The following is a 72,089-nucleotide window of genomic DNA, read 5'->3' on the forward strand; positions in this document are numbered from 1 at the left end:
TGTGCCACAAACTCCTCTTCTCCCCAATCCTATTCAGTACCTCCTCATTAGTTATGTGATCTACCCATCTAATCTTCAGCATTCTTCTGTAGCACCACATTTCGAAAGCTTCTATTCTCTTCTTGTCCAAACTATTTACCGTCCATGTTTCACTTCCATACATGGCTACACTCCATACAAATACTTTCAGAAATGACTTCCTGATACTTAAATCTATACTCGATGTTAACAAATTTCTCTTCTTCAGAAACGCTTTCCTTGCCATTGCCAGTCTACATTTTATATCCTCTCTACTTCGACCATCATCAGTTATTTTGCTCCCCAAATAGCAAAACTCCTTTACTACTTTAAGTGTCTCATTTCCTAATCTAATACCCTCAACATCACCCGACTTAATTCGACTACATTCCATTATCCTCGTTTTGCTTTTGTTGATGTTCATCTTATATCCTCCCTTCAAGACACCATCCATTCCATTCAACTGCTCTTCCAAGTCCTTTGCTGTCTCTGACAGAATTACAATGTCATCGGCGAACCTCAAAGTTATTATTTCTTCTCCATGGATTTTAATACCTACTCCGAATTTTTCTTTTGTTTCCTTTACTGCTTGCTCAATATACAGATTGAATAACATTGGGGAGAGACTACAACCCTGTCTCACTCCCTTCCCAACCACTGCTCCCCTTTCATGTCCCTCGACTCTTATAACTGCCATCTGGTTTCTGTACAAATTGTAAATAGCCTTTCGCTCCCTGTATTTTACCCCTGCCACCTTTAGAATTTGAAAGAGAGTATTCCAGTCAACATTGTCAAAAGCTTTCTCTAAGTCTGCAAATGCTAGAAACGTAGGTTTGCCTTTCCTTAATCTTTCTTCTAAGATAAGTCGTAAGGTCAGTATTGCCTCACGTGTTCCAGTATTTCTACGGAATCCAAACTGATCTTCCCCGAGGTTGGCTTCTACTAGTTTTTCCATTCGTCTGTAAAGAATTCGTGTTAGTATTTTGCAGCTGTGGTTTATTAAACTGATTGTTTGGTAATTCTCACATCTGTCAACACCGGCTTTCTTTGGAATTGGAATGATTATATTCTTCTTGAAGTCTGAGGGTATTTCGCCTGTCTCATACATCTTGCTCACCAGATGGTAGAGTTTTGTCAGGACTGGCTCTCCCAAGGCCGTCAGTAGTTCCAATGGAATGTTGTCTACTCCCGGGGCCTTGTTTCGACTCAGGTCTTTCAGTGCTCTGTCAAACTCTTCACGCAGTATCGTATCTCCCATTTCATCTTGATCTACATCCTCTTCCATTTCAATAATATTGTCCTCAAGTACATCGCCCTTGTACAGACCCTCTATATACTCCTTCCACCTTTCCGCTTTCCCTTCTTTGCTTAGAACTGGGTTTCCATCTGAGCTCTTGATGTTCATACAAGTGGTTCTCTTATCTCCAAAGGTCTCTTTAATTTTCCTGTAGGCAGTATCTATCTTACCCCTAGTGAGATAAGCCTCTACATCCTTACATTTGTCCTCTAGCCATCCCTGCTTAGCCATTTTGCACTTCCTGTCGATCTCATTTTTGAGACGTTTGTATTCCTTTTTGCTTGCTTCATTTACTGCATTTTTATATTTTCTCCTTTCATCAATTAAATTCAATATTTCTTCTCTTACCCAAGGATTTCTATTAGCCCTCGTCTTTTTACCTACTTGATCCTCTGCTGCCTTCACTACTTCATCCCTCAAAGCTACCCATTCTTCTTCTACTGTATTTCTTTCTCCCATTCCTGTCAATTGTTCCCTTATGCTCTCCCTGAAACTCTGTACAATCTCTGGTTCTTTCACTTTATCCAGGTCCCATCTCCTTAAATTCCCACCTTTTTGCAGTTTCTTCAGTTTTAATCTACAGGTCATAACCAATAGATTGTGGTCAGAGTCCACATCTGCCCCTGGAAATGTCTTACAATTTAAAACCTGGTTCCTAAATCTCTGTCTTACCATTATATAATCTATCTGATACCTTTTAGTATCTCCAGGGTTCTTCCATGTATACAACTTTCTATCATGATTCTTAAACCAAGTGTTAGCTGTGATTAAGTTGTGCTCTGTGCAAAATTCTACCAGGCGGCTTCCTCTTTCATTTCTTGCTCCCAATCCATATTCACCTACTATGTTTCCTTCTCTCCCTTTTCCTACTATCGAATTCCAGTCACCCATGACTATTAAATTTTCGTCTCCCTTCAATATCTGAATAATTTCTTTTATTTCATCATACATTTCTTCAATTTCTTCGTCATCTGCAGAGCTAGTTGGCATATAAACTTGTACTACTGTAGTAGGTGTGGGCTTCGTATCTATCTTGGCCACAATAATGCATTCACTAAGCTGTTTGTAGTAGCTTACCCGCGTTCCTATTTTCCTATTCATTATTAAACCTACGCCTGCATTACCCCTATTTGACTTTGTGTTTATAACCCTGTAGTCACCTGACCAAAAGTCTTGTTCCTCCCGCTGCTGAACTTCACTAATTCCCACTATATCTAACTTTAACCTATCCATTTCCCTTTTTAAATTTTCTAACCTACCTGCCCGATTAAGGGATCTGACATTCCACGCTCCGATCTGTAGAATGCCAGTTTTCTTTCTCCTCATAACGACATCCTCTTGAGTAGTCCCCGCCCGGAGATCCGAATGGGGGACTATTTTACCTCCGGAATATTTTACCCAAGAGGACGCCATCATCATTTAATCATACAGTAAAGCTGCATGCCCTCGGGAAAAATTACGGCCGTAGTTTCCCCTTGCTTTCAGCCATTCGCAGTACCAGCACAGCAAGGCCGTTTTGGTTAATGTTACAAGGCCAGATCAGTCAACCATCCAGACTGTTGCCCTTGCAACTACTGAAAAGGCTGCTGCCCCTCTTCAGGAACCACACGTTTGTGTGGCCTCTCAACAGATACCCCTCCGTTGTGGTTGTACCTACGGTACGGCTATCTGTATCGCTGAGGCACGCAAGCCTCCCCACCAACGGCAAGGTCCATGGTTCATGGGGGGGGACTATTCAGGATATGAAAATGTGAAATATGGAGTCCCTCAAGGATCAGTATTAGGACCCATTCTGTCTCTCCTCTATGTCAATGATCTTATGTACAACAAGTATTGCCAAACAACCGTCCAATTTGCAGACGATACAAGCTTCCTTATTAGTGGTAAAACAGAAGAAAAACTAAAAGACTCCGCTATCCAAACAATGAACAGTGTAGAACAGTGGTTCAGCTACAACAAGTTAATTATAAACAAAGAAAAGACAGTAGCACTGAACTTCTATAATGTAAAAGGAAGACACCACCCAAACATAGAAATAGAACTTAGGGACAGAGTTCTTGAAAGTGTTGACAGCACTAAATTTCTGGGACTCTGGCTCCAGAACAACACAAAATGGGAGGTACACATTGAATATTTGCAAAGAAAACTAAGCAAAACCTGTTACATGATACGGATCTGAAAAACTTGTAGCAGCAAAGCCAGCCTGTTAAATGTATACTACTCCTATGTGCATTCTGTAATTAAATGTGGCATAATCTTCTGGGGCAATACAACAACAAATATTAAACTTTTCAGGATGCAAAAGAGAATACTAAGAATTATTGAAGGGGTAAACAACACGAAATCATGCAGATCCATATTCAAAAAACTGTCAGTTCTTCCTCTTCCTTGCATTTTTATCTACGAAACATCGGTTTTCCTCAAACAATATATCGATACACACCCAGATATCTTATTAAAAAATGAAGATATACATGCACACAATACAAGGCAAAAATCTGACCTTCATATGAAACAGGTGAGAACATCATTGTGCCAAAAAGGCACACTACATACTGGGATAAAAATTTTCAATAATCTACCTAAACATATTAAATCAATAGGTAAACTCTGTAGTTTTAAGGCTGAAGTAAAGGCATATTTAATTGATCATTGCTTTTACAGTCTGACAGAATATATAAAAGCCAAACAACAAAAATAAAGATGCATTATTAATATTCTACTTTGTATGTTGCCTGTAATGTTTGTTGTATTTATGAATCTGTGCTAAATTACTTCAATATCTAGTCCTTAGGATTGGAATACAAACTGTATTTTATCTTGTAATTACCCAACCTTGTCCAATATCCTTGTCTATATTCTATACATATAGGATTTGAAGGACTAAATATAACATCCTTAAATATAACATCCTTAAACATGGGCTTCACCTTAACAGAAATGGGAAGGCCAGGTTACAAAACTTAATAAGGGAAGCAATTAAATGCAATTCCAAAGTGACAGCCACTGAACTGGGATGGTATAAATCTCCAGTTGCAGAAACACCAGCACAAACAGCAGCAGCATGCAAGCGGACCATCCAAAAAACTGTAGTAACAGAGGAACTTACTACTGAACCAACATTAGCAGCAGCAGCGGCAGAACTAACATCAGAAGCAATAGTTACAGCATCAAAAACCAACCAACCAGAATCATTAGCAGTCACAGCAACATCAGAAGCAATAGTTCCAACATCAATAACCAAGCATTCACTGCAACAGCACACAGCAGCAGCAGTGGTAATAGGAGCAGTCATCACACCAGAAGAAGGCAGCCACCCCTGAGAAGCCAGGATTTTTGCTGGGGCAAAACAGTGAACAACAGCACATAACAGGGAAACAGGTAAATGTTTGCAAGCGGAGGAATCTACAACAAGGTATGAAATCTTGTAACGATGTAAGAGAAAATGCATCAACAGAGTGTAAAGTCACAGGTCAGTCGCATTGTTCAAATCAGCTAAGAATTATGAGTCTGAACATTCAGTGTCTTAAAAACAAGTACCTTGAACTTGAGGTAGCAGGAAATAGTGACCATATTGATCATTTATGTGTTATGGAACATTGGTGCAGGGACAGTGAACTAAATAGCATAAACTTAAGCCAATATAAACTTACCAGTCAGTACCGTAGGCAAAATGCCAAAGGTGGTAGTGTATGCATTTATCTAAATCCCAAGCTTAAATTTAAGTTAAGATATGAGGCTAAACCATTAATCATAGAAAAGGATTTTGAAGCAGTAGCCATTCAGTTATATAGTTTAAAGAAGAAAATAATTGTTGCAGCGATTTACAGATCACCATCTGGAGATACTGAAGTCTTTCTTAAGAATTTGGAAGAAATGCTCAACATTTTCTCAAATGAGAACTCTACCATAATTCTTTGTGGTGACTTTAATATTAATGTATTGGTCCAGAGTTCAGTAAAAAACAAGTTTTTAGACATACTAAAAAGCTTCAACATGTTCCCCCACACATGCGCTCCCACTAGAACAACAGATTCCAGTGAAAGCCTAATAGATAACATCTTCTAAAATGTGGTCACACATGAAGTTGCAGTTACAAATGTGAATATCGGATTATCAGATCATAATGCACTAACCTTTAATCTCACTGCAACGCCCAAGGAGGAGGAAAATAAAAAGGAGTACAAACGATTTTTCTCTACTGAAAATTGTAATCAGTTCAAAAATAATTTTAAAAAACCAGTTTGGTCAGAGGTCTTGGCACAAACAAACAAACAAATAAAAAAAGTGTGCACCACAAACCTTCTGGGAATGCGAATTGACCAAGGTTTAAACTGGAATGAACACAGTGTATATCTTACTCAGAAACTTAGCTCCGCATGTTTTGCCTTAAGAATAATATCCAAGGTATGTAGCAAGGAATGTATTAAGGTGGTGTACTTTAGTGATTTCCAGTCAGTTGCAAGCTGTGGCATAAGTTTTTGGGGAAAAACCAGGTCAAGACTAAATGACATTTTTATTTTGCAAAAAAGAGCTATTCGTATCATGACACACAGCCCACCACAAACTCACTGTAGACCCTTATTCAGACAACTAAAGATACTGACAATACCATCGATATATATTTTTAAATGCCTGGAAATGATAAGTAAAAATAACTGCGATCTCCAAACCAACTCAAGCTACCATGATCACAATACAAGGCATTGTAAAGACTTCCACATTCCCTATGTAGCAAAAACTAGAAGTGAGAAACATGTTAGACACTTAGGAATAAAGCTTTTAAATGCACTTCCATCTCAAATTAAAGAATTGAAAGGCAAAAATAATTTCAAGTGTGAAGTAAAAAAATATTTGATGGAAATATGCTACTACAGTGTAAATGAATACCTGTCTCAGACTGTGGATTGAAACCTGTACTTATTTTTAAAAAAATTTAAACTAATTTAATTATGTTTTCAACTTTGTAATTATAGTACTTATGAAAAATCTGTTAAATATCCATAATATGTTTTGTGTATAAGGTGTAGTTCATGATCTGTAATTGTTTATCATGAGCACGTACTTTTGTTTTTGTGTAATAAGTTCTTGTACACTACTTATGTACTATGTGTATGTAATTTGTTTTGCTGTTTGCATATGTTTGTCCATTTATTATGTGTATGTGTTTTTATGTGTTATGTGTAATCAAATGACAAATCCTATATCACATCTGTGATCTATTGGATATATATATATATAAAGCCATTCACACAACATATTCATTTTCGTCTTTCATTTTTTCCCTGCAAGTTGACATTTGCAACATTTTTTATACTTATAGTTGATTTTACTGTTCCAGTCACTTGGAACTCTTTGTTATTTTCTTGGTAAGGTTTTCGCCAACTTCTGCCATGGATGACTGTTAAGAGAAGAACACTGTACCTTTTACCCAACAGATTGTTGGTTCTGTTGCCAGTACTTCTCACAGTTGTTTCATTTGTTCCTCTGCTGTGTTATTTAGGAAGTTTGTTGCCATCAAAGTTCACACTTTTTTGTTTATAACTATCATTTTTTTCAGTAGCGATTTTGATTCACTTATTTGGGAAAGTTTGACTATCCTTGATTTATTCTACTAGTATGCTACAGTTAAACTCATGTTTCGCTGCCCCATGTTATCCTAATTCTAGATAGCACTCATTTCCTTTCTTTCATTTGTGTCTGACTTCCCCTTGATCTGTCTCAGGTTGAAGAGGCTTTCAAACTCCTGGAGAAGATAGATTAAGAATTATTTACAATTATCACCTTCTGTTCTTGAATTATAAATCTGTTCCATCTAAACTGTATTGTCTTTAAAACTTTTGAAGGATAGACTATGTCATTTGCATTTATTACATGGTTAATTTATCTTTGATCAATTACAAATAACATGTAATTGAGTGCCAATACTGTCATTTTATTTGTGTTTGAAAAGGGATTTAACATTTTCTCTCATATTTCACATTCTTCAGGATAATTTTTTAGGATATGTGGAATGAACATGAAGACTAATCATAACAATACTTGTGCGAAATAACGTATTTTATATTTCATTTCCGTGATGCATTCCATTATCATAAATATTAGTTTGTTGGCCTATACAGCAATCTTTAGGGCATCACAATTATGCAAGCTATTTGTCCAGCTTCAAATAAATGAGTAAAGTATCATTTATTTTTCACTTTTACTTTAATTTAGTATATCTGAAAGTAATTGTTGTAAATGACTGAAATCGGTAATAATGAATAGCCATTAGGTGATTTTTGCCTGAGGAATATAGTTTTATAAAACTGAGATACTATCATAAGTAATTCTCTGAAATGCTTAGAAACAAACATGATTCAGTTGTATCATTTGTCTTCCCCACTTTTGTTGACTTATCATTACAGCATAATTCAGCCTGTGTTTCATTTATTCCAGTTTATAATCACAAATTTTCTTGTTCTAAGACTGTTGATTGTGGTGACCATAGTCACATCTGTTTTTCATCCAGGCATCATTGAACATAATTAAAAATATGGTGCAAACTAGGTCACAAAGCTGTTGGAGCCATCATGTGAATGGTGCTACTGTTCATAACTGTTGTTATGAACAATAACGTCATTGAAATAAACAGTCTTCCAACACTGTGACATAGTTAACACCATATATTTGACTGTGTTCGACACTGCCTGGGTGATTTTGTTTGTATTTTTTGATGATGCCACACTGGCTTTACTATATTAGGATATGAAATGCAGAAATGGAATATTACCTATACTGCATGGTGACTCTGCTCTTAGCTTACTTTTCTTGATATACCGGACACTAGAGGATCATGTCTCCTTGTACTTAAAGCTAGCCAAAGTAGTTGGTACACTGTGGGAAGAAATGCTGTAGCAGATAGTATTCAATGCAGAAACTAATTTATTTGACACAGCTAAACAGATGTTTCTTAATCTACAATTGTTACAGTCTTCTTATTAGCCTTTTAAGCATGGTACCCGATTGGAGACCATCCCATTGGGCTGGGAGTTACCAATTATCAATAAAGAGATTACTGAAAAGAAAGCACATGTCACCATGCTTCTAAAAGAGAGAGCTATTTTATCTTTGAGTGTGTCTCTCTTCACTGAGTTGCTGCCACAAGGATTTAGATTAAAGTTCCATTAACGAAAACGTGTAAAAAATTTTAGAATTGGTCAGAGAGCATCCACTTATGTAAAATATTTATGGTATTTTATCCTGTCTACTTAGCTATCAAGCAATCATGAAGTGGAAAGCAGCTTGTCAGCAGTTAGCAACGGAGCTCTTTAGCTCTTACTTCATCTGAAGGCAAGGACCTGGGGCAGAGATGGTGGAGCAGGACATTGTGGTACCAGTGAAATCCTTTTTTGACTGTCAGTTTCATTCTTCTTCTCTTGGATTGTGTGTCTCACACAGCCTCCTTGGGTCTTTTGTGAGTTGACATTCTCTTGTATAGTGTATTTTCCTAAATTCAGTAATGTGCCATATGGCTGGCAGAGATGATCTTTTCAAGTCCAAGCAATACTTCACTTTCCAAGACCATCATGTGACAATAATCAGAAACAGGTTTCATTATAGCTTGAATTCCTTCTTCATTGGCGCCATGGCAGAGAATCCATGAAGTATCTTTCTCTTCAGCTTGTATACCGCCATCTGGAAGTTCCAGAAAAGGCTCCAATACACCAAACTCATCTTCAAACCACCATATTGCTTCTATGATTACACAGTCTGCCCAACCATTTTGAACAATGAAAGCAGGTCAATTAATACACATACAAATAGCCTCCACTTTAAGATGAGTGTTGTTTCAAATTGTATCGAGCCGATGTATGTGTATGGGTATGGAGACAACCTCATGAATTCATGGACCCTGCATGTCAGCAAGGGACCGTGTATTGGTGTGGAGCATGTGCACTTGGAGTGAGACCCCTGATATGTCTAGATATGACTCTGACAGGTGAAACGTACGAAAGCACCCTGTCTGATCATCTCCATCCATTCATGGCCAATGTGCATTCTGATGGACTTGAGCAATTCCAGCAGTGCAATACGACATGCCACATGTCCAGAATTGCAACAGAGTGGCTCCAGGAACATTCTTCCAAGTTAAACACTTCTGCTAGCCACCAAACTCCCCAGACATGAACATTATTGAGCATACCTGGGATGAAACTTCCTGGCAGATTAAAACTGTGTGCCGGACCGAGACTCGAACTCGGGACCTTTGCCTTTCGTGGGCAAGTGCTCTACCAACTGAGCTATCTGAGCATGACTCATGCCCCGTCCTCACAGCTTTACTTCTGCCAGTACCTTGTCTCCTACCTTCCAAACTTTGCAGAAGCTCTCCTGCGAACCTTGCAGAACTAGCACTCCTGAAAGAAAGGATATTGCGGAGACATGGCTTAGCCACAGCCTGGGGATGTTTCCAGAATGAGAATTTCACTCTGCAGTAGAATGTGCGCTGATATGAAACTTCCTGGCAGATTAAAACTGTGTGCCGGACCAAGACTCGAACTCGGGCCCTTTGCCTTTCACGGGCAAGTGCTCTACCAACTGAGCTATCCGAGCACGACTCACGCCCCGTCCTCACAGCTTTACTTCTGCCAGCACCTCGTCTCCTACCTTCCAAACTTTGCAGAAGCTCTCCTGCGAACCTTGCTGAACTAGCACTCCTGAAAGAAAGGATATTGTGGAGACATGGCTTAGCCACAGCCTGGGGGATGTTTCCAGAATGAGAATTTCACTCTGCAGCGGAGTGTGCGCTGATATGAAACTTCCTGGCAGATTAAAACTGTGTGCCGGACCAAGACTTGATCTCGGGACCTTTGCCTTTCGCGGGCAAGTGCTCTACCAACTGATCTATCTGAGCACGACTCACGCCCCGTCCTCACAGCTTTACTTCTGCCAGTACCTCGTCTCCTACCTTCCAAACTTTGCAGAAGCTCTCCTGCAAACCTTGCAGAACTAGCACTCCTGAAAGAAAGGATATTGCGGAGACATGGCTTAGCCACAGCCTGGGGGATGTTTCCAGAATGAGAATTTCACTCTGCAGCGGAGTGTGCGCTTATATGAAACTTCCTGGCAGATTAAAACTGTGTGCCGGACCGAGACTCGAACTTGGGACCTTTGCCTTTCGCGGGCAAGTGCTCTACCAACTGAGCTATCCGAGCACGACTCACGCACAGCTTTACTTCTGCTAGTACCTCGTCTCCTACCATCCAAACTTTGCAGAAGCTCTCCTGCGAGTCTCGGTCCGGCACACAGTTTTAATCTGCCAGGAAGTTTCATATCAGCACACACTCCGCTGCAGAGTGAAATTCTCATTCTGGAAACATCCCCCAGGCTGTGGCTAAGCCATGTCTTCGCGATATCCTTTCTTTCAGGAGTGCTAGTTCTGCAAGGTTCGCAGGAGAGCTTCTGCAAAGTTTGGAAGGTAGGAGACGAGGTACTGGCAGAAGTAAAGCTGTGAGGACGGGGCGTGAGTTGTGCTCAGATAGCTCTGTTGGTTCAAATGGTTCAAATGGCTCTGAGCACTATGGGACACAACTGCTGAGGTCATTAGTCCCCTAGAACTTAGAACTAGTTAAACCTAACTAACCTAAGGACATCACAAACATCCATGCCCGAGGCAGGATTCGAACCTGCGACCGTAGCGGTCTTGCGGTTCCAGACTGCAGCGCCTTTAACCGCACGGCCACTTCGGCCGGCAGCTCTGTTGGTAGAGCACTTGCCCGCAAAAGGCAAAGGTCCCGAGTTCGAGTCTCGTTCCGGCACACGGTTTTAATCTGCCAGGAAGTTTCATATCAGTGCACACTCTGCTGCAGAGTGAAATTCTCTTTCTTGATACCTGGGATGCCTTGCAACGTGCTGTTCAGAAGGGATCTCCACCCTTCGTACTCTTATGGATTTATGGACAGCCCTGCAAGTTTCATGGTGTCAGTTCCCTCCAGCACTACTTCAGACATTAGTTGAGCCCATGCTACAGCACTTCTGCATGCTCGTGGGGGCCCTACACAATATTAGGCAGTTGTACCAGTTTCTTTGGCTCATCAATGTATATTGTCATCCCCATATACTGTGGAGTCCATGCATATAATTTCAGATGGTGTGTGGGTAATATAAAATTGTTTTTTATTTCTGATTTTATATGTGTGGTTAAAATGACTCTCTTCAAATAATTCTTGTCTGCTGTGGTGGATGATTGTAATTTCATAAATGTATGTGAAGGGAACAGTTAGGATTTGCAGTTTCTGAAATAATGGGCTACAAGATTCTGTTTGCCATGCATTACACATATATCTGATAAATTTATTCTGCAGTTTCAGTATTTGAGATACACTATTTGAACTTCTCCAGAAAATTATACTATATCTAATGATGGATTCGAGATACTTATGGTATGTCGTTTCTCTTGTACTCACGTCAGTAGAATTTGCTAGTATTTGCATCGTGAATGCAAAACTGCTTAGGTTATTTGGCAGATAGTCAATATGTGTATTCCAGACTAAGTTCTTGTCTACATTTAGTCCTGAAAATTTGATTATGTCAACTTCTTCCATAAGTTGATTGCTTTTTGTATTTTAAGTTCCACACAATTCGAATGTTGGTTTTGAAATGTACCATATGGGTTTTTGCAATGCTCAGTTTCAACCCATTTAACTGGAACCAGTTTCCTACAGTATACAGTGGGCTTACAACAGAGCTCAGAATTTTTTCTGCATTATCATCTTCAATTAAAACAGAAGTATTGTCTGCAAACAACTCTGATGGGGTATGTGTATTTATGGGCAAGTCCTTTATGTAGAAATAGAACACGATTGGCCCCAAAATGGAGCTTTGAGGCATACCTCATGATACTGTACTCCATTTAGAATAATAATTCATTACATTTGAAGAGTTACCCATTGTTTTCAGTTGCACAAGTACAATGTGAGCCATTTCAAAGCATTGCCCTTAATCCCATATTTGTCTAATTTATAAGTTAGCAAAGCATGGTTCACCGAGTCAGATGCTTTTTGTAAGATGACAGAAGATACCATCAATTTTACTCCTCTGATCCAGTGATTTGCATATCTTTTTAATAAAGTAATTCACTGCATCCAAAGCATTTTTTTACCTGGTTGAAATAAAAATAGTAACTTATAATAATATCACTTTTTGAATTAAACACTTTTGACAGGACTGAAACAATAGAAATAGGGCAATAATTTCCCACTTCTTCCCTCCACTCTTTCTTGAACAGAGGTCTGACTTCAGCATATTCTAAAATATCAATGTATCTTAAGCTATTTGCATTACCTATCACATATCATGGGAACATTTTCCAATTTCCTGAAATACACTAAAATTAAGTTAAGCCACTGGGCAAGAAAGGAGTTGGAGAAATACATCAAATTTTCAGCTAATCTCACTTTTGTCAACATTATCCAAAGTTTTAGAAAAGTTGTTATATGGACAGATTAAACACACACACACACACACACACACACACACACACACACACACACACAAACACACCTGTACGACTACACTGTCTCAGGTGACCTCACTGTACCAACACCGCAGCTTGACTGAGTTGAGGACCTATGTCAAGTGGAATCAGCTGCAAAGGAGTATCCCCTCATTTCATATCATCCCAGACTGGACCATATCCTTTTCCAGGTCTTCAGCAATTTATCTGTCCACCTCCTTAGCTGAGTAGTAACGTGCTTACCTCCCATGCAGCGGACCAGGGTTCCATTCCCGGCTGAGTTGGAGATTTTCTCCGCTCATGGACTGGGTGTTGTGTTGTCCTCGTTGTCGTTTCATCCTCATCACCAGCACCCTAGTCACCCAATGTGGTGTCGACTGAAATAAGACTTGCACTTGGCAGCCGAACTTCCCAAATGGGGCCTCCTGGCCAGCGATGCCATATGCTAATTTCATTTCACTTCAACAATTTATCTTTGTGCCTGTCCAAAGCGGTATTCCACTGCTTACACAGCCTTTGCTGTATCTTAATACCAATGCCTTCCCACATGGGTCATTCCTCTGTGGAAGACCCAGGTGCAAGGCCTCTCAGACAACCCACCCAGCACATCTACTCCAGTTCTTCCACAGGCTTACCATATTTTACCAGGGGCACCACTATCTGTGGAAGAAATCATGTCATATACTGGGCCTGTTGTAATTTCTGCATAGTATTTTATGCAGGCATGACCACCAACTGGCTGCCCATCCAACTGACTTGACACTGCTAAACTGGAGCCAAGAACAGAGTTGACCATTCAGTGGCAGAACAGTTTGCTGACAGCAACATGTTTGATTTCAATGGCTGCTTCACAAACTGTGCCATCAGGATCCTTCTTTCCAACAATAGTTTGTCTGTATTACACAAATGGGACTTGTTCTTGCAGCACATCCTTTGATCTCATGATTCTCCTGGCCTTAATCTCCACTAACCCATATCTCACAGCCATCTCCAGCACTGTTCCACAACACTAACTTTACTCATCTTGTACCCACACCCTTTCCCACCAGTCTCTCACAGCATGACATACATCATCTCTGTTGTGATTATACCTCCCCCTCCCAACACACTCCCTTCCATCATTGAGTGCTATGCACAACTTCACCTTAAATTATTCACATTCCACCAGATTTTACATCATCATATTTAAGACTACAAATAACATAGCTTTGAATTCACAGTTTGGACTTTTAAAATATCCTGATACTGGGAATTCTGTTTACACACACACACACACACACACACTAGACAATAAATTACAGGTTACTTGTATATATATATTCTGTGATTAGTGAAAAATATTTTACTGTGTAAATCATATCTTACTTTAAAGTAGAATATTATGTTGTCACAGGGAATTCTGTCAAATGGTTCAAATCAACCTACCTAACAGGAAATAAAGGAGCCATCAGAAATGGGTCCAGAGTTATGCTATCAGTCTTCATCTGAATTGGTATAACTAGACGTGGTGTTTCACAAGGTCCCATATTATAGTCCTTTCATTTTCTTGCATATAGCATATATTATTGACCTTTCAACAGTAACATTATCAAATATAAGGAATTTTTCTTGTTTATGATGATATGGACATTCTACTATGTGATAAATGGGAATGAACAGCTGTTAATGAAATTTTGATGGACATTAGCAAATGCCTACACAGATGACTATGTATGGGCAGATACTTATAAAAAAAAAAGCTTACGCAAGTGTAAGTGATTTTGTAAAAGTGCCTATAGGAAACTGAAATGTTAATATAAAAACCAGTAATTAAATAAATTGTAGCAAGAAAAGTCTTCCTGTAAACCACCAAAATATTCAGGAAGTTTGAAGCAAAGTTTAAGATATTGAGACTTTGTTAAATGCTGAACTACATCTTATTCATATTCTGTGCATCATAGAACATTAGCTAAAGACAGACTGGAGTGTCTAATTTTCTGAACTAGGCTAAGTAACAGCCAGTTAGCTTCTGTCTGAAGACTGGTTTGATGCAGTTATCCATGCTAGTCTATCCCTTACAAGTCTCTTCATTTCTGTGTAGCTCCTGCAAGCTACATCCAAATCATGCCTTGGTCTCTCTTCACAAGTTTTACCCACTACACGTCCATTAGCAAAATATCAATTCCTTGATGTCTCAGGCTGTGTCCTATCAACTAATCCCTTCTGGTGAAGCTGAGCCATCATTTTCTTTTCTCCCCATTTCATTTCAGTACTATCTCAGAAGTTGTTCAACCTACCACATACTCTTCAGCATTCTCCTGTAGCAGCACATTTCAAAAGCTTCTGTTCTCTTCTTGTGTGATTTGTTTATTGTCTATGTTTCACTTCTTTATGGGGCTACACTTCACACAAATACCAACAAAGAATACTTCCTATCACTGCTATGTTTAGTGTCTCACTTCCTTGTTAATTACATCAACATTATTTGCTTTATTTTTTACCGCATTCTTTTATCCTTGTTTTATTTTGTTGAAGTTCATCTCATAATTTATTTTGAATACATTGTCCATATTATTTATCTCATAAGACCGTGTCCTTTGTCTTCTCTAACAGAATTACAATGTCCTTGGAAAATCTCAAAGTTTTTGTTTCCCCTGGAAATTTAATTCCCTTTTCATATTTCTCTTTGGTGTTTATTACTGCTTGTGCAATGTACAGCTTTAAAAATATTGAGTTACAAACCTGTCTCACTCCCATCTTAGCTACTTCTTCCCCATCATGTTGTTTGTGTCTCATAACTGTAGTCTGGTTTCTGTATAAGTTGTAGATAATCTTTTCCTCCCTGTATTTTATCTCTGCTATCTTCAGAAATTTAAAGATTTTGTTTCAGTCAACATCATCAAAATCTTTCTCTAAATTTACAAATGCTAAAAATATAGGTTTTCTCTTCTTCAGTCTGCCACTACTCTTCCATTAGCAAAGTGATGATGCCTTGGAATGTGTTCTATCAATCAATCCAGTTTTCTAGTCACGCTTTGTATATCTTATTTAACAGCTTCTTCCCTTTTGATTCCTTTCTCCCAGTCCATTTTCTCTTGCCAATTTTCTTTCTCTTCCTTCTGCTCTTCCACATTTCAGTCTTTCCTTATTTTGGTAGTTCTGGCTGCCATCTCAGCTCTCAACGTCCATTGAGTAGCTTCTCTTTACTCCAAAGTTGTCTTAATTTTTCCTGTAGGTGAAATATCTTTTCCATATTCAAGCATGGTTCTACAGTCTTTCATTTCTCCTCTAGTCATTCTTGCTTTTTTCATTTACCACATTCTGTCAGTCTCATTTTTAGACATATCTATTCCCCTTTGTATGTCTCATTTTCTGCACTTTTATATTTTTTCCTTTCATTCATTAAAGTTAATATCTTCATGTAATCCTAGGATTTATATTGGGACCTGCCTTTTTTCCTATTTGATCCTCTACTGCCTTCAGTATTTAATCTCTAAAGGCTACCCATTCATTTTCTATTGTAATCCTTTCACCTGTTAACAGTCAAGCATTGCCAGATGCTCCCTTTGAAACTCTCAACAACATCTGGGTTTTTCAATTTATCCAGTATCCATTGCCTTGATTTCCTACCTTTCTGCAACATCTTCAGTTTTAATATGCACTTCATAACCAATTCGTTATGGTCATGGTACACATCTGCCCCCTGGAATTATTTTAAAGTTTAAAATCTAGTTTCATATCTCTGTCTAATCATTGTGTATTCTACATTAAAGCTTCCAGTGTCAAACATCCTTTCATGATTTGTTAATCAAGTGTTGGCTATGATTAAATGTCTGCCTGCTTAGCTGGGTGGTAACGTGCTCGCCTCCCAAGCAAGCATGCCTGGGTTCGATTTCCTGTCCTTGGTTGGAGATTTTCTCGACTCGGGGATTGGGTGTTGTGTTGTCCTCATCATCGTTTCATCCTCATCACCGGTGCACAGGTCACCCATTGTGGCGTCAATTGAAATAAGACTTGCACTTAGTGGCTGAACTTCCCTGCTAGGGGCCTTCCGGCCAACGATGCCATATACTCATTTCATTTTTTTATGATTAAATTATTTTTGGTGCAAAATTTTATCTGACTTCATTCCTTCTCCGCTCCCCCTAGCTCTAGTCCATGTTCTCATAGTATTTTTTCCCTCTTCCTTTAACTACTATTGTATTTCAGTCCCCCAAAACAATGAAATTTTCATCTCCCATAAGTATCTGAGTAACTTATTTTATTTAATCATAAATTTTTATTTAATGTCTTCATCATCTGTGGAGATGGTCAGCATATAAACTTGTGCTGCTGCTGTGGTGGCCATTAACTTACACACACACACACACACACACACACACACACACACAGTTTCTTACTGCAGTGTTACTGAATCTTCTAGAGAAAGTACCACTTGAAACATAGGGATGTTGTTGTGAGAAATGTGGTCAGCTTATCACCAACATAAGATTTGAGTTTGTCATTACTAGAGTCATACAGTTATACAACATGATAAGGTGGCACATACGACAGGTGGTGTTGTGTGAAGGTAGTGTGGAAGGCTGAGGTGTCACCATCGCAATGTCCTACAGGAACTAGGCAATATGACACTTCAAAGTATACACAATTCTGATAAAGTCTAAGTATGAATTTAAAAAAAGTAGGAGTAATAGTTATTCCTATTGAGAGGTACTCAGTGGCAATGAAGGGAATCCCAGGATGATTACTAGTGAGAAGCATTGGAACTGATTATTTCTGAGTTAACAAATACATCGAATGTGATTAACTAGGGTTTTATTTGATACACACCTACACACACAAAACATTCAGAATGGAGAGATATGTCAACGAAAAGAAACAAAGATATTAGAGTGCAAACCAGATGCACACAGCAGAGATTCATGAGAACCAAAGAAGATAAATTACTAAGTTTCTAATGTATAGAACAAATAAATTTGTCCTTGTACACATTTTCTAACAAACTCACTTAAGGAGGACTCAAATTTATTATTAAGTGTTTAACACTCTGTCAAGAATGTTCTGAAAGCTTCAGATGATCAGCATCTTCATCTGCATGTAAAATGTCACCTTTGGCAATGGTTTGGTTAGTAAATAATCTTCCTGGTCTGTGGATGGAACATGTTCCAGTACAAATTTAGTCTCCTTGTACTTATCGCATGCAGAATGATAACATACATCAATATGCCTACTTCTCTGATGAAACTATGGCTTTTAGATAAGTTTCAATGCACTTAAATTGTCTATGTTCAATGTTGTTGAAAAAGCTAAGTCTTTGAGCAAACTTTTCACGAAGACAGTTTCTCTTGCCGTCTGATGGGCTGCAATGTATTCAGCCTCAGTTTTAGAAAGCACTACTGCATTCTGCTTGGTTAAACCACATGTAATAATGGATTAGCCAAGCTTTAACAACATACCAGTTGTGGATTTTCTAGTTTCCACATCACCAGCATTGTCTGTATCACTGTAGGCATGAAGGTGATTTTCCTGTTTTGAAGGAAAATGAATTCCATAGTTCATAATACCGGCAACATATTTCAAGATCCTTTTCACAGAATTCCAATGAATTTTCATTGGTTTCTCAAGATGCTGACTGGTGCTGCTGACTTTGAAAGTTACCGGTATGTCCTGCCATGTTCCCATCAACAAATACATCAGACTATCCACAGCTTGCCTATAAAGAACATCGGACATGTCCATCTGTCCATTTTTATGCATGTCACCACACATCTGATGATGATGATCTCATGGTACTGCTACAGAGGTCATATTTGAATTACTATTTCACATCCAATACTTACTTTTCACAAAATATTATTTGTCTTGTATTCCTGGGCCCATAACCTGTTGGAACTGATTATTTATGAGTTAACAAATAATACATTGAATGTGATGAACTTGGATTTTAGTTGATGCACAGCTACACACATGACACTCAGAATGATTGGATATGTACCAAAAAAATCAAAGATATTGGGCTGCATAACAAATGCACACTCAAAGATTCGTGAGAGACTAAGAAGATAAATCAATGAGTTTCTAACATATGCAACAAACAAATTTGTCTTTCTTTTACATATTTTCTAACAAGAAGCACTAGAGAGTTGCTCCAGCCAGTCTACCCAATAGGGAATGAATGCTTGGATAGCTACTGAGAAGCACTAAAGAGTCACTTCAGCCAGTCTACTCACTAGTGGGAGGAGGGGAAGTGATCCGAGACAGTGATCAGACCAGAATGACCATTGGCAGTGAAGTGGCCCTTTTAATAGGTGAGAGCCACATATTTCAGTAAATCAGAAATAAGTACACTTTTCACTGTGTATGCAGGTCAATTCCTGTATGCATAGATGCGAGTGAGTCAGTAGTCGCCCTCTATCATACTGGTGGAATTCAGCAGCATCCTATGATCAGAAGAAAACTATCTTCTTCCACTGCTTTCCAGCAGCACTATTATACTGGTGTTATTATATTTCAGTGCAGGTGTGTAGTGTATCATACTTGAGGTCATATGTGGGCTACAGCACATCCAGTGGATTTTCTCCCATTGGTCTGCAAGACTTTCCCTGTTAATGGTACAAGCGCTACCTAGTCACTCCCATGTCAGCAGGTGGCAGCTGCCAGTGGTTGTGAGGCCACTATCCACTGAGTCCTGCCCATGCGGCTGCTGCTGGGGTGATTTTGCTGGCAGCCTGTGCAACATGCCTGTCACTGCCCTGTGCTGGCTGACCATGATGCTGAGCAGAACTCAGTGACTTACACAGGCAGCATATAATTAATATTTATCTGAATATTGTAAGAGGAGGAGGAGGAGGAGGATGAGGAGGAGGATGTGAATTAAAAAAAAAAAAAAAAAAAAAAAAAAACAATTAAAAAAAGTCAATATGATTCACTGATAATCCAACTTGAAAGTATTTGTACATTATCTGCAGCACAAATATAATCAGCTATATGCCCACTACCATATTATTTCCTGAGTCTCCGAATAGATGGGCAATTATAATCTTTAAGTTTCCTTATTGATGCACTTTTGAAAATGTCATGAGGCCACAAAGCTTTTCATGGCCTTTGACATAAACAATGTTGTTATGAACATATATTTGGAGATATGTCACCATTTCTTTCTACTGCAGCCCATCATCATCCCACAGCTTTTTGTGCTAACTGTGGGCTAACTAGAATGAAGTCTGTCAATTCTTGGCACTCTGTACTGTTCTAAATGTTTTGAGCCAAGTGACAGTTGTTGAGAATGTTGTCAATACCTGTCCACTATTGTTAAATGCAAGGACTGCAACTCTTCAAACACAAATTATTTACACTCACCATCAGAGCCTTGCACAACAGCAACTATATTCACACTTTGAGTTTCCATCAAGGAAAGTGCAGTTACTGTTGGAGATGAGTAATTAATAGCACAGTCATGCAACAATAATGTATATGATGATTCAAAATTGTCTGATAATTCAAGCTGAATACGGTTGTCTATGAGGCCTGACTTGATGCTTTTGTTTTCCCTTAAGCAGTCAATCATGACAACTGATGCTAATTATTTAAACTTCTGTGGGCTGAGCATACAGTCAGATTCATTTCCCTTGGGGGAGAAGTTCAGGTTGGTTACACCAAACAACACCCATTTAGCAGTAGTTCATTTATTCACCTAAACACATGCAAGGCTCACAAAGAACTGAACTTGTCGGAACACTCCAAAGACAATGCTCGAGTCCAAAGACGATGCTCAGAGTCCAAAGATGAATGCATATCGATGCTGGTGTCGACCTCATCGGCGCCACATAGCTCCCTCCTCCCCCTCCTCCCTCCTCCCCCTCCTCCCCCCTCCCCCTACAGTACGGAGTACTCTTGAGTGGCCGAGGGGAGGGGGGGGGACTAAGGCGTCGGGAGGGGTGGTCCACGGGACCCAAACCACAGTCAGCTCCACAGCATCGTCAGGGAGCTGTGTGGGTAGATGTCGTGAAGGAAGGTTTGGCCACAGAACCTGGAAGTCGTTGAAGCGAGCTGGTCGTTGTACTGGGCGCGCTGGTCGTGTGGCGACAGGTAGGCCGCGGTTTGTGTGTGGAACGGAGCGACGACGATGACGTCTCTGGTGGGCATGGCAAACACATGAAGCATGTCCAGGTCTACGTCGGGCGGAAGGGGAACACATTTCACCAGGTGGCAGGGAATGGCAGAGGTTGTGTCATGAGCACTGGATGAAGAGAAACACACGACGGACAGTGTATAATCGTGCAGTATTATTGAGATGTCATGGATTATGTCTAGGGGGACAGACACAAACACCTCGAGCAAGGGCACGTTCAAGATTGGTGGGGGCGTGAGAAATCTCGACAGGGCAAGGCAGGCGACGGTGGAGAGGTCGAAGGGACCGGCGAAGAGCCCGGTGGCAAGGGCGTGATCGTAGGTAAGTTCGATGTGGGGAGCATGTGGTCACTTGACAGAGTGCGTGAGACCAGAGTAGAGGGCGAGATTGGAGGAGAGCATGACGATTGGAGCTGGAAGTCACTTGATTGAGTGTGTAAGTCCGACGTGGAGGGAGTGGTTGGAGCGTCGGGAGCCATGACAGTGAGTGGCGTGGTCGTGGCCTGAAGGGGGGTAGAAGAAGGCTCGACATGAGCAGAGGCAGCAAAGTGTCCCAGGAGTCAATGCAAGAAGATGGCCGCCGAACCGAAGCAGTGGCACCATGGTTGGGTGAGCTCAGTAGAGCTCGTGAGCTGTTAGTGAGTCCATTGTCCGAGGGCGCGGCCTGTGGCAGCACGGTCGCGGGCGAAACGCTTGGCGCAAGTGCATTGTTTGTGCTGTCAGTGGTGGTCGCACGGCGGCGCACAGGAGCCGAAGTTGCATAGTTTGAGGTTCTGTCTGCGATTGCTGGGATTGCAAGCAGATTCGGCGCACTTACTGACCTTGCTTTGTCCTTGCTGTAGTGTCTGTAATTCCTTTGCTGCATCGGAGAGCTGGAGCTGTGTTTCGTGGAGCCGGAGGGAGAGGTCGAAGTTTTCCTTGTGTAGGCAAGCGACGTGTTCAAGCTCGTTTCTTGTAACATCGTCGACAGAGACGAGCATGTACAGATGAGATGACACTGGACTGATGTGTCATTCGCACCCTAAAAAAGTCCACTCGAATTTGCAGTTTGCAGAGAGTGGGACGACATGGGAAGTTGAACCCAAGTATTGTAGTTTAGTTGAATTCACGGCTTGCAGTGAAGTATGATGAGGGAAGATGTTCGATGACGCTAAGGACGTAGGCAGCAGTGAACATCAGCGCCTGTGTCCACAAGGAAAAGGTATCCCAACGAAATGTCTTTAATGTAAAGTCGTCCGCAATTATTCGGTCGTTCCTGGACAGAATGGAGCACTGGGGGGTGCCTGTCATGTTGTGCGCAGGAGGCGGCACCCGGACCTACCTGCGATTGGCGTTTGGGAAGTAGCAGGGTGGTCTGCAGTTCTGTGCCGCCTCACCAAACTGTGTGTGGAAGTAACAGTACGGTTTAGTGCGGTTGCATTTCCTGCGGAAAGTTCATTGCCAGTGGTGGTGGCCGAGGTTTGGTGGCCACAGCAAGTTCTGTTGCAAGAGGGGGCGTGGCCGTAGACGGAGCCGGTGGCATCCCAGTTGCTTGTTTACTGCTTCCCGGAGCGAGCAGAACGGTCGGCACAGTATGGCCCCGGCCGCGTCTGGCTGCAGGGTGATGAGCCTGAACCTGAGACTCATCGGGTAGGCAGTGGCTGGCGAAATAGTGCAGTTAGCTTGTCAGCAACCGTCATTCTTTGCTCGACAGGTTCAGGAGACCTTTGAACCAGAGCAAAGCAGATGTGAGGAGATAGTTTATCTGACCAGATGGCGAGGAGAGCTGTGACCAGAGCATGTAGCCATATCCAGAGCTGGGAAGGTTTGTCATTGCCTAGTTGCTCGACGTGGAGCACTTGCCGTATTGCTGCCTCAGTTGAGCGTCAGTAAGCGTTGAAAAATGTTCGGAAGAACAGGTTGAGTTGAGTTCGTCGGGACACTGCCTGAATCAAGCTGTTGATGCTGTAGTATTCCAGAAGAGTGTGCCTCCAGGGGATGTGGCAAGGGTGGCTGTTTGGGTGACAGCGTGAAGGTGACACGTTGTGGTTGAGCGCAATCTGTCACGACGCGGAAGGCCGATGCAGGTGAGACACCGTAATGTGTTGATTGCAGTTGCGGAAGCTCAACACGTTGCGGGTGTGTTCAGATTGATGTGTCACGGAAGACCGACGCGGATGGGGCACCGGGATGTGCCGAGAATGGTAGTGGAAGCTCGACTGGAGCCGGCACGGGGGCAACAGGTGAGAAAAAGTTCAAAGTTTGAGAACACATGTTAGTCCACGGAAAGCTCGATGTATGATCAGAGCCAGGGTCACCTGTGTTGCAGGGAGGCTGCGGAGGTGCGGGCTGTCCAGAAGCACAGAGTGGGAAATGATGTCGAACGTGGGATGGAATGCATGAATGTTCACTGTTCATAGTCACTCCACTCAAAACGGTGTGCGGATAAGGTGAATGTCATGGCACAAAACACTGAGGCGTAGCAGTGGGACGGAGGTGGAGGTCAGGCACAGATAACAAGTTATTGTTCCTGTTGCAGGCCGAGGTATTGAAGTAGGAAGGCATGTGCTGATGCTGAACCGAGGCAGACACAGGCATGGTTGGATGCTGAGGAGGTAGACCTGTGAACGAAGCAGTTCCGGCAATGTGGCAGGTATCCGCGTGGTACTGCACGGATTGCGGCGTGGTAAAACATTGTCCTGGCGGTAGTAGAATGTCTGATGAAGCATTTGCAGAAATCTGCATTGGTCCTGCACTGTACGGAGATCCATAAGAGGTAACTGCACAGTTGATGAGGGAGGGCACATGTGGCGGGAACAAAGGCATTTGATAGCCGGAGTCATGCACACTCCTAACCTCACTTATTGTTGCAGGCCCGAAAACGTCTGGCGAAATCGGCGTAATCGCCGAGTGAGAGGCATCGTGTTGCAGTCCTAGTGGGTGTACCTTGCCCGCAACATGATGCATGTCGATCACAAAATCCGGCGTTAGGTGCTGGGCCAAAGTCATTGTTCAAATGCTGTGTCGATGTAATACACGCGAAAATAACCAACGTGAAGGTCGCGGACATAGTAAAACGGCGAAAATGGAAGACGTTACAATTCGGGGTCACCAAGGAGGGAGAAGTTCGGGTTGGCTACACCAAACAACACCCATTTAGCAGTAGTTCATTTATTCACCTAAACACATGCAAGCCTCACAAAGAACTGAAGTTGGCGGAACAATCCAAAGACAATGCTCAGAGTCCAAAGACGAATGCATATTGATGCTGGTGTCACCGTCATCGGTGCCACACCTTCAGAGTATGAAGGGGGAAATGTCATACAGTCATAAGGGTGAAATGTCATACAGTAGACCAATATTGTCATTGTTCCAGTCAATTTGTAGATTATTAGGTAGGTAATATATTGAATTTTGCATTGATTTAGTTACAGTTATTGAATTTGCTAGAATCTTTAGTCACATTCCCTCTCCTGTCTGTCTGCAGCCCCAGAACAAGGAACTGAAGCGTTTCTAGCTGATCAGATGTCTTAATTGATCAGCTGTGTCTTGAAATCATTGGTAGAACTGGATACTCACAGGTTTTGCATGAACAGAACTTAGTGTCAGCTGAATTCCAGAATGTAGAACAGGTGAAAGGTTTGGAAGGATCATATTTGATATGGATATGTGCTGTACATTTCACACTACATCATCCAAAACAATTTCGTTTTCTTCTGCTTGTGGTTCTTGAGTGAATGCATTATTATTTGTAGTGCTTCAAATGAGAATCAGTTGCCACTTGAGATTCATAAATGCTCATTATTATCTTCAAAGAACCCCAAAACATTTTGAGAGGGATATACTTACTAAAGTGATTACTTATTGATCCATCAATGCACCCTCTTGCATTTTGTAGAACATGCAGGTCCAAATTTGATGTAGATACATAAATTCTGAGTGTTGATGTGATTTCAGTGTTTCCGGTGTGGTCAACTTCAATGCCATTAAGTTCATATCATGTTTCTCATAACAGAAAGGTGAATGCATTATGCATAAGTTGCAATGTTTCTGCTGGAGTGCCTCCATCAATCTTCATAAATGTACCTTCCAAGTTTAGGAAACTGCTACTTGGAATTGTTAAATCATCTTTATGCTGAATCAGAATTCTTATCCCATCATTATTATTGAATGTTGCCAAAGGAAATGGTTTGTGGGAGGTATACTGCTGATGAGTAATTTGTTTGTCATATTTAAATATAGTTATTATTCTGAGTGACATAACTGCAAAGTTTCAATCCTATCACATTGAGGAACTGGTAATTCTGACATGTTATCACCTTGTTCTGCTGCGGAGTGGAGGACTAAAAGGTGTGTGGGCTGGTTTTATGCTTTATTTCCATAGTTCTGCTTCTACTTCAAATGAAGATGTATCATGACTTCCTGTCCTCAAAAATCAAACAGATTGCTGTCCTCATCAACAATGTTCAGCTAGAGATGGTGTAATTTCTGAACAGTCACTAGGAGATACACTGGACTGCTGGGGACCTCAATGAGCTGGCATCCCAATCAGACTGTAGGGAAGAACCTGTAGATAATATTTGTTCATTGGTCATCAATGTACAAATTTGTTGTGATATTACACTTGCCAAATATTGTGCTACAGGTAGAATATATACTGGATAGCCCGAATTTCTGAGCACTATGGGACTTAACATCTATGGTCATCAGTCCCCTAGAACTTAGAACTACTTAAACCAAACTAACGTAAGGACAGCACACAACACCCAGCCATCACGAGGCAGAGAAAATCCCTGACCCCGCTGGGAATCGAACCCAGGAACCCGGGCGTGGGAAGCGAGAACGCTACCGCACGACCACGAGATGCGGGCTTCTTGTTATTATTAGCCAAAATTCAACCTCTGGAGAAAATGAGTACTGATCCTATTGAGCCTTCCTGGTTAAAGTCTACTGGGTGTTTTGTCATTTAGATATCTTTTTTAAACATGTTATTGTTGGAATAGAAGTTAAATCCTTAATTGCATCAATGCCATGCAAGCCAGGGTGAAATCTACACGTCTTTGCCAAATCCTAGATGAAGTTTGTAGTTTGTCTGAGTGACGTTTGGAATACTGTTAGAAGTTGCCGGATCAATCAATGAAATATTCCACTCACCCTTGCTTAGATCTATTGTGGGGAAGTAATTTGCACTTAATAGAGATGAGAGCTCTTTGAAAGTCAGAGTGTATGACATGATGTCTGTCTCTTGGCTGATGAGGTGATGTATGTCCTGCTATTTAGAAGTCCTTTGTTACATACAACAATAGGTCTCACCTTAATCATACAATGTTCAGTTTTATTATACTCCCCAATAATTTGTGAGAGAGTGTCAAACCATGCATACAAACCATTAAGATTAAATTGCATTCACATACGGATTTTAGTTGTCCTGTTCAGACATTCCACAATACTCTCTTTCATGTGGGAGAATGTTGAGTAGTGGTGTATTCTGTATTGCTCCATTACTTATAGTAAAATTCACCTCTCAGGTCGGTTTGCAGGATGTCAGAACACCAATTCTGTCCAGTCTGCAGCAACTGTTCGAACACTTGTGCAACATCCCTCCCAGTCTTTGCCATCACAGGAAGGGCCCAGAAAAATTTGGAATGCATATCTACAGTCATTAACATATATTTGAACCCTTTAAGTTATCATGAATATTCTCTTATATCCATGACATCAGTCTGACATAAATCATCCAAACCACATTTGGTGACTCATCTGCATAGGAGAATTTTGCCAGTAGGCCTGTGGAGTTCATGGACTACCATCTCCATTCTTATAATTCAATGCTGTGTCTCTCTTGAACCTCTGAAAGGAATGATGATATTTTGTTTGTTTGATCTGTATTCCCTGTGGTGGCTGACACTGTCAATAGTCATAGCTGGTCTATGATTTTGTTAGGATCATCTTAATATACATACTTCAGTGATAGTGTTACAGCTTTTTATGCTCAATGTCAACACCTTGGCCTTCTTTATGTTCACTGCTTAAAACTGGCCTAATAATGTTAATGTATGTCCTTCAGTTTGTGCTTTTTAATTGTTGTTTTTGAGCATTGTCTTGCCTATATGCATTAGTCATATGTAATATTTCAGCATATGATCTCTTCTCTCTCAGCAAATACTTCTGGTGATTCGAAGATTTTGGCAATATTTGCTCCACTAACCCAGGTGTCCATTCAGACTCCCTGTTTTTAATGTGTATTCAGTCCTTCTTTAAGCATATATGTAGCTTTTCCAAAATATATGGCTGATCTCAGCTGACCACTTTTGTCATAATTAATTCACTAGTACTGTGATAGTTGATACAATCAGTGATAGTATATCCTTCATCTTTTGCAGCCTCTTCTTCTTGACTTCTTCTACCACCATCTGCCACCACCATGTGCGAGAGCTGTTTAATACTTTCTGTTACAGGTGTAAACGTTTCAAAGAGAGACTGTTCACACTCTAGACATCCCAGTTTTATGAGTTGCAGTTTGTGACAAATGGCTTCCCACACCTCTATGGCTTGGTGTTTTTTTGACACTGAAAACTTAATTTTTGAGTTCAGTTATGTGAAATAGTGACTTGAGTTAAAGTACAGAATAACATTAAAGACATTCTTCTACTTTGTATTATTTGAAGTAAACTATTGTGACAGTTGATATATAATATTTTCTTATAGGTTTAGTTATGGTAATTATCTACATACTAAAGTAGGAAGTCTTGTTTTGCTTTCCATGTAAAATAACATAGGATAACCACCTCCAACAAGTAGCATAGTTTGTGACAAATGGCTTCCCGCACCTCTATGGCTTGGTATTTTTTTGACATTCTGTCATATACTTAATTGACTTGGGGATCATAGCCATCTTATGTACTCAGGAGGCCTAGCTGTGCTGGTGGTTTGGTCACCTTCTTAACTCTTCAGTCTCAGATTCATATCAATGGACTCTTTCATTTGTCCCTCATATCAGGGATTCATGCAGTTCAACTTTCATACCTATTCCATTGATAAACCCATCCAATTCTGTTAACTGTGCATTGACACTTCAATTGAGTGCTTCACCATCCAATTCCATTAACTGTGCATTGACACTTCAAATGAGTGCTTCACTTTTTCCCTCAACATATGCCCCATGTTGATGGAGTCTACAATTCAACTTTTGTAACTGCTGCCTTGATAATGCTATCCAATTACATTAACCTTATGTTGATTGTTTACTCACTTCGTTGGATTCATCATTCAGGAGAGTTTACCTCTTGCAGCTGCTGCCTTGACACTGCTGTGTAATTCCATTAATCTTGCATTGATTGTCTCTATTTTTCCGTTGATATATAAAAAAATGTTTGACTTGTGCTCATCACATCAGAATAAGCACATTGCACATGTGCAAATTTATTCATAGACTACAATGTACACTCGCAGTTACATTTCAGTACACTGCCTTTTATGTAGAATCTCACCAAAGTTTCATCTATATTGGACTTCATTCAGTAACCTTGTTCTATTAATGACCAGAAACATCTTGCAAAAAGAATATTGCTTGCAGCTGTATAATACTCATTAATGGGACAAGACCAGTTTTATGGTCTATAGCTACCCCCTTAGGTGTACATGTTACTTTTGGTCATTAAAGATATCAATGTAGGGTGGTAGGAGGACCCAAGCTTTGGTGGTAAAATGGCAGTTACCCACAGTGAGTTGTCACTATGCATAAGGCCAGCATTTATGATGAGCTGAATAACCTGTTCAATTCCATTTTTATGGCGGATGGCTGGGGTTCATCCCCCACCCTACAATGATATCTTTAATGAACAAAAGTAACATGTACACCTGTGGATGGGCTATAGGTCACAAAACTGATGTCTTGTTAAAGAATTTTGTACAACTGTAAACAATGTTCTTTTTGTAAGATGTATTACCACAGCTGCAGATGCCTAGAACATACAACAGTTCGTAATAATCATAAAAATATACTGTGAGTTATTCCTGCAATCTCCACATGAAGTAATGAGCCATTCCTCTTCTTCCAGTTTCCAGCATCATCATTGCAGGACCAGTTGGTTACTAAATCACTCTTGTGATAGGGATGTTTCATCCACTCAGTCATGATGATGACTATGCATCTACATTGGTGTACAAGGCATTTTATAGAGCACACACAGATGTAACTCCTAAAGTTTTTTATTTATAAACACTTACATTTTGCAGGGTATATGAATAGAATTAAATACAATCACATTTCTGTTTCTAATAAACTAGCTGCAATAAGGTAATATGTTTAATATTTTACATGGCAAGCCTGTTTCAGCTTAATTGGTGTTATCTTGTGGGACTCAGCCAAAATCTATAAGCAAAGGGGTTAATGGACAATAGATGCTACTAGCACGTGTCTGTTTGAGAATTTGGGTCAGATGCGAAGCACGTCTGGATGGTTGATGTCGCTAAGGTGACCACTCACATGAAGTGGGAAATCTGGGTTTGAGTTCTGGTCCAGCACAAATTTTCACTTGTCACCATTGAATTTATTTCAATTCTCTCAGTTGCACCCAGTGTCTTCATTTCTCCTAAAATCCCATATAAATAAGTATAATGTGTTAACTGTCTACAGATGCATATGGTTTTTCTGTAATGGACCATCTTAATGAGTTAAGTAGAATGTGATTATCCTGCATGTAATGAATGATACAGTGGACATGAAAAATTAAATAAGAGAATAATATCTTGATGAAGTACTTATAACGTTATGCTGTATATCCAATTAGTATTCACCATTTGTGTTTTTGCAGTAAAAATGATTATCTGTAAAAGGAACATGGTTTTGCTAATTATGTAACAATAATTTAAAGAAAGACAGTCATTTGAGTTCGCTGACCAGTTTTGACATTAATGAAATAGAAATTATGTGAAACACTAAGTAGCAGTTTCTTATAGATTTAGTTATGGCAATTATCTACATACTAAAGTAGGAAGTCTTGTTTTGCTTTCCACGTAAAATAACAACCTCTAACAAGTAGCAGAGTGACTGGAAGATGGGAAATGCCTCCCTTCTGTGAACAGTAAAGTGTATGTAGTCTTTGTAATTTGTTTTCTTATGCTATGCTATTTCTGATTTTCAGGGACAGATATTTGAAACTGAGATAAGTTTTTCATCTGTAGTGTATGATTTTTTTATTTAAATGAGTTTTGAACAGTTTGTGTACCATTGTATTGCAGATTTATGCCAGTTTCACCAACCAAAACAACTCTGAATATGAATATGTGACTTTTTCTTAATTTGTAGGTAATTGTCAAGACACTGGATTATATAGTCAGCTATTTGGCAGTATCTTTCTATATAAATCAATGTGTGGGTGATATAACAAAGGAGGTGCATCCTTTCCAGCTATTATGTTTTTCTCCACCCCCCCCCCCTTCCACCCCTTTTCCCACACCATGTTATTATTTTTTTCTTAATTCTGTGATATCTTAAATACTGTCATTGATACAGTTGGTGCACTATATCTAAAAACGACAAATATTGACCTAGGGCTTATCCAACTTAATTTTATTACCTATTACATCACTCTGGTTAACAAGAGTTAATGAGCTAGCTAGTTCGCCAATGAAGTGTGTTAATTACAAATCATCAGTAAGTTCAAGTTTCATTGTCATTGTTCACATGTAAGCCTATCAAATCAAATACAAATGGTTCAAATGGCTCTGAGCACTATGGGACTTAACTTCTGAGGTCATCAGTCCCCTAAATCAAATACAGCATAGATGAAGTGCAACTGGTGATGACACGAGCACCACCCAACTTTAAAGATCTGCTTTTATTCCATATGTCCAATAAGCTATGTGTATGGAATCAGTGGATGGGGTAAGTGTGTACAACACTATAGAGTGAATGTTTGTGTACTTTACTTCCATGCTCTTACAGTGTATTTCATGATTTTTATTTGATATGGAGATTACCCCAAAATATGATACCATATGACAGTGTGGAATGAAAGTAAGCAAAGTATTCTAGCTTTTATTTTTATGTCACACATGTCTGAAACATTCACATTCAATTAAGTATTTGTTTAGATGTTTCAGGAGTTCTGTAGTACAGTCCTCCCAACTGAATTTATTATGAAGTTGTAATCCCAAACATTGTGAATCTCTTTTAATTGTGCTTCTTCATACTTTACACATATGCTGGGTGCAAACCTCTTACATGTATTGAACTGTCTGCAATGAGGCTTTTCAAAGTTTAAAGACAGTGAGTTAGCTATAGAACATTTACTAATGTTACTCAGAATATCATTAGTAGCACTATTTAAAACTGTGCTTGAACTGCTACTTATTGCGACATTTCCAACATCTGCAAACAAAACAGACTGCATCTGGCAATGTAACCGATTAGAGATCATTAACGTACACAAAAAATGCAGTTACTGAGATGTACCCTTGTGGGACAAAACAAGTTATTACTTCCTAGTCTGATGATGACTGATGGCTTAATTGACTGGTCTCTAATATTGTCAACTTTTGTTTCCTATTTGTGAGATATAGTTTGACCCATTTTGCAGCACTGCCAGTGAGAACGTAGTATTCTAATTTATAAGGGGAGTCAAATGGGAATTTATTTATTGTATTTATTTATTTATTGTGTGTTGCTTTTGCATGGAGCCACCAACTGATGGCTCTTGCAAATTTCATAGCAACTTTTTACAAGAACTGTATGGACAGGGTAGGTGCATTTTATTTATGTATAAGTGACTACATATAGGCCTATATGTTATGTATACATATCTACTAAGTAAGACAACAGAGCTTTCAATTTTTGTACATACAGGAAGCACATAACTTCATACATGCCTAAATGATAACTTACACATGGTACATATATCAGTTTACTTAGACTAAAAAATTTGATATTGCATCATAATTATTACAACTGTTTAGATTTCATATAACAAAATATAAAGAGATTTCAATTTACTTTAATATTAATATTCACTTAAAGAAGATAAGCACTTGTCAATCAAGAATGATTTCAGTTCCACTTTGAAGAAGTTTCCTTACAACACCTTCTAGAGCTCGGCCGTTTGTTATACCATATCTGGCTGTTAATGCATGGACTATGATCTGTTATTTTTATCTTAGGTCTTTGTCTGTAATAGTAGTAAGATTTTTGAAAACATAGTCAGAAATCTTAAAAGTAGTTAATTAAAATTTAAAACAGTCTTGATCATAATCTTGTTAAAATATTTTTTTATTGGAGTGAGTAACCAGTTTTGACTCTATGAAAGAGTCATCTTCAGATTCCAGAGCAGTAGATGGACACTGCTAGATGAGTTCCATCAACCCTCGACACTCATGAGCAGTTACACGAGTGCCGAGGGTTGACGGAACTCATCTAGCAGTGTCCATCCACTGCTCTGGAGTCTGAAGATGACTCTTTCATTGAGTCGAAACTCCTCCACTCACTCCAATAAAAAATATTTTAACAAGATTGTGATCAAGACAGTTTTAAATTTTAATTGTAATAGTAGTCTTTCTTTCTTGTCTTATAGACATGCATATCAGAACACTTGGTTGAATTGTTTTTGTGTGTCACGAAAAATGTAATTAATTTGGAAGATGCAGTGTGTAGACACTGAGGCATTTATGATGTACAAACATTTCCTTGTGTGAGTCTCTGTACCTTATTCCTTGGACAATCCTGATTGCTCTTTTCTGTATGGTTAGTAGTCTGTCCAAATGTATGTTAGTATCACAGCTCCTTATCTCTACCCCATAATTAATCTGTGCAAAAATTGTCTCATAATAAATTGTTTTTAATGCCTGTTCAGAAACTAGTTAGATGTAGTGAACTACTGATTTTATTACATATAAAATTGATATGGTTTACACATTGTAGATTTTCATCTACAGTCTTCTGTATCTATAGCTTCAATTCCACCTCTATTACTGACAGTGGTTTAGTATCAATTTTCGTGTTGAAATGGTAGAAACTGTGATTTGCTGATATTAACCTTCAAACTTCAGTCCTGGAAATAAGTACTTATTTGATCTAGTCCCTCAGTTGCAACCAGTGTTCAGCCATCATTTTGTTTGCCAACAAATAACAGTGAGGTATTATCTGCATAGGTTGCCACCAGGGAGTTGATTAGTGGCTCTATATTATTCGCATATACAAGGAAGAGGAAAGAGCCTGAAACTGAGCCCTGGAATACACCATATGTGACTGATTCATATCTGGACTGGAAATTATATCCTGATCATTGATTTTGTAAGTCTACACTGCTTATGGTTAACTAGGTATGTAGCCAGCATTTGCATGGATGTGGAAGACTGATGGGAAAAATAATAAGTAAATTGTTTAGTATTTCAAAAGTTAACACCATATCTGTTAATACATTTGTCCCATTGTGGGACAAGATGGTCAATGCCATCATGAAAAAATGTTTGCAGTTGCCTGCATAACCATGATTGGACCAAAGTGCACACCCCTTCATCTGAAGCAAATTGATAGCTGCTAATATCTTTCCTCAGGTCTCTAAAAATATGGAAACTGTGTGGGAAAAGAGCAGTACTAGATGGAGGATATACAAGCACTTCCCAGCAAAATTTCTGCGCTGTGGTCGAAAAATCCTGTCCAGTGTTATTGCTGCCAAAATGATGAATTGCTTCACTGAACTGAACAGTTCAGAATCCTTAGTCAATGACACTCTGGAAGTGGTGAGGAAGAATATTCCCCAGGATGACACCATAATCCTTCCCTCATTTCCTCAATACTTCCATGTCAGACTGCTACATTCTCTCATCAATGACTAATTTGATATAACACATTCCCCCAGGGTTAATTCAGCCCCTTAACTGTTAATACAACAGTGATGCAGCTTTTGTGCCCGTTTATCATCAGGGACACAATGCTCACCTGAGCGCCCATGTCAACTAGAATTTGTATTCAACTTCCACAAATTTTCCCTCAAAAATCATGTTTGCCACTTCTTTAAACCCATGGAAGTTGACAGGATGGCCTGTTTTTACTGAAAGCATGGAGGAATGGCCCCTCTTCCATTTTCCTGATTCATAATCGCCTTACTTCTGTAATTCTGAGATTGAATGTGACCACAATTCACACTACCTCACAATCGAGGGGAGCTAACAACCAAATTTCTGGCTTCACTACAATTAGGATAACTAGGTGCCTAACATCTATTGGTGGTATGACAAACAAGCTGCATCATCTGCAAAATGTCTCACTTTTGGCCACACTTATTGCTTAAGGGTGTTGTCTCAAATAGCTCTGTTTCTTCATGCACTATCATGAGGTAGACTGCTTCATTTAAAGAGAATGGTGATGCCACCTTGACTTCATGCACCTTGATGCAATGATTTGCAGCTTTATACTGTAGATAAATACATTTGCTGTGTGCACTGCAGTTTCCTCTAGTAAGATATCATTACGAGTATTTTCTCTTCCCAAAGTGTTAGTACAACACAAAAAAATTAGGATTCTGTTGGAAAATGCATCAAAATCTTCACCTGGTCTTCGGCAGAGGGCAGAAAACTTAACGTAATAACAACTGACAGTTCTCTTGTCTGCATACCTCTGTGTTAACCCCTGCACCAGAATTTCAAACTTTTCAGCATTCTTCAACACATTTACTGATTCAACATAGGTATGCACAAGCCATAACTTCAGTTATGCCACATTAAACAGGAAACCCTCTGGCCACAAGAAAATGTGACCAATCTACTTGATATTATGAAGATAGGTGGATGTCTCTTTGGAGGATTCCCTCAAGAAGAAGGGGATGAATGTAAAACCAGGGAATATGATCACAATATTAATCTGTGAAGTTCTGGTGTTGCTCTGAGCTTCCATAGGCCCCTCAATGGAAATGTGAGCATATAAAATTTTCTCCAACACAGATAGTTGTGTTTTGATCTGTGCTAACTTCTCTCTAACATGAGATTTTTAATAGTCAATGTGTCAACTCACCCCTGCAGAGCCTCAAATGGCTCTTCATTACTGGCCTCCTTCTGTGAGCATGTGATTGTCATACGTCTGTTTCAAACAATGGAAAATCCAGGATGGAATGTAACACCATATAGCGGAGATGCTGAGTCGCGATAGGCACAACAAAAAGATTCACACAATTAAAGCTTTCAGCCATTAAGGCCTTTGTCAACAGTAGACACACATACCACACATGTGCCCCCCCCCCCCCCAACACACACACAACTTCACAACTTGCACACACGTCTGCAGTCTCAGAGAGCTGTGTAGTTTTAGCTCTCTGAGACTGCAGGTGTGTGTGTGTGTGTGTGTGTGTGTGTGTGTGTGTGTGTACTGTTGACAAAGGCCTTAATGGCCAAAAGCTTTAATTGTGTGAATCTTTTTGTTGTGCCTATCGCGACTCATACTTCTGTTTGGTAGAGGAGGGGGCAAAATGTCCAATTAGAGGTTACAACTTAAAGCAACAAACTGTTCCAATTTGGCACACAATGTATGCAGAAAAACTGTTTTGTTTGGCTGTTGCATATGATTCCCCTCAGTTGGCAACTGCAATAACTGGTGCAGGGACACTTACAGTCACTGTGATGAGACACTATGCAGTTTGGTGTGTTGCTCGACTGGTGATAGCATGGGCTGCACACGAAGAGTGGTGGCAGATGCAGGAGGCTGTGGCTGCAAGTAGGCGCCACCCACATGGCAGCAGCAAAGGTGGCAGTATTAGCTGGCTGCAACTACAATGAAGAGGAGATGCCTCAGCACTGAAGTCTGAACCTTACGGTAGAGAAGGTTTTGGTGGTTGCATAGTGGTAACCTATATCACCAGTAGGTGGCAAACAGCATGGACCATGGAATGGACAACTCAGCCATCCAGGTGGCCATTTAGCAACAAGGCAATGAGGCTGGAAGGTCCAGCCACACAGCAACAGATGTGGAGGTGCCATTAGGCAACAGACAGCTGATGAGTGCTGCCTCTGGGTGACGGTAGCAGCATCAGGTTAGCCGCGTTGACCATATGCAGCTCACTCTTGCACTCTGCACTCTGCAGGAGGCACAGGTGAGCACACTACATGCATGTGGATGGCAAGCTCACAGAATATCCTTGAAGCAAGCAAGTGCCAATGAGGCTGATGCGGCAACATGTGTCCACAGCAGTGTGTGCACGCCATATGCTAGAGAACAACTCTGTGATGGCTGGGTCTGAGTCCCAGGCAGTGGCTCACATGTGGTGGTGCTTCACTGCATACCATGCTATGGGCTGTGTTCTACCCCAACATGGTGTTGGAGTAACACACATCATCAGCCAGCATGTCTTCATCTTGCAACAAACAGGAACTCGACATGACAGCATGTATCCTGCAGCATCCAGTCACAAAAAAGTATAGCTTGTTAAAGGACCTTAAGATAAGTCGGATCCCACTGACTGACACCAAATATAGAGTGTGGGAGGGGTCAGGGTGAGGAAATCCTGTGAGGATAATTTTTCAGAAGTACAAGGAAGTCTGTTAGATAAATGGCCTGGTATATTTCTTGATTAGGAATATGGAGGGCACACATGGGGAAGATGCCAACAGTCTGAAGGGGCCCTGATGATGGAAATACGTTGCAGGAAGGGAGAGTGCAGGAGGAGGCATGCTGCTAGTTTCAGAGATGGTTGCAGGAACTGGGCTTGGCACTATGCTTCCATCTACCATGGCTTCATGTGAATATACCTCCACATGCCCACTGATTGAGGGCTGCACTGATATTTTCTAGACATCCAATGGTCAGCAACCATTAATCTTGAGAATTATGCTTCTCCAGCATTGGCATGAGCTGTGGGTGGAGACTCCCATCAACTAATAACTCTTGAGCAAAAAGAAAAAAGTTCTTCCAGTCCAAGAAAATTTAGAATAAACTCTTTCTGAACCTCTTCAGACAGTGGCTACTTGCACAGCTGCAATAGATACAACTTTGTATGATGAGGAGCTCAATAATTATTTTTATTCAACATCTAAACATCTAAACACTGAAATATGTTGAGCACAGTAAGTACAAAAAGTGCATACAGATGAAATATTTTAGCATAATTTTGATGAAATATTTACACTGTTTTGATAGATCACTATGCTGAATTTAGTATTTATCTGTGTTGATCATACCTTGTGATCGTATTGGTGAATTATAATTTATTCAAATTTCCATATATTAACTGTATTCATTTACTTAAGAATTTTTTTTCATTTCTTAGAATGTAAATTTTTATGCAATATTCAAAACTGGAAGAGGCTAAATAATGTAAGCATTGTACATGTTAATCACATCCTGTTAATGCTATACTGTTCATTGGCAAGCAACAACTTAATCTCATTTTGTGTACTTATTGTTTCCCTTATGTGAATTTACACTTTCTTGGCAAATCTTGATGATGAAGTCTTTTCGATTATCAGCAGAGTCAAGGCATCATTCTGCAACAACATTTCAACAAGTTTCCTGTTTGTCATCTTAAGGTGAAAATGACAAGTAGGAAACTTGTTAAAATGTTAGTGCAGAATGATGCCTTGACTCAGTTGATAACCCAAGAAGACTTCATCATTATTGTTTTCTTGTTTATAACTGTATGATTTCCATAAATAATTAACCAGTTGTATCCCACTGTATTTTAATGTGACTTTGTATGTATATATTCTCACATTATGCTAACCTTTACATTTGCACTGGTCTGACTACTAGACTCATCAAATTCATCATAAGTGTTATTTACAGCTTTGTGTTCTGTTAACCAAATTATTTCATGTGAATTAGTTTTCTTTCTATATTAATATTTTTAGCTATTATGTTTCAAAGTTATAGGATAGTTGATTTTAAAAATTATCGACCACAATGTAGAATTTTCAATATCTCATTCCCATTAACTTCTGTAACTTTCATATTTATCAATACATGATTTAACTACATTTGAAATTGCTGAAAGTAAATTTGAAAGTATCAAGATTTAGTACTCAATATATAACTGCAAAAAAACAATGTAATTATATTAACAGCAGTGCCTAAAATTGTTATTATGAGTATACCTATGGCTGCAATTCCGTAGGGGTGTTTTCTAAATTTTTATATTTTGTTTGCATTTATATTTGTGTATTTGAGCAATTTTACTGTTTCCCTTGTTGTCAGATGAATATATAAAACTTCATCTCATTTATTTACACAAACTTTCTTTGTAGGACAAAATGCCTTTTAGTTTCATTTACTTACCGAACTGTAATCATAAATTATAAAATAGATTGAAAGCTGTATTAATATCTACTACCAGTTCATCTGATACTCATTAAAGTAAATTTGTTCCTAATTGATGAAAACTTGGTAGAAGGCTACACTTGAAACGAAATTAGTCCTCAAGGCAGGATATATATTATAAAAAAGCAGATAATATAGCTCACAAGACAATATTAATTTCAGTTGCTGACAAGAGAATACAACTACAATTTGCAGTAAATCACGTCCTAAATGTATACAAGTGATTGAATATACACTCCTGGAAATTGAAATAAGAACACCGTGAATTCATTGTCCCAGGAAGGGGAAACTTTATTGACACATTCCTGGGGTCAGATACATCACATGATCACACTGACAGAACCACAGGCACATAGACACAGGCAACAGAGCATGCACAATGTCGGCACTAGTACAGTGTATATCCACCTTTCGCAGCAATGCAGGCTGCTATTCTCCCATGGAGACGATCGTAGAGATGCTGGATGTAGTCCTGTGGAACGGCTTGCCATGCCATTTCCACCTGGCGCCTCAGTTGGACCAGCGTTCGTGCTGGACGTGCAGACCGCGTGAGACGACGCTTCATCCAGTCCCAAACATGCTCAATGGGGGACAGATCCGGAGATCTTGCTGGCCAGGGTAGTTGACTTACACCTTCTAGAGCACGTTGGGTGGCACGGGATACATGCGGACGTGCATTGTCCTGTTGGAACAGCAAGTTCCCTTGCCGGTCTAGGAATGGTAGAATGATGGGTTCGATGACGGTTTGGATGTACCGTGCACTATTCAGTGTCCCCTCGACGATCACCAGTGGTGTACGGCCAGTGTAGGAGATCGCTCTCCACACCATGATGCCGGGTGTTGGCCCTGTGTGCCTCGGTCGTATGCAGTCCTGATTGTGGCGCTCACCTGCACGGCGCCAAACACGCATACGACCATCATTGGCACCAAGGCAGAAGCGACTCTCATCGCTGAAGACGACACATCTCCATTCGTCCCTCCATTCACGCCTGTCGCGACACCACTGGAGGCGGGCTGCACGATGTTGGGGCGTGAGCGGAAGACGGCCTAACGGTGTGTGGGACCATAGCCCAGCTTCATGGAGACGGTTGCGAATGGTCCTCGCCGATACCCCAGGAGCAACAGTGTCCCTAATTTGCTGGGAAGTGGCGGTGCGGTCCCCTACGGCACTGCGTAGGATCCTACGGTCTTGGCGTGCATCCGTGCATCGCTGCGGTCCGGTCCCAGGTCGACGGGTACGTGCACCTTCCGCCGACCACTGGCGACAACATCGATGTACTGTGGAGACCTCACGCCCCACGTGTTGAGCAATTCGGCGGTACGTCCACCCGGCCTCCCGCATGCCCACTATACGCCCTCGCTCAAAGTCCGTCAACTGCACATACGGTTCACGTCCACGCTGTCGCGGCATGCTACCAGTGTTAAAGACTGCGATGGAGCTCCATATGCCACGGCAAACTGGCTGACACTGACGGCGGCGGTGCACAAATGCTGCGCAGCTAGCGCCATTCGACGGCCAACACCACGGTTCCTGGTGTGTCCGCTGTGCCGTGCATGTGATCATTGCTTGTACAGCCCTCTCGCAGTGTCCGGAGCAAGTATGGTGGGTCTGACACACCGGTGTCAATGTGTTCTTTTTTCCATTTCCAGGAGTGTATATGCTCCAGAAGCATGAAGAGTTGTCATAGTTTCAGTTTTCTTAACAAGTCAAAAATGTAAACTACTCTAAATGGTGTTTCAATATTTCCTGTAGAATGTAAAGGCAGCAGTAATTCTGTTAAATATTTTTATAACTGAAAATAATCTAACAGTGGAAGCATAATATCTCTTATTTCTTTGCTAACAATGCTAAAATGGTTAAATTACTATCATTAAACTATAATAATACTAAAAATTAATTTTTACTATGTAATTTCTCAAGATTTATTGTTATTCCTTAATAATTATGTGGATATGTACACTTGTAATTTTTTCAAAAGTCTAAAATTATTAATTTCTGAGGAATAATTAAGATTGTTATACTGATTTCCTACTAAACTTATAAATTACAGCTGCTTATTGCTGAAAGCACTATAACATCAAAATGCATTACAAATGGAAATATTACCATCCCATGCAGTAATATAATATATGTCGATCATAGCCTCTCCAATCGTTTTCTTGGTTTTAATTGTGCAGAAAAATGTTAGTAAAAAGTGGTATTATTAATATCAATATTTTCTATAAAACTACATGAAACAATAAATACTTGAATCAAGCTAGTTTCTATAAAAATCTTATGAATCATGGTTATTAAAATTTCCATATGCCTCACCATTTAAATCAGAGTTAATCTTATTTCAGTTTGTAGTGGCAATGCTTTCTGTAGTGTATTAAATCTAGTGTTTACATTCCATTTTTAAAAATTACTGAATTTTGAGTACTTTAGATAAGTTTGAATTAAACATTAACATCCATGAACAAATTTATTGAGATTCATGTGCTTTATTTTTCCTTTCTATTTGTGGTAGTTGTTATATATCTTATTGAATGAGGTGATGGATATGATATTTACTCAGTGACTTCTAAAGGTGTATATGAGCATTCTGTAATGAATAAAAACCATACACATAAAGAAAAGTTTTGCATCACCTTGGTTCTGAGAGTTCTGGAACCTGTACAGAAAACTGGAATAGAGATCAACATAAACATCATTTCCGCCCTTTTTATTGCTCATGAAAACCACACATTGCCTGTTGTACCACCATACAGTGAGACCTACAGAGCTGGTGGTACAGATTGCTGTACACACCAGTATTTCTAATATCCAGTAGAATGTCCTCTCGCATTGATGCATGCTTGTATTCGTCATGGCATACTATCCACAAGTTCATCAAGCCACTGTTGGTCCAGATTGGTTCATGTCTGGAGAACATGCTGGGAGCTCTAGTCGAGCGATGTCATTATCCTGAAGGAAGTCATTCACAAGATGTGCATGATGAGGGCACGAATTGTCATCCACGAAGACAAATGCCTCACCAATATGCTGCCGATATTGTTGCATTATCGGTCGGAGGATGGCATTCATGTATCATACAGCCATTACGGTGCCTTCCATGACCACCAGCAGCGTACATCAACCCCACAAAATGCCACCCCAAAACATCAGGGAACCTCCACTTTGCTGCACTCACTAGACACAGTGTCTAAGGCATTCAACCTGATTGGGTTGCCTCCAAACACATCTCCAACAATTGTTTAGTTAAAGGCATGTGGGGCACTCATCACTGAAGAGAATGTGATGCCAATCCTGAGCGATCCATTCGGCATATTGTTGGGCCCATCTGTACTGTACTGCACTGCACTGCATGGTGTTGTGATTGCAAAGAAGGACCTCACCATAGATGTCGGGAGTGAAGTTGCACATCATGCAGCCTGTTGTGCAGAGTTTGAGTTGTAACACGATGTCCTGTGGCTGCACAAAAACCACTATTCAACATGGTGGCGTTGCTGTCAGGGTTCCTCCAAGCCATAATCCATGGGTAGCGGTCATCCACTGCAGTAGTAGCCCTTGAGCAGCCTGAGTGAGGCATGTCTTTGACAGTTCCTGTCTCTCTGTATCTCCTCCACGTCCGAACAACATTGCTTTGGTTCACTCTGAGACATCTGAACACTTCCCTTGTTGAGAGCCCTTCCTGGCTTAAAGTAACAATGTGGACATGCTAGATGTGCAGTATTGACCGTCTAGGCATGGTTGAACTACAGACAACATGACCCCCTGTACCTCCTTCCTGGTGGAATGACTGGAATTGATCGGTTGTCGGACCCCCTCCGTCTAGTAGGTGCTGCTCATGCATGGGTGTTTATATGTTTGGACAGGTTTCATGACATCTCTGAACAATCAAAGAGACTGTGTCTGTGATTAAATATCCACAGTCACCATGTATCTTCAGAAGTTCTGGGAACCAGAGTGATGCACAACTTTTTTTTGATGTGTGTATAAAGAATAACTAATCTTTGAAGGAATCTGGAAAACAAAAAATATACCAGACAACTGGCAAGTGACTTGTGAGGTTTCCTCTGTTCTGAAGGGTATTTATTTTTCAAAATTTTACGTTTACAGGAACTCAGCAGATAGACAGAAGGCAATTCAGTACATTAAGCAGTTTCTCTGTTTTGAAAGGTATTTATTTTCCGAAATTTTATGGTTACTGGAACTCAGCATACAGCAGAAGTCAGTTCATTGCATTAAGCAGTGTTTCAGAACAAGACTGCAACAAGTAGGAAACTGGTTCCCACAGAAGCAGAGGTAGTGACCAGACCATATGACACATGGTGGAAGAGGAACACAAGCCTCGAGAAAATAACTTACCCAGCAGTAAATATGTAGGGGAACCACTAATGTTTTAGGGAGAAACACTGGTTTTACTTTATTAAATATTAATGATTTAAGTCCTTTGTTGGCATAAATAGTGCTAGGAGAAGCCCGTGGGTCATCAGAGCTTCAATACAGTATCAACACTGTGCAGTAAGGCAGTAGATTCAGTAAACATATGAATATTGTTAACTTACCAAAGATGTACAAAGGGCTAAAAAGTTTTATGATGTAAGCAAGAGATTTTGGCTGCCCACCAATGATGCCAGTTGGTGGTAGGATGTACTCAGAGCTTGTTCAAAGGTGACAGTGAGTGATAGGATGTACACTGACCCTCTTCTTATATTAAAGTTGGCTTTACTATGTTCTTAGGTTTTATTAAATTTTTGAGGGGAATCATTTCATAACACTGAACTGTTACTATTTTACAGGATTTGCAAAGAAATGCATTGGAATGGCATGCAAGGAATTATTTCATATAAGTTAGATACCCGCAACACCAAAATCACAGATTGGCTGCTTACATCTTCTGAAGAATCCAGTGCACTACAAGAGCTGCTTTGGAAGATAACATCTAGAAGACTTTCACAGGTAACAGGTACAAGGGAACACTACATTCTGGTTCACTAAGATAATCCATGAAAGCGTCATCTTAACTAGCACAGTCTGGTGGGAAGGTTTGACCAGTATACTGTATGTCACCTATGCCACTTTTTATGGAATCACTGCTGAACTGAGAAACTTGTAGCGAGATTTGGTACTGAAACAGAGGTTTGCACATGGCTTTCTTTGTGTGGGGAAAGTCCTGCTAAAAACAAATGTTACAGATAGCATAGGAAATGCACAAAGGGAATTTTGCATGTGAAGTATTTCATTGAAAAATCTTTGTTAAGGATGGATGATGCAATTTGAATTCAGGTGCACCAGGAAGAGAAGCAGGAAGTGAACTGTGAACTAAAAGTGAGTGAAATTTATGGCCTGTGAGTAGCAATGTTGAGTTAAAATTGTGTGCATCACAGAGTGTGAAAAGGTCATCATGAAATATAGTAAGTTTTCACCCCGTATACCAGAGCAAAATTTGCAGTCGCATTACACTCCAAAGTGGTCAGATCACATTCACTGGTGTTGCAGCCCAAGATGTCCTTAGAGTAGGATTGAAATGCCCAGGGATGCATCATTGTCAAACATTGTCAATAACATCATGTTGTTGCTCTTCGCGCTGTTGTTCATAGCACTGCAAACTGTTTTTTTCCAACTGTGAGATGTGTGGGAACCAACACCACCTTTTTTCCACATGTAGCGACACCCTCCTGTTTGAAACATCACTGAGCCCAAGGGTGGGGGCACCATGCTTTTGCTCCATTACAGAGGAAGGTTTCAGGTACCTTTGAGCCAAATTTCAAACTTATGAGTCTCAATGGGAGGCAATTACGGGGCTCAAAAAAATGATCCTTTAATTTTGTTGCACATTGTAAAATACAGTGAAACCACATTTGTTTGTCACCTCTATCTTTTTTTGCACTTATACATTGTATGTTGTGCACTTTTTCAGTTTTGCATGTGAAGTTACCCTTCTTTCACGTTCTCTATAAATGTGTTTTTGCATTTTTACACTATTATTTTTACTTACCCCCCCCACCCCCCCCCACCCCCCAGTCATTTTTGTCACACTTATACATTATAAAGACCAATAAGTCATTTTGAAATGTTTAGTATATGGTTTTGCCAGTGGTTGTTGGTTTGCTGTCTGTATGCCAACTTGCAGTCATTATTGTGGGCTGTAGCTACAGTAAACATGGCGGCACTGTTGTTCATGACCTGGTGGGAGCTGGTTTCAGAGATAAGGAGGAGGAATGCAGCCAGCCATCAAATAATAGCAGTACATAGCTGTTGTGTGTAGTTGCATTTGATGGTTGTGTGAGCAGATGCAGAGTACAGTGAGTGAAACAATGAATGATTTTGCAAGGATTGAACTCATTTAATTTTTTAGTGTAGTTTCCAATGTTTGTGTACGTGAAAATGATGAGTGCATTACAAAACAAAAAAGATGTCTTTCAATTTAGGATAAAACAAACATAATTAAAGAAGTCCTAGTGAATGTAAAGTGAGCATTGCTAAGTGCCTCAAAATCCCATAGTCTGCCTTAACTACCACATTGCCAATGAAATTTAGATAAGACTTTGTGTTTCTAAAGTGGGGCCAAGTGGTGACGAATGTGAGCATATCAGGGCTGAAAGTTTGCAGACTTGGAAAAATGCCTACAGCTGCTTATTTGTCTATTTCTGGTCCAATATTGAAAGCAGAGGCTTTAGAATTCACAAAAAACTTAAATGTTAAAAATTTTCATCCTGCTTCTGGATGGTTACACCAATTCAAAGTAAGATGTGGCATTACTGGCCACAGAGTTTGTGAGGAAGCTAACAGCGTGGATAATGTCACAGTAGAATGTTGGAGAGAGCATGCTCTTCTCAGTTTAACTGCAAAACACCATCTGAAATAGATTTACAACACAGAAATGGGCTGTTCTTTCTGACTTATTATCAGAAAAAACATTGGCATTTATGGGTGACCTCTGCTTTGGAGGAAACAGAAGCAAGCAAAGAGTGATGGTATTTTTTTTTTTTTTTTTTACCGCAAACACAAATGGCTCTGATAGATTCTAAGTACTGAAAAAGGCATGGATGACTGCAAACCTGGTGTATGGTAAAATGGCACTATTCAAAACTGGCATTGAGGCAACTGTGGTGAACCACAGATCATAGATGGCAGGGGTGAATGACAGATGGGGAGATGTATACAGGTGAACAGATGTCCAACTATTGAGAAACTGACCTCCCAAATGAGCCAAGGTGCTACTAACAGTGTCTTCTCAATGAGCATACAGTGAATGCTGTGGACCTCTGCAATAGTGCATGGTTCATGCATCCATGCTGACTGCTGTTCATTGGCAATGAAGGTTGGAATTTGCATGCCAATACTGCAATTGGATGTCCACTGAGTGGTGACAGGTGGCCTTTTTGTCCACTGAGTGATGACAGGTGGTCTTTCCAGATGAATGATGTTTTATGCCCCATTGGACAGATAGTCATTGGCATGTCTGTAAGAAAACACCCTGCAACAATTGTTGGAACAATACAACCCAGAGGAGGGAGCATTATGGTCTGAGGAACATGTTTGTGGAATTCGCTGGGTGATCTTGTCATTCTGAAGGGCACAATTCATCAACCCAAGTATGCATCTATCCTTGGAGACCAGATCCACCATTATGAGCAGTTTGTTTTTCCTTGGCATGATGACATCTACCAGCAGGCCAGTGCAATGTGTCACATGGCTCACAGCATACATCCATGGTTCAAAGAGTGCCAAGATGAGTTTACCATACTCCCCTAATCACCAAACTCCTTAATTTAAACCCAATCAAGAATCTGTGGGACCACCTCAATTGAGCTACATGCACATAGCGCAGCTAGCCACTGTCACTGGAGTTGGCATGGCTGCACATCCCTATCGGTACCTTCCAGAAACTCATTGACTCTCTTCCTACACATCTCACAGTGATCCATGCTGCAAAAGGTGTTTATTCAAGCTTTTGACAAGGGGTCACATTAGTGTGACTTGACAGTGGAGAACAGGCATTTTTTCCAGCAAATAGCATGAGCCATCTTCAACCTCTGGACATGGGCATCACTGCTGCCACAAAAGCAAAATACAGCAAAATGCTGGTTCAGTCTGTCATTGCACATCTCGGGAAAGAAGATCCCAAACTGGAAGTGTTTCAGGCAAGCCAAAGAATAGTGCTGTAGGTAAGAATACTCATTAAACATACACTAGCATTTCCTGTCATTTCCCTCTGAATGTCACTAAAATTTTTCAAATAGATATATGAATGAAATGAAAGGCTCTGTGGATACATGTATGTTGATTTTAAATTTATTTTTCGTGTCTACACAATGCAGTACATAAGGTTGGCTTGGGATCTGTTGAAGCCAAACACAGTACACAAGTGCTTTCGAAAAAGGTGGCATCACAAAAGGTTAAACTCAAGCTGAGCCTGAAAACGTTGAAGATTTTGATGTAGATTTCTGTGTACCAGTACCAGAAGACTGTGACCGGGCTCGTATCTGAAATGGAAATGATTTTGATGATTGGATGATGAGATTCCTGTGTGTTGTGTGCAAAATGATGATGAAGCAATTAAAGAAGTTGTGCCACTATTAGTTGTAAAAAAAATTGTTCTGAGAAATCCAAGAATTGGATGATGAATCTGTGGACCATCCTAGATGTCAGAAGTTTGTACCAAATTGAAAGCAACACAATGTTAGATAATTACATATTTATATGGATATGGTGTCTGTTCTTTCGAACATGTCTGAAAGAACAGACGCCATATCCATACAAATATGTAGTTCTGGCGATACCGGCCATGACCTTCTTCTTCTGTGCAGATGCACACATATTCCCCGATCTCTTATGGGACTTGGAAGACTGTCTTCCACAAGTAATGATTGTGTTCGGGTGGGACACTACAAATGTAGTGTGTGGACATACAAGGTGAGAATGTGAGTCCTGAAGGAGGCGTGCGCGAGATAGTCCCTGCAGTCGCACTATCATCTGTGCCCTTGGTGGCTCAGATGGATAGAGTGTCTGCCATGTAAGCAGGAGATCCTGGGTTCGAGTCCCGGTTGGGGCACACATTTTCACCTGTCCCCGTTGATCTATATTGATGCCCGTGCGCAGCTGACGGTATTAATATAATTCTAATTTCAATGTTACATAATGTCAAGAAATATTGGTGATGACAATGTGTACACAGTAATTGCATATGAACACTTGTTCTATGAATGCAGGTACTTCCAAAAACCAAACCACAATTGAGTCATTCTTTAGGTCTAGGTAGTTTAAATTGTCAATAATTTAGGCATAAGCCTATTTTGACTCCTGTGCCTACTAATTTACAGATATGTATCTTCTGTTTGCATGCATTTAAAGTTAATATAAATATATCAAAAAGATTAATAATAATCTCATTTGTACATTTATTTTATCATACCCCTTCAAAAACTTACAAATAAAGTTCTACTGTAGTGGGGTGGGATGTCCTCATTATCATACCTATGTACAGTAGAGATAAATTTATATCATCTATCTTGCATTTGCCTAAGTATTTTATTTTGAATTCTGCAGATGCTTTCTCCCTTTCAGTTTGTCTTTTTTACTGCTCATTTTCTTGCTCTTCCATAAATTTGTATTGCTGGGACCAGGAACTCTGTTTTTCTGCATGCAAGTTGCATGGTAATCTGAAATATTTGATGGAGCTTCTTAAGCTCTTCTAGATTAATACAATATTGCAGTGCCTGTATTGTTTAGGAATATGATGCAATGTTCCTTCAAACAGGCATGTATGTCCAAAAGAAGAGGCACTGTGGTGATTATAGCTATTAGGAAATATGTGAAATGTAGTCACAGTTGCAAATATCAACAACCATGAGCTGTATAATGGAATGATGACAATGAAAATTTGTGCTGGACCAGGCTTCGAACCCAGATCTGCCACTTATTGTACGTGGTCACTTTACCATTAGGCTATCTGAGTATGCTTCACAGCCAGACCCAAACTTCCATATAATGTCAACAAAGTATCTACAACCTGCACTCATACATCTGTGATGTGTATTCTCATCCAGGGGAGACATTTTAATTGAAATTGCCTTGCGAGGTGTTGGCCAATAAATATGGTACTGCAGTGCCTATGTTGTTCAGAAGTACAATGCAATGTTCTTATACATAATGGATGTATGGGTGCAGACTGTAGACACATTATTGATGAAATATGTTAAGTTTTGATCTGGCTGTTAAGCATGCTTGGATAGCTTAGTGGTGAAGTGATTGATCAAAATAAGCAGGAAATCCGGGTTCGGCTCCAGGTCTGGCACAAATTTTCATTGTCACCATACCATTATACAACTGATGGTTGTCCATATACACACCTGTAAATACATTTCATGCCTTTCAGATTAAGTTATATGTATTCAAATTCTGTGTTGTCTTTAGAATCAGTCACAATGTTTGAAACAATACTGTCACTGTATTTTTCTGACAGAGAGAATCAAATATTGGAGACAGATCTGCAACAAAATACTTCTTGTTGTAGTTCATTAAATGTATCAATAACAGGCCAAATTTGTTATTCCCAGAGGTGAAAGAGTGAAAGCAATTGGCTGATCAACATTGCATGCTTAAATCAACAAATTTACTCATTGTCTTTCATGCTGAACTGTATCCGGGAAAGCCAAATGATTATACAGAGCCCATTTCATTGTTTCACAGAGACATTGGATCCTGTTCCAAGCTCTCTTTCTCTTATATTTCTCTGATATGAGTACGTAATGTTTCTCCAAATGTTCATGAAAATTTCACTTAAAACACCATGAAATATTGGTTTATTAAAAATAAAATAATACTAGCTTAATTATATTTTCTTCAGGTTATTGGCAACTGGAGAACCTTACCCATCTCTAGTATTTTCCTTCTGAATCACAATAGGATACATCAGTAGAATTGTGGAGGAAGTTCTGTCCACATTTGTCTAGAAACTTTATTCTATTTATCTGCCAGTTCATTCAACAGAAAAAAGTACTAGAGGACGCAAAGGAAGTTCTGACCAAATGGCAGTATCCAAACTGTGATGGTACTGGAACAAAGTGCCCTTCTATGTAAAGTGCTTTAAATCATAGATAGTCTTTCAAAATCAGTATAAATCATGAAGTATTACATCCTGTACATGTCTCATTACAGTTTTTGGCTAGACTTCATGTGACAACACTACATGGAAGGCCTTTGATGTACAGCTTCCATCACAGCACTGCCTCACATCCTCAGAGCAGTACCAGCCACACATCGCAGCCAAAACTCGAACTACAAATGCGCAAGCAAGCAGCACCTCTTACCATAGGGTGTCCTATTGCTGCTGCCGGTCACTGTTGCACCATAGACAGTGCACCTTAAGTCCATACATTGCCATGTTTACTCAAGGACATCACCAGTGATGACTGCAGTTAGCACGGGATCATGGAGGTTGGACTGTCGAGCAATGGAGACCTGGTGCTTCATAAAACTTAATCACATTTCTTGTTACACAAGGTAGTTGGTTGTGTTATGGTAGGCTGTCATCAAGAAAAATGGATACTCAAAATGCACCACACTATGGGCACAGCCAATAAGGGTAGTACTATGCTATGGGTGAAATTCATCTTGGCTTTCACGGGACCTGTGGTTGTAATTAAAGACATCATGACAGATATGGACTACATGAATGTTATTGCAGATCACCTACATTCTTTAATGCTTGTTGCCTTACCTGGTAGAGGTAGCGTCTTACATTACGGTAACTGTCCATCTCTCAAGGCCATAATTGAGCTACTGTGATTTGAGGATTATGATATGAACCAACATTTATGTTTTGGTTGTCAAATTAGCCTGATCAGAACCCAGTGGAATATATCTGTGATGCTATTAGATGTTAGCTCTGTGCCCATAACCTACCAGCCCATAATTGATGGTAATTTTGTGACTTGTGTGAAGACATTTCGTGCCACATGTCATTGGAAAGCTACTGAGGATTTTATGAGTCCGTGGCATGCAGAATCGCTGCTGTATTGTGTTCCAAAGGTGGAACAGCACACTATTAAGCAGGTGGTCATAATGCTTTGGCCCATCAGTGTATATCAGATTTTGAGAAATGGTTTGTGAGGAGCCATGATAAAAACTGTTAAACTTAGACTGTGTATCTATAATCTGATAGCTGATTATCATTATTACTCTCTTTATTTTTTTATTAATATTTTCAGTTATGGAGATTTATTGCACAATTGATGATATAGATGTTTTAGAGGCAATTGCTTCAATACAATTAATCTGTATTACTTATAATCTTCATTTTGTATTTGTTCACATATAATCCTTATCTGCTATTTATTCTTCTGTTTTAGTATATAATTGTTGAATGAATGTTTACTTATTAGTGCAAATTTAATTAAAATTATCTATGGCTGAGGTGGTTAGAATTTTTTTTATTACTGCTTGAGATCGCGTGTATCACATTGGGGCTCACGTACCGTATGCTCAAGTCACATCGTTTCTGAGCATTCAATAGTACGTTGAACTTAGCACGCTGAACGTTGACGTTCGACAGCACGGTCCGTGTGCCGACGGCTTAAGCGGCCAGTCAGCCAGCGGCAGCTAGACTTGGACTCAGTGCTCATTCAAATGTTACCGTGTTCACATGTCTTGCTTGTCAACTTGCTCTGTGACTTAATTGTGTTGTGTCGTTTTGAAATATATGTGTTCAACTTGACGTTATAACAATTGGCGACGAGGTAGTGGATTTTTCCTTTTCATCGTTGACCCACAGGTTTCCATGGCTACTGTCGAGCAACTATTGCAAGGTCTCATTGAACAACAAACGCTTCTAACATCGGCGATTCGCGATTTCGTCAGGGCGTCAAATGCGGGGCATTTCTCGTCGTTGGCTATACCTCCTTTTCCTCCTCATGACGAGATGGCGGAAGACTGGTCTGATTACAAAAAACGTCTTCGACAGCACTTCTTGGCATTTCATGTCACGGACGAACAAACATGTAAGTTTCTGTTCCTTTCCTGGATTTCACCTCAAATGTATCGGTTGTTGTCGCAATTGGCTCCTTTGAAAGATCCTGTGTCTTTGTCCTTTGCTGAAATGTGCTCACTTCTGCCTGTCTATTTTCAAAAGCAAACCCATGTGGTAGCCTCTCGTGTTGTCTTTTATCGTTGTCAAAAACAACCACATCAATCCTATCGCGCTTGGGCTGCTGAACTTCACGGTCTCAGTCAAAAGTGTCAATTTGTTACTGACGTTCACAAAGAATCCTATGCCGATTCCATGGTACGGGATGCTATTATCCCATCGGCGCCCGACAAAGTAGTTCAGCAACGTGCCCTTCAATTGTCAAATCCGACTTGATGAAGTTCTCTCCAGTGCGCAGTCTTTTGAAATTTCTCACGCTGCTGGGGCGCAAATAGAGGCGTGGGGTGATGTCGGGGACATACAACCTCTGTACGCTGTTGATGGCCCGTGCGGCGCGTCCCCGACACCCGACGTGGCCACAGTGCGCTCCCACGCGCAGCCTCGGCCTAACCGTAAACAACCCGCTAAGAAACTGCAGGAAAACCCCGGAAACTTCCTTCATGTCCGCGGTGTTTTACGAAACATTCACGCGAGGATTGTCCCCAACGTTGGGCTGTGTGTCACAATTGCAAAAAGAAAGGTCATGTGTCTCCCGTTTGCAAATCCGACTGCATACATGATGTTCATGAACATGACGCTGATTCTGATTCTGTGTTGTCTGTCAATTGCACTTCTTCCCTTTCAGGGAAGTTATTCCTCACTGTCCAAATCCTTGGTCGGGTTGTTCGCATGCAGGTGGATATCGGTTCTGCTGCCACTATAATTAATTCTCAGACGCATCTTCAGTTGGGTTCTCCACTCCTATCACCTGTCACTCAGCAATTACAGATGTACAATAAACAGAAGATTTCTCTCTTGGGACAATTTAATGCTGAGGTATCTTACAAATCTGTCATTCGCACTGTTCCCATATTTGTGGTCGATCAGAGTGATGCAGAGAATCTTTTTGGTTTTGATGCCTTTCACGTTTTTGGATTCTCCATAGATGACTCTGTCAATATCGTCTCTGATGCTATTCCTTATGCTCAATTGGATTCCTTGTCGACGACATTTTTGTCCCATTTTTCTCCTGGGTTAGGCCGTGCAAACGACTTTGAAGCTCATATCACGCTCAAACCCACTGCTCGGCCTAAGTTTTTTCGGGCTTGGCCCATTCCTGTGGCCCTTCGTGATCGGGTAAAACGGGAGCTGGATCGACTCACTACTTCAGGGGTCTTGCTTCCTGTCACTTCCAGTGAGTGGTCCTCTCCTGTCGTTGTCGTTGCTAAGCCAAATGGTGATATTCGTCTCTGTGGCAATTTCAAAGCCACTGTAAATGCTCAATGCCTCATCAACACTTACCCTATGCCCCGACCTGAAGAACTGTTCACTAAACTTGCAGGAGGCCAGTATTTTTCTAAAATTGACCTGTCAGAAGCTTATCATCAACTTCCTCTCGACGCTGCTTCCCGGCAGTTTCTGGTCCTTAACACGCCTTTCGGCATCTATCAATACCAACAATTGCCATTTGGGGTTGGCAGCGCCCCTGCTCTCTTTCGGCGATTCTTGAAACAGTTATTGCTCCCTGTCCCTGGGTGTATAAATTACATGGACGACATTGTTGTCACTGGCTCCACCACTGAAGAACATCTTCAGAAACTCCGCACACTTTTTCATGTCTTACAGACTGCCGGTCTTAAGTGTAATCTTCATAAATCACAATTTTTTCAGGCATCTATCACGTACTTGGGGGTTTCAACTCTCTTGGGATGGTATTCGTCCACTTCAGCAAACTGTCACTGTGATCGATGCCCTTCCTCACCCTACATCTGTTAAGGAACTGCAGGCCTTCTTGGGGAAAATAGCATACCATCACAAGTTTTTACCGTCTGCGGCTTCGGTGGCTCAGCTGTTGCATCGCCTGTTGCATAAAAACGTGCCTTTTCACTGGTCTGCGTCTTGCGAAGCGGCTTTCCAGAAATTGAAGACTATGCTGAAACAGGCCCCGTGCCTGGCTACTTATCGACCTGGCCAACATCTTGTTCTTGCCACGGACGCCTCTCAATACGGGGTCGGTGCAGTCCTTGCGCACCGTTTTTCAGACAGCTCTGAACAACCCATTGCTTATGCCTCCAAAATGCTCACGGACGCCCAACAAAAGTATTCTCAAATTGAAAAAGAAGCTTTGGCCATTATTTATGCTCTTCATAAGTTTGGTGTTTTTCTCTATGGATCCAAATTTCACCTTGTTACGGATCACAAACGACTTGTTTCCTTGTTTCATCCATCATCGTCACTCCCCGACAAGGCTGCACACCGCCTCCAGCGTTGGGCTCGTTACTTGTCTCGTTTCAATTATGAGATTCATTTCTGGCCGACAGCTCAACATGCAAATGCTGATGCACTGTCTCGCCTTCCCATGGGTCCTGATCTGGCACTCGATAAGGACAAACTTTTGTGTTTCCATCTGGATGTTGCCAAGCAGCAGGTTGTGGACGGATTCCCCATCACAGGGGACCGGCTGGCGGCGGATACGGGTTCTGATCCTACCCTCTCCCGGGTTTTACGCTGTATTCAGAAGGGTTGGCCAGATCGTCCGTCCGCTAAGACTTCTGACTCGTTGCGGAACTCCTACGCTTTGCGCTACCGCCTCACGGCTAGGGATGGTGTTATCCTCCTTTCCACCGACAATGATTCGCCACGTGTTGTGGTACTTGCGTCTTTGCGTGCTTCGGTCTTGCGCCTCCTTCACCAAGGGCACTAGGGTGTGTCTCGTACAAAATCTCTGGCGCACTGTCATGTGTACTGGCCTGGCATCGACTCCGAAATAGCACACATGGTCGCTGCCTGCGGCCCTTGTGCGTCACAGGCCGCTGCCCTGAAGTCATCTTTGTCACCGTGGTCTTCGCCTGAGATGCCCTGGGAGCGCATTCATGCTGATTTCGCGGGACCTTGTTTAGGTACTTATTGGCTCCTCGTAATTGCGCCTACTCTAACTTTCCTTTCATTGTCTGTTGCATGTCGCCTACCACCGCGGCAACCACAAGTGCTCTTGCCCACATTTTTTCTTTGGAAGGCCTTCCCTCTACTCTTGTTACTGATAATGGTCCGCAATTTGCCTCTTCCGATTTTGCGGATTTTTGTGCTTGTCACAGCGTTATGCATGTCACGGCCCCTCCGTTCCATCCACAACTAAACGGTAAGGCTGAACAACTGGTCCGCACATTTAAGGCTCAGATGCGGAAACTCCTGACTTCTTCTGCTGCTGATGATGCGCTTCTCCAGTCTCTGGCTTCTTACCGTTTCACCCCCATGGGCGACCACAGCCCGGCTGAGCTCTTACATGGCCGACAGCCCCGCACGCTACTTCATCTTCTGCAGCTTTCCACCTCACGGCCGCGGGTGCCTTCGCATGGCCGGTTCACCAACGATGACCTTTTCTGGGTACGGGGATATGGCAAGCGGCCAAAATGGAGTCCGGGCCGTATCTTATGACACTGTGGCCGACGCCTGTATGAAATCCAGATGGACACGGGTGTTGCAGTGCGTCATTCGGACCAGCTTCAGCCTCGTGTGCCAGCAACGCCTGTTTCGAATGCTGCTACACCACCTTCAGCTCTACCTGACGCTTGGGATCTTGGCATCTCTCATTACTCACGACGCAGCCCTCTCACTGTCATCTTGGTGCCAGTACAAGAACGGACGCCACCAGGAGACGTGCCCATGCAGGAACTGGATGACCATCATCTGTCGGAGCCAATCTACTTGCCTCCTTCTCCTATGGACGCAGACACATCGCCCATGTCTCCTGTTATATCAACTGGACTTGCTGCAATGGGCAGATTGGTGCACAGGGCCCTAGCAGATTCGACCCCTATGTCTCTTGTCATCTCGACCCGTTATCATCGGGGACACTTCCGTCCATACGGGAAGCCTCCTCCTTGAGACTTTATGGCCAGTCACACAACGCCTATGGACGTTAGCAATCTACAGGCCACCTCCATCAAGACCAGTGAAAAAATTTCAAAGGGGGGAAAAGTGTTGTGACTTGCCGATCATCCAAAGTGCCAGCCATGCAGCAGCCACGCCACCTAAGCAGCCAGCCAGGCAGCGGCTGCTAGACTTGGACTCAGTGCTCATTCGAATGTTACCGTGTTCACATGTCTTGCTTGTCAACTTGCTCTGTGACTTACTTGTGTTGTGTCGTTTTGAAATATGTGTGTTCAACTTGACGTTATAACAGTAGACTTTCCTGGTGTATTAGTATATCAAATTCTTGTCAGGTTTCCAGCCAGATCAAACGTCATCTGGCTCAGATGACAGTTTGATCCGGCTGGAAACCCGACAAGAATTTGATAAAGAGGAAATGCATTTGTAAGGTTAATGATCAGGCTGACAAGGTTGAATCTTTTGAGGACTGTGTGCCTGAGCACTGGAAGATTACTGTTGTGTTGTCACTGGGCTGCTGATGCCATCTGGAAGTTGGTTGCAACACAGCCACAGCTGATTGTGCACAACAATTGTAATGTAGGTGTAGGTAGTGTGAAGCATTAGGGGTTAACTTTCTTTTCAATCATCAAGCCCAATTTGACCTTCGGCATCACGTGGGACATCATTGTTTCAGCCAGGGGAAACTGTCACAAGTGAAATACTATTGCAAAGTTCGCCTATCACACCAAGTAAACTGCAGGAAAATGACTAAGGCTTAATTCTCATGACATAGTGCCACAAGGCACCTGGAAATTACTTTGAGCAATGGTACAAGAAAACCTGGCATTATGAGGAGAATTCAATTTGTGATTAGCATTATGGGGAAATAAGTTGAACCACTTGCTTCATATTGTGCGTGGTAGTACAGTATGGAATTTATGTGTGAGGATAGTCATAGGGGGATGTTTCCTAGAAAAACATAAAGGAAACTATTGGCACAGACACAAAGTGCCAAAATGGTGAGTAAAGAAACCACAGGATAGACAAAAGGTGATGCTGTGCATGATTTCTGTTATTTTATCATGATGATCATTTCTTCCTATGAACTTGGATCATGTACTTTTATAGATGACTTGTTAAGGATAATTTGTTAAGAAATAAAGAGTTTGCCATTATTACCTTTGGTTTTAATTGCTGGTTCATCATTACACATGACCATTTGTTACAATTAGTGGTAAGAATATGGCTTTTGGTGAAGGCCTAAAGATAGAGGTTGTAAGCAAGTTAAGACATCTACATCTACATGATAACTCCGCTATTAACAATAAAGTGCCTGTCAGAGGGTTCAATGAACCACCTTCAAGCTCTCTCTCTACCGTTCCACCCTTGAACGGTGCACGGGAAAAACGAGCACTTAAATTTTTCTGTACAGGCCTGATTTCTCTTATTTTATCATGATGGTCATTTCTCCCTATGTAGGTGGGTGCCAACAGAATGTTTTCATGATCAGAGGAGAAAACTGGTGATTGAAATTTCATGAGAAGTCCGTGTCACAACAAAAAATGCCTTTGTTTTGATGATTGTCACTACAATTCACATATCATATCTGTGGCACTATCTCCCCTATTTCATGATAATATAAAATGAGCAGCCCTTCTCTGAGCTTTTTCAATGTCATATTTCAGTCCCACCTGATGCGGATCCCACACCGCACAGCAATACTCCAGAATAGGGTGGACAAGCATGGTGTAAGCAGTCTCTTTAGTAGACCTGTTGCACATTCTAAGTGTTCTGCCAAAGAAGCACAGTCTTTGGTTTGCTGTACCCACAACTTTATCAATGTGATCATTTTAATTTAGGTTATTTGTAATTGTAATCCCTAAGTATTTAACTGAATTTACAGCCTTCAGATTTGAGTGAGTCATCGTGTAATCAAAATTTAGCAGATTTCTTTTAGTACTCATGGGAATAACTTCACACTTTTCTTTATTCAGGGTCAATTGTCACTTTTTCGCCATAGAGATATCTTATCTATTCATTTTGCAATTTGTTTTGGTCATCTGATGACTTTACAAGATGGTAAATGACAGCATCATCTGTAAACAATCTAAGATGGCTACTCAGATTGTCTCCTACGTTGTTAATATAGATCAGGAACAATAGAGGGCCTATAACACTTCCTTGGGGAATGCCAGATATTACTTCTGTTTTACTCAATGACTTTCCATCTATTACTATGAACTGTGACCTTTCTGACAGGAAATCATGAATCCAGTCGCACAACTGAGGCAATATTCCATAGGCATGCAGTTTGGTTAGAAGATGCTTGTGAGGAACATTGTCAAAAGCCTTCTGGAAATCTAAAAATATGGAATCAATTTGACATCCCCTGTCAGTAACACTCATTACTTTGAGTATAAACATGATGAAGATTTGCCATTGATTACAAGTACTAGTGACAGGCAGATATTAGCATTTCTGTTCTGTTTTGTCTAATGTTGTGGGGAATTCATTAAGCCAATTTACTATAAAGTTGTTGTTAAGAAATAATTGGGTAACAGTATCCTGTTAGTTTGTAAGTCAACATTTGAGGAAGTTACTGACAGTGTGTAAATGAGAAATCAGTGGGTTAATACCATAGGCTAAATATTGTCAATAAATGTTTTAGGTCAAACTGGTTAATATTAAGGAATAGTGATGTACACAGTTGTCAGTTTGAGGATATATGTTGAGTTCTTGAGCCAAGATCTGGATCTACCAAAGAGGGGAGGTGTGTAGCACCAGCACTATTTTACAGCACTTTTGTCTAGAATAGAAGTACTACCTTGGCTGTTGCAAAAAGGCCACAAGAGCTGGAAAGTCCAGAGGCATAGGCAATAACACCACCAGTCAATTTCCCCATGACAGGCTGAGCAGTGGCCGTCAAGGCAGTAACATCAATATAGCAGACAGGCAAGAAGATTGTGGGATCAGTAGGCCATTTACTACATCGCCAAGCTATGAGCTTGTTTCAGTGTATGTGACTGGAAGCTGTGCTTTGTCCAAACAAGTAGATTCCAAATCTGTATAAATATCGACCATCTTTGGCCAAAGGAATCTCATTCTGGCTGCACCATTTATGAGGGGATGACTATGCCAGGCACTAGAGTGACATGGTTCTGCAAGCAGCCACCATGAAACTTGGTCTCCATCAATGACTGGTCTGGGACTGATTCCAAGTCCTTGACCTTTGGTTTCTTTACTCATCATTTTATCACTTCACTCAGAATTTTGTCTCTGTAATAGTAGTTTTCCTTATGTTTTTCTAGGAAACATCCCCCTAAAATTATCCTCAAACATTTAAATAAGAGACTGAATTCACTAGCATATGCTGTTAGGATCCTCACTCAGAATACAAGCTACTCATCAGTGCTGACAATGTACCATTGTAGTATACAGTTGCTATTTATGTGTAAAATAATTTTTTGCGGGACTTCCACATATTCTACAAAAAAATTTAAAATGCAGAAAAATATTATCAGGGAGATAAAAATGCTAAATGCAAGGATTTCTGTAGATCCCATTTTAAAACTCTCAAAATATTGCCGCTGCCTTGCTTGTATATACACAAAATACTATTTTTCGCAAAAGGTAGCATGTTAAAAAAGGAAAATCTGTTCAGACACAACTACGATACACACATATGAAACTAGGCAGAAGATGAACATACACATGAACACAGTAAATACAAACTTATGCAAAAGAGGAGTGTATCATACTGGAGATATGTTATATAACCATTTGCCTTCTTACCTGAAATGCATATCAACATTAAATGCCTTTAAAATTAAGTTAAAACAGTTCTTGCTTGACCACTGCTTCTATTCTTTATCTGAATTTATGGAACATTGTAACAAGTAAACTTCATTTACCAAATTTTACTAATTGTCAATTCACAATATAGTTTAGATTGTGCTTATCATGTCATCTCATGTAGAAGCAATGTAGTGCACCAACCTACATTAATATGCATTTTGATTATGTCAACAATGTAGCCAAAATGACTACTGTATTGTAAATTAACTAGATTTACCACTGTCCTATATCAAATGCACAAACAATGTTCTAAAATGATTCTTGGACAAATAAACAATAAACATAAACCACATATGGTACTACCACTTCTAGCTGTTGGGCTGCCTCCAGGTTCACTCCAGCTGCAACCAATTTCTACTACACCTGGGTGGCAATACCCATACTGTACACCTCTACTTACAAGGGCAAGCATTACCGCAGAGGACTGTTTTCAACTGCAAGAATCAGGGCAGGTCATCATGTATTCCAGTGCATTCTGTTCTGAGTTATGGAGCTAATGGCAATGGACATCCCAAATTAATGAATACGCAAAAGACGTCCAGTGCATTGCAATGTTGCCTTAAGCATGTGCAGCGGTCCAGGGAGCAAACCAAATCTCAAATGTAAATCAGGCAGTCAAAACTCTGCTACTCAGTGGTGTATAACTAAATGCTTCAGTGACTAGTGAGAGACTGGCTAGCTGCAGTATTTAGTGGTAAACATTTGTCAGATGATGGTGACACTTCATGTGCTTGCTGTGGCAGCTGCATCTCATGTGATCGCAAGCCATGACTGTTGTCTGGAGCCCAAGTATCTCTGACATGTTCTCCCTATCGATATTCAGGCTAGGCAGGCAATCTGAATCACAGTCAAATACTAAATCCCTCCTCCCTTCAATTGGTACATACCGCACACACACAGCATTTCCCGGCACAGGCTCCTGTGAGAGGTCCCCAGTGTGACCAGCTAATGTGGTGGGAGGTGGCGCTGCCTGTGAAGTCCCTGCCTAATTGACTGAGTATGGGATGTAGCTTGCTGTGGCACCTGCATCTCATGTGATCGCAAGCCATGACTGTTGTCTGGGAGTCGGGAGTAGCAAGGGGAGTGGACACTAGATGTGGCAGAGATGGGACCAATGGGTCAGTCTCCCTCTGAGAGGGAGAGGAGGGAACCACCAATTGCAGGTGTTGCAGCCAGCAGCTAATTGGGGAGAGGGGGAGGGAGATTGGATTTTACCTCTATTGGCTCCCATTGCTGGTCACTGTTGACTTCCTGTTGGCCCATAAAAGGTTTTTATATTGTAATTGGGAGGGTGGTGGGCTGGCTTGCCCCTGGAGTAGCTGCAGATGGCACACCCAGCCAGCACTGGAGGGTGAAAGTCAAGGCGGTATGTCCACTGTGGATGGATCTGATTCCAGTGCCAGGCCAGGTGCTCCGGGCCAGATTCAACCTCAAATATCTGCTTCCTCCTATTGCCAACAATGACACCTTGGGTCCACCTGGGATTTGGCCCAAAAGCACGAGCCCAGATGTGAGAGCCCATGTGATAACATCACTGTGCATTTGGGTGGTGAGCCAGACACAGCAGGTTGAGCAGGGTGTGTTGTCTGTATCCATGTAAAATTTCAGGCGGGCTACATCCACATCCATTCACAGTGGTGAATCAGTAGGTGGTGAGGAAGCTTGTGAGTGCTTCCCAGAGTTGGCAATCATAAATAATTTGTGTATCTGTGTCTTGAATGTCATGAGCATCTGTTTGGTTTCTGAACTGGATGCAGGATGAAAAGGAGTAGTAGTCAAGTGCTGAATGCCATTGTGCTCACAAAAATTTTGAAATGCAGATGCCGTGAACTGAGGGCTATTGTCAGAAACCGGGGTGAATGTTCCCCCTTTATTGCAGATATGACTTAGCTCCATAGTAATTGTAGCCATTTGTGCAACATAGAGGAAGTTAGTGAGAGCATCAAAAACTAGCCACCACATTTCTCCTAGGAATGGACCAGCAAAATCAACATGCAATTTTTGCCAGGGATGGTCAGGGCATAGCCAAGGGTTGAAACATTATGCTGGGGCTGACTGATTGTGGGTACAGGCATGGCAGTTCTGGAAGGTTTGTTCAATGGCAGTGTCAACCCCAGGACAATACACATTACACTGCACCATTGCCTTCATTTTACACATTCCCCAGTGTGCAGTGTGGAGGAGCTTTAGAATGTGGGGGCAGAGCATGGAAGGGACTACCATCTGGCATTCAGTATCATGCATAGTCAACAAAATGACTTCCCTGTGTTGTTAAACATATAATGTAAAGAAATATAGGTGTGCCGTTCTGGGTCAGTGCAGTTAGGCAGGTGCTCCGGTCAACCCAGCTGTACAATTGACAACACCCTGCAGTTCATAAAGGGTGAGTCACTGATTTGCATTGAAGGCAAAACACAGCACCTCATGCCTATCAGATTTGACATATGGACCACACAGCAACTGAGAAAGTGTGTCCTCATTGGAGTGCTGTGTGGTGGGTTGATAACACATCTCATAGGTATAGTTACTTAGGAACACAAGCTGCCATGGCAGCCACTATGCTGTTTTATTGTGAAGCCTTGAATGTAATGGGCTGCTCTGTGCCATTGGGCATATTTTTGGGACAGCACAGCACCAGTGCCACATTGTGACACACCAATGGCAAGCACTAAATGCATGTTGGGATGGAACACTGCTAAACAAAGGGCTGACCTAAGGCACTTCTTACGTTGCATGGAAGCCTTCTGGCATGCCTCTGACAACACAAATTTAACATCTTTTCTTACACCATTAACTGAACAAAAGTGAGATGGGGGTCTGCATTAGGAATAAACTGGGCACAATAATTTAATTTACCAAGGAACTACTGTAGTCCTTTGAGGATTTTAGGAGCCAATAAGTTAGTGACTGCATCCACATGACTCTTTGTATCTATAAATCTACCTCTACTTAATGTGTGTCCCCAATACGTGACAGTTGGCTGAAACAAACTACATTTGTTGAGACAACACTGCATGCCTTGGATTTGGAGCAGTTCAAATATCATCTGTAAATTGCAAAGGTGCTGCTCCTGTATGGACCCAGTAACTAACAACACATCTAAAGAACAACACAGTTGAAGATACCTTGGATAAATTGCTCGAGATCTCTCTGAAATACTGTGGGAGTGCCCATGACTCCAAATGACTTTGGCTGATCATCTGTGGACAATCGAAAGTATGCATTAGCAAGATTTATCTTTGGAGGAGAGAAAAAGGTGTTCAGGCAATTTAGCAAATCATTCATATGACCAAGGAAATGGATACAATTGACATTTGTTTGAGCATTAATGGTAGACTCAAAATCACCACAAATTTGAAGTGAGCCATTTGGTTTCTTAGGCATAACACTGACCATAGCCCACTGGAAAGATAATACTGGGGATATAACACACCCACATTGCAACATATCTAGTTCTACAATAATCATGTAGGCTGAAGCAATAAATTAAAATTTTTACCAGTGTTGGGATTCAAACCCAGGTCTCCTACTTACTGGGAAGATGCACTATCCACTGCATCACTATGGCTACCACAGGTGCACGGAATATCCTAGTAGAGAGAAGGTGTTGAATTATTTGTAGCGTTCATAGATTTTACGTACAACCAAAATTTTTGGGGGTTATTTTTAGAATCTGCAGATAAAATATTGCTTTCAAATTTGTTGAAAGACTCACTCATTGACCTTTTGACAGCTACTTTCATTCTGCATAATTTCTGTTTGTCAGCGGGGCAGTGACTATGTTTAAAATGACTGTGCAAAATTCTCTGCTTTCTTAGTAACTTCCTAATATGTTTGTTGTACGAAGGTGGATCCTTTCCCTACCCTATATTTTTGCTAGGCACATACTTCTCTAGCACATGGTGGACAATACCTTTAAATTCCAACAAAAGATACTCAATATCTTTGTGTCCTGCAGTGAATGCTTGGAGCTCACTATGAACATATTCAATAATGACACTTTTCTTTTCTTTCCCAAACAAGAAAACTCTATGCTTTTTTTTTTCTTTTTTCTTTTTTTCAACTTCTACTGAAATAGAAGCCACAATGACATTATGGTGACTAATACCTTCTTCTAGATTTACTTCCTCAAAAAGATCAGGTCTGTTTGTCACCTAGATATCTAATATGTTCCCATTTTGAGTCGGTTTTCTAACCAATTGCTCAAGGTTGTACGTTGAGAGCACTCGTAGAATAATGTCACATGAGTCTTTGCTTCTGCCCCCTGTGATAAACGTGTAATTTTCCCAGTCAATGGATGCCAGATTTAAGTCTCCACCTATAACTAATGGATAATATGGATATTTATTTCCTATGTACTCAAGACTTTCTTTGAAATGTTCTGCGACGTTTGTTGTGGATGCTGGTGGTCTATAAAAACATCGTAATAAAATGGTCAATCCTTGTCTGATTGACAGCTTTATCCACAGCTTTATTTCACAGTCCGATCCAGTATCGATCTCAACTGCATTTAAAAGCTTTTAACTGCAATGAACACACCACCTCCCATAGCATCACTCCTATCCTTCCTAAACATTGTCCAATCTGAGTTCAAAATTTCACTGCTATTTATGTCTGGTTTCAACCAGCTTTCGGTACCTAATACAATATTGGCATTGCTACTGTTTATTTCGGAGAGTAACTAGGGGATCTTGCTACAGACACTTTGACAATTTACTAACATCAGATTTAGCGTATTTAAATCCTTTGGAATGACCTGTTTAGGAGAAACTAACAACTTTTACAGTTGGCACACCCACATCAGTGTCATGAACTGGTAATTTTTCAGGCCAACGGTTTGTTTCCCATGGGGAGGAACCTAATCTAAAAGACCCACATGTGCACGCCACTAGTACTGTGCTACCCATGTAGCTGTTTCCTGTGTGTAGTGCACCCCTGATATATCAAGGGGCATCCTACAACCTTCCACCCCATGGCGTAGGTTGAGGAATCTACAACCATTTTCGTCACAGAGTTGACGTAGCCTCTGGTTTATATTATCCACTCGACTCCTGACCAGAGGACCCCGGTCCACCCTGGGTATGATGCTGCAAATCATCAGCTTTGCTTCCACTTCTCAAGAGATGGAGGCCGTCTTAGCCACTTTAGCTAGCTGTCGAAAGGACCCAAGGATTTCCTCAGAACCCTGGCGACAGGCATCATTGGTGCCAACACGTGCAACAATCTGCAGCTGGCTGCACCCCGCACACTCAATAGCCACCAGAAGAGCCTCTTCCACATCCCAGATAAGGCCCCACAGCAAGCACACCGAGTGAACATTGGACTTCTTCCCTGCCCTAGCCGGTATGTTCCTGAGGGGCTCCATGACCCGCCTAACATTGGATCTCCCAATAACTAACAAACCCCTACCCCCATGAGCCTGTCCGGACCTCACTGATACAAATTCCAATTCAAATCTCAGCCCATTGCTTTAACTTGCTTCCACATGGCAAAACGCACTGGACAAGATCTGCACAACTCAGGTACTGCTGACTGCTTTAAGGATATATGGACCTAGAACCCTGTTGCACAACCTAATGTAGGTTCAAACAGATGCTTATATAAAGCAGGCAATATATGCAGTTTTGTGAATGGGATCACAGTTGAAACTAGATTAAGCTTGTTCTGAATTTGAAAAGCAAAATGTGCACAACCAGCCAAACCACAAATGTTAGTTGTTGGAAAGCTGTAGCAAAGTTAGTTGCCAAACTATATTTCTATATTTACCTTGGATGATGATCTGACCCCAAAAGAAGATTAACTGGTCATTATACATCACTGTTTTGTGTTAAGGAAACTGCTGCAGCTTCAGGGAGCCAATGTCTCATTAATCAGAGACATGGCCATGCCTGTGTGCAGCGAGAAATTTACAATCACCCCATTAATGTCCAGTAGCAACATGAGAAGCTGCAGCCCACCTGCTGGTGCCATGGGCATGGACAATGATAGCAGGTAGTATGCTGATGGCTAATGTTGATATACACTGGCCATGGCAGACACTCGTGAGGTGCCCCAGTTAGCAGCATGCAAAACAGATAATGTCAGAGTACAGCCAGTGATGCCATTGGTGCTATGGGCCACAATATGGCCACGATTTGGTGGCTTGAACGTTTTTGGAGTCCTCTGACAATGACATGGAGGAAAACTTTGCATGACCCTCTGTTTACTTTGGGACAAACTGATGGCGAACAAAGCACTTCTGTTTGTGCGTGACGGGGATCGGTAACTACTGTACTAATTGCTGAATCCTGTGTCATATGAATGGGTGCTCAGCAAATTGGATGATGAAGTTGACTTGAAGTCATCAGTTGATTGCAGAGCACAATGGCAACTACTAGTACTAACAGTATCAATGTCAGAGGAATCATGAAACATAGCTTGTGCAGTTACTTTGTGAGCTTCGGCAATTTTTAACAATCAAGGTGGGATCAGACACCTCTAAAGTCTTTGCCCAAATTTCTCAATCAGTAGTGAGATGGAGAATAACATCATGGATCAAGGAGTCCATATATGGTGCCCCAAATTTTTTGCAGGAAAAACTACACTTGCAGAGCAAGCCTAATAGGCCAGAAGCCCATTCTGCATTTGACTGCTTACATTGCTTAACACATTGACTGCCACATTCTTGGTGATGGATGTTTCACCACCAGGCCACACAAGGCACTCATCATTAGGCATGTGCCTCTGGTGAGGCTGGTGGTGGCCACACGTCAGCTTCAGTTGTGTAGTTCTGCTGTGGCCACTGGCAGCCCTAGGGTGGTCTGTGTGTTAAACTTGAACCTAGCTGCAACAATGTGAGCTTTGTGACCATAATAGTCAATTATCAAGCCACAAACACCAGAAAAAGTTGAACTATTGTGATCTGAAAGAGGACACAATTTTTGCACCACTTTGTACAGTTCACTACTAGAATACAGTAAGCGCACACAAAGAAGTTCAGCATCAGTTATTTGACTTACCTTACGGTGAAGAACAAAATGATGTAAATAGACCTCACCACTCTTGAGTGCCTCATCCAACAAGCAAATGGGATAGGGGAGGCAAGCAAACCACAGCTGCTGACTGTTGTTAGTTGAGGAGGAACTGTAACATCTGTGTCTGCTGTTGTTGGGGCAATTCTCACTGTTTAGATTGTTGTTGTTGCTGCTGCTGCTGCTGCTGCTGTAGTAACTGCTGCTACCACAACTTTTGAAACTCAGGGTCCAAGCCTCACTGGAACAGCTGCAAGATGAGAAAGTTCTCATCACCACTCTTCTACCCCACTCCATGTAGGTAGAATCCAGTTTATGATAACTCATGCTGGTGGTAATGTAGACACTGGTGGAATGAAACAGGTTGTTCCATACGTAAATGGCAATGGAGATCATGAAGTGAATGAATAACTAAAACAAGTCCACAGCATAGCAAAGTCATCTTAAGCATATACAACAATCCAGAGAGCAATACAAACCATAAATGTAAATGAGGAAAGGTCAAAACTCTACTATTCAGTGGCACATAACTAAAGGCTTGTGGCTAGTGAGAGACAGGCTAGAAAAAGCTCGGCTGGGATATTCAGCAGTAAACATGCATAGAGGGAAGTGCCACCTCATGTGGTTGCTGTGCCACCTGTTGCCTGGAGCCTGAGTATCTCTGGCATGTTCACCTTATCAGTACTCAGGCTGGGTGGGAAATCCTTATTACTGTAAGGTACAAAAGTGTAGAACAAATGAAATTATATTAATCAATAAAAAATTGCTCAGCCAGCCCAGGAAATAGATGGGGAAGTGATGTCTAGCAGCTTGAAACTGAATCCCACAGGCAGAGGAGCTGAGAGGCCATAACAGGCCCTCCAAGTGCAACTGTCTGACAAGATGGGTCAGATACACACAAGGGCACTCATATCCATGGGGAATGGGAGGGGGCTGCAACCTCCCCTAGCTTGCATGAAAAGGATATATATATATATATATATATATATATATATATATATATATGTCTGCTTGTGTCTGTATGTGTGGATGGATACGTGTGTGTGTGCGAGTGTATACCTGTCCTTTTTTCCCCCTAAGGTAAGTCTTTCCGCTCCCGGGATTGGAATGACTCCTTACCCTCTCCCTTAAAACCCACATCCTTTCGTCTTTCCCTCTCCTTCCCTCTTTCCTGATGAGGCAACAGTTTGTTGCGAAAGCTTGAATTTTGTGTGTATATTTGTGTTTGTTTGTGTGTCTATCGACCTGCCAGCGCTTTTGTTTGGTAAGTCTCATCATCTTTCTTTTTATATATATATATATATATATATATATATATATATATATATATATATATATATATATATATATATATATATATATATATATATATATATATATATACTTTTCTTTCAAGAAAATCATTGAAAAGAGAGTATTACATAGATTTTAATAGGGTCAGAACTGGAACTGTTTTATGGCTTCATACAAGACACCATTTCTCATCCAAAAAATTAAAATTACACCATATCTCCAGGTGTAGCCCACCCACCAACCCAACAAACTATTTTATGGGCACCCTTGGATGTACATCTAGCAATTGTTGATTAACTATAGGATCACCAAAACTTGCAGAATAAATGTAGTTATCAAAGGCAGCTGCCAAATGGACTCAATGAGATATACAACTTCCATATACCACAGAAGCTAAATGCAAATATAGATAATGCTTTCAGAGAGTAACTTTCTTGGCTATGGTGTGTCTGTTAGCATGGGAAAGAAGAGTGTTACACAACATCTAAATCTAAAAAAGTTTCTGTTAAATAATCAGATTGGAGACAATAAGAACCTGAGCTGACCAATTACTTGTAGTAGATACATACTCATAGAAAACTTTGCAGAATGCTAGAGGAAATAGCTTCAAAGTGTGGGACACTATGAGGTGAGCCTTCATGAGACACCTTTCTCTGTTCGGTCTGGTGTAGGATACTTCAAAAAATATAGCTCAGAAATTGAAAAGTAAGTTGGTTCCCAGCACAGTGTTCAGCAACAGGTTATAACCAGTAGATGCATCATAACCAGTAGATGCCTGCTTGTGTTCAGCTGCCACAGCCACAAGGTATGAACCACATGCCGTCTCCAATAGAGTTGCAATCTGCCATCTCCTGTATGTGGTGTAAGTTGTACAATGTGGCCATCACATCAATCAGTGCCTGGTAATGACATGCACTTAAAGTACCCTCCACCCCCCCCCCCTCCACCCTCCCACATAGTAGTCAGACTGCCAATATTCCATTTGTCACAAAGTAACAAAAACTGAACCACAAAATGCAACCCGAAAATAGACAATAAGATAATATGCATACTTTTTTGTTATATTATTTTAATCATACTAATGGGTTGATATCAACTGTTTTGTAAAAGGTAACTGAAATTAAATACTAATGGTGCAAAACAGAACATTTTATTCAAATAAAATCACTTTGCATGAATGAGTGTAAAGGACTAAACATTGAAGTTAAGTCTCTTTCTTTCCTTTAATACCTGAAGCCTGAAGGTTTCTAGGAGAAGAGAAGGATTGACTGTGAATTTGTACACTGCAGCACCATCTGAGGCAGAGTCAGGTAAACAACAGAGGGAAGGATAGAAAACATGAAATGGTACAGAACTGCAATGAGCAGTTAGAGACCCCAACCCCTGGTCATCTGTGGGTGGATGTCAACTTTTGCTCCTAACTGGCAGTCCTCATTCAGTACAGAATACAAGCTTAGTTCTTAAGACACAGAAGATTTAAAAAATGTAAAACAGTATTGAAAGTAAAAAAAGAAAAACAAAGGCCAACTGGAATAAATGAAGGTGGCAAGGGAGTTATGTTGGCCAGAAGCAGCCAGAGGCCCCCTAGGACCAGTCCCATGTTGGAAGTACAGCTTCCACATCCAACCAGCATCCCCCCCCCCTCCCCCTCATTCATTGTACAACACTGGCTGAATGTTCATGTCACTGAGTGGTGATAAAGAGAGATCAGAATATGGTAACAAGCTTTCAAGCAGTGTATATAAACCAATTTCTTCAGAAAACATAAATCTAGATCCACTGCTTCAGTGTCATTGCCTAACAGTAGAGACAAAGGGTTGTCAAGCCACACAGTAGCAAAGTTCGGCCACTAACGGGATATGGACTATTGATAGAGGATCACTATGACAAAAGGGCGGGGGGGCTGAGATGGGTTCTCTCACCTGAGGAACACCAGGAATCAACAAGGTATGCAAGATATGTAGTGGCCAAAGGATGTTAACTTCCCTTTGAGAAGAGTGACAGGAAGATCAATATTTGGTCGTAAACTTCTTTATAGTATGTAGCATATTCATAGTGGCCATTTGAGCCATTCCTTGTTTGAAACCTCCCAAAGCTGAAGATGTAGTGTCAACTGCAACCTGGATCACAGTATCTTCATCTTTAGGATTATAATCTCAGTAACTTCATTTGCTAATGAGTCTAAAAGATTGTTTCCCACAATCCCTACAGGACGTGGGGTCCACAGAAATACACTTGAGCTTCCAGTATCATGAAGGTGTGAGGAAAGAGATTGTGTATGACTACAGATTAGGATATTTTAGCTAGTGGGATTGGAAATATTATGAAGGGCTTGGATAATGAGCACTAATTCGTCTGTAAATATACTTGGACAATGGTGATGGCCCCAGAATGTGTGAAAGAATAGCTGATGTGACTGTCAAACTCTGAGTAGACAGTGTAATGGGTGTTTGACTATTATGAATACAAACAAAAAGGGGCACTTAGAGGACAATCAAACAAGCAGGTAACCCCAATATAAAGTGGTCTGGAAACAAATGGTTTCCCAACACAAGGTATTGTGACTGAGTACATGAACACCTTATAACAGAATCCTGTACAATCGAAACAGCATGTATACACTTCAGCGCAAACACATTACAAGTGTTCCACTTTGCCACCGTTTATGGGATGGTAGGATTCTGCACATCTCCTCAGTGATGTCTGTACATGGTCAAAAATGTGAGTCAAGTTTCGAGTGCATTGACAATCATCTGCAATACATTCCTTGAGTTCGACATTATCAACAGGGTTGGAATTTAAGATAGCTTTTAAATATTCCCAAACAAAAAATCTAATGGGCTGGGGACTTAGGAGGTCATGATGGCAAAATGGATTCATATTTTGGAAATCTGCTGTGATATATGAAAATTTGTGGCAGACCAGTACTCAAACCTGGATTTCCCACATATTGCAAGCAATCATCTTTAACTGCTTCAGCTATCCAAGCCACCTCCAGGACCAATTCAAACCTCCACATGTCATGGAGTCTACAACCGTTATGCTTGCACATTTTGTGGTTCGGGCACAGGGAGAGACAATTATTTTATCATCATTTTAGCTCATCGATGCATAGATACATCATTGATAGTTACAAAGTCTGTGTTTATACAGTGTATCTTCTTCTCTGAAGGACATCGTACTGTGAAGACACAGACACTGTATAAACATAAACATTGTAACCATCAATGATGAAAGTTGTGGTATTGGTGAGCCCCAACTAATAAACTAGTCAAAATGCTACACTACTGGCCATAAAAATTGCTACACCAAGAAGAAATGCAGATGATAAACGGGTATTCATTGGACAAATATATTATACTAGAACTGACATGTGATTACATTTTCACGCAATTTCGGCGCATAGATCCTGAGAAATCAGTACTCAGAACAACCACCTCTAGCCGTAATAATGGCCTTGATATGCCTGGGCATTGAGTCAAACAGAGCTTGGATGGCGTGTATAGGTACAGCTGCCCATGAAGCTTCAACACGATACCACAGTTCATCAAGAGTAGTGATTGGCGTATTGTGATGAGCCAGTTGCTCTGTCAGCCACCATTGACCAGACGTTTTCAATTGGTGAGAGATCTGGAGAATGTGCTGGCCAGGGCAGCAGTCGAACATTTTCTGTATCCAGAAAGGGCCATACAGGACCTGCAACATGCGGTCGAGCATTATCCTGCTGAAATGTAGGGTTTCACAGGGATCGAATGAAGGGTAGAACCATGGGTCGTAACACATCTGAAATGTAACGTCCACTGCTTAAAGTGCCGTCAATGTGAACAAGAGGTAACCGAGACGTGTAACCAATGGCACCCTATACCATCACGCCGGGTGATACGCCAGTATGGTGATGATGAATGCACGCTTCCAATGTGTGTTCACTGCGATGTCACCAAACATGGATGCGACCATCATGATGCTGTAAACAGAACCTAGATTCATCCAAAAAAATGACGTTTTGCCATTCGTGCACCCAGATTCATCGTTGAGTACACCATTGCAAGTCCTCCCATCTGTGATGCAGCATCAAGGGTAACCGCAGCCATGGTCTCCGAACTGATAGTCCATGCTGCTGCAAATGTCGTCGAACTGTTCGTGCAGATGGTTGTTGTCTTGCAAACGTCCCCATCTCTTGACTCAGGGATCGAGACGAGGCTGCACGATCCGTTACAGCCATGCGGATAAGATGCCTGTCATCTCGACTGCTATTGATACGAGGCCGTTGGCATCCAGCATGGCGTTCCGTATTCCCCTCCTGAACCCACCGATTTCATATTCTACTAACAGTCATTGGATCTCGGTCAGCGCGAGCAACAATGTCGCGATACGATAAACCATTATCGGGATAGGCTACAATCCAACCTTTATCAAAGATGGAAACGTGATGGTACGCATTTCTCCTCCTTAACACGAGGCATCACAACAACGTTTCACGAGGCAACACCGGTCAACTGCTGTTTGTGTATGAGAAATCGGTTGGATACTTTCCTCATGTCAGCACGTTGTAGGTGTCACCACCGGTGCCAACATTATGTGAATGCTCCGAAAAGCTAATCATTTGCATATCACAGCGTCTTCTTCCTGTCGGTTAAATTTTGCATCTGTAGCATGTCATCTTCGTGGTGTAGCAATTTTAAGGGCCAGTAGTGTATTTACCAGCACTTAGGTCTAAAATCAAATGAGGGTAGTGTATCACTTTGTAATT

General features: G+C 40.9%; 1 long non-coding RNA gene across 1 annotated transcript; it reads left to right on the forward strand.

The window, feature by feature from the left end:
- The first annotated feature begins 4,601 nt into the window (after positions 1 to 4,601).
- On the forward strand, positions 4,602 to 43,121 carry LOC126249693 (uncharacterized). Its single transcript, XR_007545642.1, has 3 exons — positions 4,602 to 4,696; positions 33,045 to 33,186; positions 42,982 to 43,121. It is a non-coding gene; the product is annotated as an uncharacterized LOC126249693 (long non-coding RNA).
- Positions 43,122 to 72,089: the final 28,968 nt, after the last annotated feature.

The sequence above is a fragment of the Schistocerca nitens genome, chromosome 3 (assembly GCF_023898315.1).
Source record: "Schistocerca nitens isolate TAMUIC-IGC-003100 chromosome 3, iqSchNite1.1, whole genome shotgun sequence".
Taxonomy (NCBI): domain Eukaryota; kingdom Metazoa; phylum Arthropoda; class Insecta; order Orthoptera; family Acrididae; genus Schistocerca; species Schistocerca nitens.